The 70,415-nt window shown below is 48.1% G+C and overlaps 1 protein-coding gene across 3 annotated transcripts; it reads left to right on the plus strand.

The window, feature by feature from the left end:
* The first annotated feature begins 10,323 nt into the window (after window positions 1-10,323).
* On the plus strand, window positions 10,324-44,683 carry DENND3 (DENN domain containing 3). Of its 3 annotated transcripts, none has more exons than XM_082280219.1 (23): window positions 10,324-10,456; window positions 16,228-16,501; window positions 17,051-17,166; window positions 17,679-17,818; window positions 23,147-23,258; window positions 24,409-24,528; window positions 25,426-25,644; window positions 25,952-26,073; window positions 26,530-26,685; window positions 31,148-31,244; window positions 32,518-32,621; window positions 32,903-33,084; window positions 33,661-34,182; window positions 35,161-35,423; window positions 35,918-36,088; window positions 36,524-36,653; window positions 37,131-37,238; window positions 38,061-38,200; window positions 39,368-39,528; window positions 40,482-40,615; window positions 40,781-40,896; window positions 41,019-41,156; window positions 43,249-44,683. In XM_082280219.1, exons 1-23 carry the CDS (start codon window positions 10,373-10,375, stop codon window positions 43,447-43,449), a joined length of 3,810 nt encoding a protein of 1,269 aa, XP_082136345.1. In that variant the 5' UTR covers window positions 10,324-10,372; the 3' UTR covers window positions 43,450-44,683. The 3 variants fall into 3 exon arrangements, with proteins under 3 accessions (XP_082136345.1, XP_082136346.1, XP_082136347.1); XM_082280220.1 differs by having other exon boundaries at window positions 32,930-33,084; XM_082280221.1 differs by lacking the exon at window positions 10,324-10,456 and adding an exon at window positions 11,739-11,822.
* Window positions 44,684-70,415: the final 25,732 nt, after the last annotated feature.

Genomic DNA, 70,415 nt, shown 5'->3' on the forward strand with positions numbered 1-70,415 from the left:
AAAGACTGTGCCATGGGGCTGTAGGGCACCAAGCATCAGTGGTGTTACAAGCCCCATGGGGTATTTAGGTGCTAGGAAAAATAAATTCAGTAGTTGGCTTAGTGCTGAATTACAAATTCCGCTTTGTGCCAAAGCTTTAGTGCTGTTTATATTTAAGGCTTGGTTTTTTGGCTGTGCTGAAAAACAGAAGGCTTGGCTGTTGTTACTTGACAAGAATTAGAAAGGTCCAGATCACTTGGAAACTCGAGGGTTGCTGTCTCCCAAACAAAATTTGCTGCTTTTTAAAGATGTTAGTATTGAAATAAATGCAGCCTTTTTATCATATTGTAACTACATACTGCAGCACAGTGCCCTGTAGGACTTTTCTTGGCACTGCTTTAATGATAATGTCTTTGATTCCTTCCTGGTTAGCTGATTGGTCTTGTTACAGTTACTCTAAAGACTTCCATATTGAGATTCAGGTTTTGCTCCACAAGAGACTGAATGTTTCTGGACAGTGCATAAATAAATTACCTTCTTTCCTTTGAAATCTTTATCATAATTGCATGATTTGCAGGGGTAATCATGCATGTCATTATGAAGGGGTGATCATATCTTGTTCAAGTCAGTCAGCTCTCTAGTGGTGCTGCAATATATTAGCAGCAAATCTCTGTTAGAAAGCTTCCATGAAAAATCTTGTTAAATCTAGGAGAAAACCCAGGGAAATATGAACTAAAGAAGAGACTTTTCAGGAAAATCTGTTTGTAGATTTATTTATGAACTCCACTAACGTGCTTTCTCAATTAAACAATGCTGCTTTCTTGTAATTATAGCCAGGGAAAGACAGGAAAGACACTAGAAATTTTGTTGAACCAGCTATTATGACCAGCATGTACTATGGTTATCAAAGACACATGTAATCTATTAGTGTACGATTGGCTTTTTGACCTATGAGCAATTTGCAGTGCCTGAAGAAAGGCCTGAAAGGGAATGCCTCACATGGCTGTGCCAAACTGCACATTCCTAACATGCTCTAAAAAATCACCTCTCCTTTGGTACAATAGGGACAATGCAGAATGATGTATTTCACAATTATTATATTAATGTCCCTTCCAGCCATGTTCAGTGAAGGGACCAAAATGCAATTTGCTGGCAGATGTAAACCAGCTTTCCTTTAAAACAATGGAGAACTTTAACAGAGATACCAGAAAGCAGTTGGTTATTGTTGTGCTGTTTCCGCAGCCTTGGACCGGTGCCCTGCTCTGCAGGATGACTGAGCTCCACCCGGAGAAACTCCTCCCGCCCTCAGGCATATCCAGTCTCAGGTTGCAACGCGATAATGAGTTGAGTGGGATTGATCCTGAAGGGAAAAAAAAAAAAAAAAAAAAAAAAAAAAAAAAAAAAAAAAAAAAAAAAAAGAGGGCTGAAGGCTTACTTTTAGAAAAGATGCAGCAAGTGAACTTGCCAATACAAAAAAAGTAGTTGGGAACAGAACTAATAAGAAAATGTTGTTGTTTATGCCTTCAGTCTGTATAACATGAGAATTCAAAACAATCTGGGGTTTTTTAGCCAGGACTTAAAAGTAAGTACCATTCTCTGTAGAAGTACAAATAAATTTATTTCTAACTGTAGCTTGGGCTATATCTGGTTTTAGTTTTTCATACAAATTTACTTAACACAAGCTGTAATTCTATATGATTTTATATTACATCATTTTTACTCTCAGTAGGTGAGCAGCATTGGTGACAATATTACAGGAACTATGAGCAGTGTTTTCTGAGTCACTGCTTCTCTTAGGAGGAAGCTTTCCCAAATCATATGACAAAGTCCTTTTTCACTCCAGTACTTGCCTTTGCCTCCACAACAGCTCTTGGTAAAATAAAAGAACTATTTTTTTTTTCACAGTCACCATGAACACTCCTGTAACATATTGTAACTTGGCAGCTAACCAAGCTGGGCTCCTGGTGTTGTGTGTACTCTGCAAACACAGAAAACCAAGAGCCACCCTACAGGAGGATCACCCTGCACTAGGAAGGCCAGATGTCATAAATGGTTTGCTCTTTCTGACTCTTGAAAATTGGACATAAGGTTAATCTTTGTGGAATATGAATCCACTTTTATAATTTTCAGTCATTTCCATTTATGTCAGGTTATGTTCCTTCCTCATGTAGAAATGTTATATTTTGGTGGGTTTCCCTTATAGAAGATTACAGGTGAATCAACACTGAAAAATTCTCTGAATGCCAAAGAACAATAAATTGAATCAAGGAAAACATTAGATTCAGCTGTGCCAGAAAAGGAAGCCTAAATTGTTCTAAAAATTATTTCTTAAAATATCTTTGATGAATAATTCACCCTGGTAGGTGAGATATTCTCTCTGCTCTTCAGAGAAAACGGAAGTAGCCATTATAGAGGAACAAACAAGAATCACAGAAAACAAGACAGTGGGGACACACTGTCAGTTAAGGTTTCAAACCCAAAATTTGTTTGTTTCTTTTAACATTAGAAGTGCAACATGGAAAACAAGCACAGACTATTGGGTGGTGTTTGTACAAACGCCCTTTTCTCTATATAGTAAGTTGTGCAGAATCCTCCTTGGTCTCACTGTAGAAGCTGACACATGATTAACTAGGAGTTAATTATTTATGAGGTTATGTTCTGCCCAGTTTCAGTCCTACATGACACAGCAACATGTGCCTAATTGCTATATTTGATATGTCAGGTAATATTTAAATACACTCCTTTTATAATGCTATAGCAGTACACCTAAAAGTAGACTATATGTTTAGCCATGCAAATGGTTGAACTTTGTTCTCTGTTTACTGCACTGTTAAATCTCTAAGGAACCTTGGATGCAAATAAAGCAATATGGGCTTAATTAAAGACAAAGACAAATGTTGTTTAGAAGGGACCTTTGGAGGTCGCTAGCCCAACTCTTTGCTCAAAGCAGCAACAACTTCAAAGTTAGATCCAGTTGCCCTGCTCTTCCTTCAGTTTCAAAAATCTCTAAAGAAGGAGGTCACACTGGCTCCTTCGAGAACCTGCTGAAGTGCTTAATCATTCTCATGGTGAAAACCTTTTTCATTGTATTCAATCAGAAATCCCTTGCTGCACCTTTCAACTGTTGTCTCTTGTGCTCCCACTGTGTGCCTCTGAGTATGTGTTGCTCTTCTTTATGACCCCTCTTCAGGTGGATGGCACTGGATTTCTTATGGCCGCTCTACCCTTCAGCCTTCACCCATGGTGCCATCCACAGCCTTGCTGAGGACGACTTCCACCCCATGGTCCACATCCATGGTGAAGATGCCAAGTATTTTTAGCCCTGTATCAAACACTGAGGAATGCCACTCATGACCAGCTGTCAGATTTCAAGCTGTTCACCCCTCCCCTTTGAAACTGATGGTCCAGCCAGTTTTCAGCCACCTTGTGGTCCATCTGTCTAGTCCATATCTTCCTAGCTTTGGGTACAAGGATGGGAGATTGTTCTGTCCCTTCTGTGCTTACAAAAGATTTTCATGAGGTTTTGCTCCACAATGCAGCACTGTCTGCTAGGAATGAGGAGCAGCAGCATGGAATGCTGACAAGTTAGAATGGTATCACATTATCCATAGCCATACTGGCTAATACCTGTGAATTCTCTGTCTTAGGCTGCTCTAAAGGATACTTGGTCTGTGCTGCTTTTGGGGTTCTTCTTAAAGCATTTTTTGTCTGGAGATAAGCAGAGGTCACTTGGAAGCTGGCTATTTTACATGGAAATATACGATGGCTATTCTGGTTGGATCCAAGCCTGGATTAATCTTCTTCAACAGCTTTGTTATGTGATCATTTAAAAATTAAAAACCTTTTCATATACAAACAGTTCACCAGCTTAGAGAAGATTGTTTCTTATATAACAAAGGTCATTTTGTTTACATATGCTGTTTTTTCATAAAGAGAGTGATGTAAGGGCTGCTACAAAAAAATCAAGAGCGAAAGTGTTTGGCTTTTAATATGCATTTAACTAAGCTAAAATTAAATAAGGGTGATGTTTACTATATGGTGCTTTTGTCAAGCTATGAATTGCTGATCTTTTCTGAACACAGTGAAGTATCCCAAGATATTCCCCAGATTCCAGGGAGAAAAACCAAGCACACTTTATTAAATTAAAAAAAGCAAAAAGCAGTTCATAGTTATGAATGATGATATCTATGCTGATGTATTTTAAGGTTTCTTACAGTGATGTATACAAGAAGCTATTACACTAAACCTGTTAAATTCGACATCTTATTTTCTGTATCTGACTGACAATCTTTGTACACTAACTGACCTCTTCTCTCTCTTGTCCTACTACTTCAGGAATTCTGAGTCTGCATTTCTCTTACAGCAATGCTGTAAAAGAACAAATGTTATGAAATCTTAATGTTACTATAAAAAGCAGCTGCAAAATCTCCTTGGCTGCCCAAGATTGTACCAGATGGTAAAGAACTGGAAGTATAATAAGTGTCATATTAAGCCAGTCAGATTTGAGGGACACGTTATACATCCCACATAAATAAAACACTGCTAAAACTGCCCCTGGAGTGATGAGATTCAGGAATAAGCTTTTCTGTAGCCTCAGGAGTATCCCACGGTATCTACAATGCAAAGTGTTTCTAATATTCAGAGCACTCAGATTAGTCTGGTTCTTTGCCAAGGCCTGACAGCTCAGTGTTGCTACATCTCTCTAGATGCAGGGGCTGTGATAAAGCTAATCTCCCTTTTTTTCCCTCCTAGGACTTTCACAATTTTTTTCTCTAAAAAATAAAACTACAGCCAGCCTTCTTATCAGAAATATAGAGATGATGAGGAGTAAGTGCTGCATTGACACCCAAAGCTATATCCTTGGGACTCAGTTATCCCATCACAGAAAAATTGTGTTCATTTAAAAGGTCATTGACTGTACAACTGGCTGAGCATTGTCCCTATTTTGTTTGCTATAATTCTGACATCTTGTTTCCTTCATATACAAATTTTTAGCCCTCCTGCTGTGTTAGTACACAGAGACCCCAAGAATGACAGAATCATCCATGTCAGAGAGAACCTCAGGAGATCTGTGGTCCAACCTCCTGCATGAAGCAGGGTCAGCTGTCAAGTCAGCCCAGTTTGCTCACAGCTTTATTGGTCTCTTCTTGAAAACCTCTGAGGATGGAGACAGCACAGCTCCAGGCCTCTGCTGCCTGATTTTAGTACATGGTCAGCCCTTCTCAGAGGTGACAGAGAAACACGATAAAATCGTTTGGCATATGTGGATCAGTCACAAGGATCTGAGCTTTAAGGGGCGTGTTTCCCTACAAAAGGTTGAACTGGGGGTACATTTCCATAGATCAAGAGCTGATGAAAAAGGAGGCAGTAGGTGGCTTCTCCAACACACAGGCAGGTTCAAGCTGAGAACACAAATCCCACATGCTGACACATTGTAAAACCTGCTCCATGCTGGCATTTTTCTGTTATGCCAGTGAAATACATCCATGTATTCCGAAAGAGATGTATGATAAATGACAGTTAATGTTGCGGAAAATTTGTATCCTGTAATACCATAAATGGTGAGAGCACAAACCAGACAAGCCAAGTAAAAAAGAAAGATGCAAATGAAACTGTTAATAGGTGCAGAGATCTCTGAACTTTCCTCCTTCCTCTCTGACATGTTTATGCTGAACTTAGTGATCTTTTACAGAATAATTTTGAGGCCAAAGTCATTGCACTCAGTTGGATGATACCTGCAACAACAAAGAAGTTTCGTTATAGGTTTTTGTAGCATTATTAAAAATGGGAATAAGTCTCTGAGGCATCAAGAGAGAAATTTTAAGTCCGTGCAGGGCCATAATTTTAAAATCCTCATTTGATTTGCGTAGTCAGTGGTTGGTTGGTTGCTAATTTCAGTGTAAATTTAGAAAGTGAATTGTTCTGAATGAAAGAAATGTTATGTCTGTCAGTAAAGATCTTTCACTGCAGATTCATGGAAATCCGCTGCTTCATTAGTCTGGAAGAAGGAATATAAAATGAGAAATGCTTAATTTGGAGAGAATATGTCAACCTGACTCCCTGAGTTTTGTTCAAAATAAATCCCTTGCCCTATAAATGACCTTGATGATAAGAGCATAAGAACTGTGTTTAGAGACAAGGAATTTAAAATCCTGAGATGTGGTGTTTTTAAACGGACTTCCAGATTGCAAAGAGTTGTCTGATATGTATCAGGGCAGCACACGTCAGGCTGTGTGTCCTGTCTTCTCTTTGGGTAGAACACACAGTTCTTACTGGACAGAATAAAGATTTCTTATTTATGCAGTCATGCTCAGCATAGACACAGAAATCAGAATAACGGAAGAGTTTGGGTGGGAAGTGACCTTTAAAGGTCACCAAGTCCAATCCCCCTGCAATGAGCAGGGACATCTTCAACTTGATCAGGTTGCTCAGAGCCCTGTCCAACCTGACCTGAATGTTTCCATGGATGGGGCATCCATCACCTCTCTGGGCAATATATCTTCCTGTGAGCCAAGCAGTGGAAGGAAGCAGTGGTCTGAGTTTCAGTTCTCACCTGCAGATACTGCTGTGCCACAAGCTTAATTATATGCCAAAGAGAGGGTATTTAACTATCATTAAACCTGCAGAACATGAATGATGTCTGTATTCAGTTTCAAAATGAAAACTCCTGCAGTCCTCACACCTATCATGGTGAAATTCTGTAGGATGCACAAGCCCTGAGTTAGTCAATGTGTAGTTTCCAGCACTGTTTGGAAAGAGGCACAAGCATGAGTGAAAATTGGCCTTCTCCATGTTGGTTTTCTGCAGTTCTCCTGTCTTATTTATCTGGGGGGGGGGGGGGGGGTGGGGGGTGGGGGGGTGGGGGGGGGTGGGCGTGTGGGGATGTGGACTCTTTCTTTAATCTTCCAGTTTTGACCAACACATCTGTAAAATCCCTCGACAAATTCAGCTTCAGTTGTGCCCTTGGCTGCCCTGATCCCATCCCTACACATCTGGGCAGTGTCCCTATATTCTTCCCAGGATACCTGTCTCTTGTTCTACTGCTTGAGCATTTCCTTTTTACACTTCAGGTGGACCAGGAGGTCCTGACTGACCCATGCCAATCTCCTGCCTTCCTTGCTTCATTTCTTACACATGGGAATTAGGTGCTCTTGCACTCAAAGAATATTGTCCTCAGAGAGCTGCCAGCTCTTCTCAGTTCCTTAAGAGTAGTTTCCCACGGGGTGCGATTCACTAATTCCTTAAAGAGCTGAAAATTTGCTCTCCTGAAATTCAGAGTCCTGACTCTTCACCTTGCCCACATCCCTCAGGACTGAGGTGTTTGCAGTGTAGGCATCTACAACTCAACAAGTCACTCAGTTATTTTATGAACAAGGTCACATCAAAAGAATACAACTTGTGAAATTATTTTCTCCCTTTAACAGAGGCAGTCTGTCTAAAACAGAAACACTGTATTTGGAAGGTAAATTAGATTCTATGCCAAGAGAATCTTTAATTATTCAGATATGGCCCTGTAGGTCTGATAAAGCCTTTCCCATGTTGAGGACATATCAAGAACAGCAGTTTTTTCTGCATTCAGCAGCCTAGTACCACCTCAGGGAGTTAACAAACAAACAAACATTTACTGTATTTGTGATCTCACAAAAAGAAAACACATATTAAAAGGTGGCATTTCTTCCTCAGCTGACAATTTTTCTTAGGAAGAAAATTACTCAACTACATGAATCTTTTTGTAGCACAGAGGGATTCTTATGTGAATGATTTTGTCTCTTACCAGTGACCCCATATAGCAGGTTTTCTCCTTCCAGGGTTCTTGAGATTTTACCAGATTAACATTAGTACCTTTCATCTTGTAGTTCCGTTTTGATAATAACTTCACCGTATCTTTGCTTTGAGGGCTACATTAATTATGAACAAGAATCATCCAGTATTTATCATTGCAGATAGCAGAGAAATCAGAAAATAATCATGATACAGATTAATTAATTATGGGTGACCTGAATTGCTTAATAGCCTTGGTTCATTTGTAATTTTCTTTTAATATGGTCAAATGCTTGGTCACAGTCACAGGTCAAGCAATGTACGATGTAGGATTGTCATGTTGGAAGTAATAACCCTAAGAAAACTGTACTGAGTTGCAGTGGATAACTAATTTAAACACTACATCCTTTCTGAATGATTCATGTATCTGTCTGTCTCTGTTTTAATTAGGTGGGGATATCAGTCAGAAACAGCAATGTGATGATTTATCACTGAACATTCAGCAATAATAAAGCTTTGGTTTTGGTGTTCATAATTCAAAAATAATACTGGAAATTTTTGAAATATTTGAGAAAAGATGCACACAAGTGATTAGGAAAGGAGTTTTAACAGTATGAGTTGTACAATCTTTTAGAAATAGAGATTAATAATCTTGAACTCTGCAGAGAGAAATCTTTTCATAGTAAAATGTCTGTTCAAGCAGCAGCCAGTGTAACATGATCCAGTGACAAAGAGCTAAACTAAAAAGTGAAACTAAAAATGAGATGCCCAACATTTAATAGGGACTGTTAACAATTCCTATTGGATGGCCTCAGCCAGAAGATACAGCATTAATACAGGACTCACTCTGATTCTGTGACCTGGGCTACACAGGCTAAACAAGATCATTTTAACAATCCCTTATGACCTCAAAGTTCATGAACAAAAATCTTTGAGCTTTGGATCTTCTACCGCTTTGGAGAAGTGATCCCTGAACTTCCAGGTGTTCAAGAATTTTCTTCTTTTAGTCACTGCTATATGAACAGAGTTTCCTATATCCTGGATGTGTGTCTTCCTCAAAATTTGAGACAACCAGAGGCTGTATAATCCTGAGCTTTAACACCACAAAAATTCAGACAAGAAAACCCCCATGAAATAATAAAATTCCCTATGTTTTCATACATTTGAGGAAGCCTGTTTTGACCCCTGAACTGACAAGAAGTTCATGAACTCCTGGAACCACTTAGACTGGGAATTTTTTTGCATTTAAAATACCTGAACACTAGTCCACAAAAAAATGTTTGTGGTTGTGATGAAACTTTATCTCATACATCCAGTTTCAGAGAAACCAATCTCTAGTTTCGGGTACTTTATGCTCCAGTCCCAGAGGAATTACATTCTCTCAGTGAAGATCTGCACAGAGCCAATACATACAGATGACTCATGGTGTATTTAGATTAAATAGCTCAAGAAGAAACCTCGGAGTTCCCTGTGCTGTGTCTCTGCTGCTCCAGAGGGGAAAGCACCACACAGCCTGCACCAGCTCTGTGCTTACAGTTCATTGAAACTATGACCTGTGGTAACGTAAATAGAAAACTCTCGTGTAGTGGCAGTGACACAGTCGTGCTGAAGTGACACAGTCGTGCTGAATCACCTGGAGCAAACAGCAGGGAATGGCTGTGCTTAAGAAGGCGCCAGACCATGACATCACCCACGTCTGACAGGGTGACAAGCAGCCCTGAGGCACCTCAGCCCCTCTGGGCCAACAGCCCCACGAGGAAAACAGCCCGTGGAGAAAAATTAACTCGACCTTGAGTCGGGAAGTGTCTTTCCCAGTGGATGTCTCAGTGAGACAGAGAAACGAGGTGAGGAAAGAATCACAGAGTGGATTGGGTTGGAAGAAAACTTAAAGATCATCCACTTGCAACTCCCTGCCATGGGCAGGGACACCTTCCACTATGCCAGGCTGCTCAGAATCCCATCCAGCCTGGTCTCGAACACTTCCAACGATGGAGCAACAACTGCGGACTCCTCTCGTTCAAGTTAGGTCCTCAACTTGTTGCTTAGAACTAGCACATATTATAGCCCTTCGTCATGTCAGCGTGGAATCACGTGACTGTAAATCACAAACCTCATCACTAGTCTTTAAAGGGGCCAATCTCAGTATCTCAGCCCCTTAGCCCTGCACCCTCAGCCTTCAGCCCTGAGCCCTTCAATCCCTCAGCTCTCAGTTCCTCAACCCTGAGCCCCTCAGCCCAGAGCCCATCATCCTCCAGCATCTCATCCTTTCAACTCTCAGCCCCTCATCTTTCATCCCTCAATCCTGAGACCTCAACATCTCGCACCGGACCCCTCAGCTCCCAGCGCCTCGGCCCCACAGCGCTCTCGCGCCAAAGCCCCACCTCCGCCCGGCCCGCCACACCTCCTGCCGCTCTGACTGGTTGTATCTCCTTCGAGTGACAGGAGAGACAGCCAATCAGAGGGCTCAGAGTCGTGACGGGCGGGTAGGGCTCCCGTGTGTGGCGTCGGGAGCTCCCCCCCAGACCACCCCCGCGGGGAGGGACCGGGCGGTGCTGAGGGCGGGAAGGCGCCGCTGTCCCGAGGGCAGGAGCCGCTGCTCGCAGGGAAGGAGCCGCCCTGTCCCCGCTGTGCCATGGAGGACGTGCTGCCCTCGGGCCTGCTGGAGATTTGTCTGCTGGTCGGTGCGCCCGGGGAGCGGGTGCGGGCGCTGCTCCAGGTGAGCGGGTTCGGGCGGGCGGTGCCAGTGCGTGGGGTAGGGTTTGTCAGCGCATGGAGCTGAAATACCCCAACAGAAAGTTGTTTTGACAGGCGAACGTCAGCAAAGCAGGGAGAGTTTGGTAGCGGTGTGAGGTGGCTGCACTTTTCCAAAGGTCCGAGTTTAGATGGAGAACTCACTGTAGGTTTATATAAATAGGAACAGCAAAACGCTTAAGGATGCGTGTTCTTTCTGGGTGTTACTCCACGTCCTGTGGAGAGAAAAGCAATCTGTATCCTCAGGAAAACACGAGATCGAAATCCCTGTGCTCAAGTGCTCTGAGTTTGGCATAACCTGAACCACTTGGATACGGCGGGAGCCGATGGGTTGGTTACTACTTTTAATATATGATTTATAATTTGTAATTATTCACATGTGGGCTCACAATTATAGCCCTCCTCCCGGTTCTGCTTGGTTCAAGTGTGCTGACGGGTTTGTTCCATACCTACGAGGTGCCCCTCAATGGGAAGAGCTGTGGTGCCAGCACGTGCAAAAAAAGCCAAACAGCTCCCAGGGATCTCAATTGCTTTGCTTGAACTTGAATTTGATTGTGCTCTAATAGCATTAGATAAAGAAGTCTTTGTTGGGCTTCGTGCTTGTTCACTTGCTCAGGAGAGAGCTTTTGCTGATGTCAGCTTCTTAAGTGATAACAGCCAAGCACAGGTTCACATTCCAGGATCTCATTCATGTGTACCTTCAGAATGGGAAAATAGTTCCTAAATGTTAGCACCAGACTTTTGAAATCAGTATGTGCATGGTATTTTATCAGAAGCATGAGAAGTGAACCCAAAGGAAGGGGAATTTCTTATTCATTCCAGTTTGCTTAGTTTGATCTCACTGCTTTCTGAAAAAAACCCTGTGGAACAACAAATAAGAAATTGGCTACAGAAGGCAGAAGCCATTCTGATATTCCGATCACACTGCAGGTTCTGAATTGTTTCTTTGCTCAAGATACAAAAAGGTATCAGAAAAGTAAGTAGTCCCTTCTTTTGTGAATATGAACTTCAGTAAAGTCCCTGCAAGCTGTTGCACCACAGGAATTTCAGTCACTGTCTTAGGGCAAGTTTAGAGATTTACATCTACATGAGGAGAATGGAATATGTTTTATGGCTAATTTTAGTGACTGTAGAAAGAAAAGACTTTATCAACAGGAGATACCATTCCAATGGAAAGTATCTCTGATGGTATTTACAGATGAAACAGTGGGTAAAAATCCTGATAGTGCTTCAAATCTTGGTCTTTACAGTGCGTTGGTGCATTCTTTACTGAAACATGGAGTGATAAAGCAAATGAGGACAATGGGACTGTGATATAACCCACCCACAAAGTAAGAAAATTTTTATATGACTGACGTGTTGTTCATGGGGACTCCAGGAAAAAAGATACAGTTTCCCACTGAAGCTCATGAAACAGAAGTTTCTGGGCTGTCATCCATTGCTTATCCTTATTGCCAAGAAAATTGTCACTCTGAGATTTCAATTTGAAAAGATCAAAGGCTGTTATTTTCAGCTAGAGATTTCTTTTTTAGCACTGGAAGCGTGTATTTTGTAAGAATGAAATGTGCAGTAGTGATGCTTCTTTTCCCTACGTTATCTGTAGCTATAAAGCTGGGTTTTGATCTGTCAAGTGTATGCAAGCTGTCCATGACATGTCTCAGATCTTCCTACAGACTCCATCCTCGGGTTCTGTATCTACCCACCACAGTTAGTGGTACAGAGCTTGTCTCGTGCTTGCTGGCCCTGCTGATGCAGACATAACCACCAAAGCGATTTTTTCTGCTTCTGTTATGCCTCCTTGGCTGAAAGAAATTATGTGTGATCAGATTGAGCATCAGTTATCAGTGTGTGCTTGTTGCAGTGAAAAGCACCTGGACAAGCTCGAAAAGTGAATCTGTGGGAACCTTGGGTCAATCAACAAAGCTGAGTGCAAGGTGCTACACCTGAGTCAGGGCAGTGCCTACTCTTGGTACAGATTGGGTGATGAGGGGATCAAGAGCAGCCCTGCCAAGAAGAACTTGGGGGTGCTGGTGGATGGGAGGTGGGACATGCCCTAGCCATGTGCACTTGCAGCCCAGAAAGCCAGCCATGTCCTGGGCTGCCTCCAAAGCAGTGTGGGCAGCAGCTGAGGGAGGGGATTTGACCCCTCTGCTGTACCTGGAGTGCTGCATCCAGCTCTGGGGTCCTAAGCACAAGAAAGACATGGACCTCTTGGGATTGGGTCCAGAGGAGGGCCACAAAGACTATTAGATGAGCAGATGAGTATGAGGAAAGGCTGAGAGACTTGAGGCTGTTCAGCTTGAAGAAGAGAAAGCTCTGGGGTCACCTTATTGTTCAGTACCTGAAGGGGCTCCAAGAGAGCTGGAGGGGGACTTCTGACAAGGGCATGGAGTGATAGAACAGGGGGGAATGGCTTCAACTGACAGAGGGCAGGGTTAGATTAGATATTAGAGAGAATTTTACTGTGAGTGTGGTGAGGTACTGACGCAGGTTGCTCAGGGAAGTTGTGGATGCACCATCCTTGGAAGTGTTCAAGGTCAAATTGGGTGGGGCTTTGGGCAGCTTGGTCTAGTGGAAGATGCCCTGCCTATGGCAGGAGGATTCAAATGAGATGATAATTTAAAGTCCCTCCCAACCCAAGCCACTGTATGATTGAAAAGTAACTGTGTAATGGCCTGCATCATCAGGGCTGTGGTTCACTGGCGAAGGGAAGGGATTACTACTATTGTTGCTATTACTCAACACCTTTGAGTTCCCATCTGGGATACTGTCCCACATTCGGGTACCTTTCTACTGGAGAACTGCTGGCAAACAAGAGTGAGTCCAGAAGAAGCTGAGCTGTCTGAGGGTTGGGGCATAAAGGTGGAAGAATCTCCTTCCTAAGGGACTTCTGAAACTTGACTGAGTGAAACCCAATGCAGCCAGACCTAACATCAACCTTATAATTGCTTTGAGCAAAGAGTTGTACAAGAATCTCCAGAGATCATCCTACAGTTGTTTAGGTTGGAAAAGACCTTAAAGATCACACAGTTCCAACATCCTAACTGTGGGGCAGGGACACATTCCACTACACCAGGTTGCTCAGAGCTCCATTCAGCCTGACTCTGGACATTTCCAGAGATGGAGCATCCACAGCTTCTCTGGGCAACCTGTTCCAGTGCCTCACCACCCTCACAATAAAGAATTTCTTCTAATATCTAGTCTAAACCTGCCCTCTGTTGGTTTAAAACCATTCCCTCTTGTCCTATCACTGCAACCTAATTGTCCTGCCCAATCTAATTTTTCTGAGGCTTCATACTTTCCCTGCCTGATTATTTGTTAAAGAAGCCAGTTCTTTCATGACATTCAAAGTGAAATTAACTTCTTCAGTGATGGGAAGAGGAGAATGAGGTCAAGGAAACACCAGACGACTGAGGTCATGCTCTGATTTGTGGTTTCAACACACTGCTCTTTGTGTTTGAATAATGCAGTCATTGTAAAAGTCTGTCTTGCATCGGTGTCCTTTACAGCACCGCTGTTACAAGAACACCGTCAGCAAATGGGGATGGAATAAAGTCCCCCACTTCTGTTTGTAAGAAAATATGTATGATGCAAGGACATTTGGTAGTAAGAAGCTACAAAAGAGAAGTATTTCAAAGTGAAGAAGTAACAGTAGCAGCAGAAAAGATAAACTGTTCAAAGAATAGCAGAAACAAGTGAATATTGTTCTGTTGCTGCCTATTCACTATCCCTGAACTCAAGGAGTAAGAAGATGTGACTTTGGCCTAGACATTAATATGAGCTGACTCGAATGCTGGGGACTGAGTCAGTGGGTCAGCGACAGTGCTGACAGTGCTGTTCTGTGGGGAAAAAATGGTGTTTAATGCTTCTCTTGTAGTTCAAGACATCAAGGATCTGCCATTTCAGGAGCTGTTAGGTTGTGAGGTCGTTAAATTGCTGGCTGCTATCCAGCACTTCAGAGCACAGAGATGCCTTAGTGTAAGTCAGGGATTGCCCTGTCAAAGCAACTCTGTATGAAAAGCTCAGTGGGACAAATCTGCCGAGTTGAGTTGGCTACTGTTGGACTACATCTGTGTTTTTCTTGCATAACAGCCTCAGGGCTGAGCCTTAATTCTTAATTTCCTCCTGAAATGCTTAGCTGCATGTTAGTTTGAAGGTGATCATGGTGAATTTATCTGTGTTTCCACTTTCTTCACTGCCTTTGTCAGCTGCCAGCTAAGGAAATGACACTTGAAAGTTCTTAGCATGGGGAGGATGTGGCACTCAGTACCCCAATCCGTGATGTGCTTTTTAAAGTCATTGCTGTCTTTTGACTATCCCAGTGGATACTTACCTGACCTTTTCTTTTCCACTCCAATTTATTTCTAGTTCAGGCTCTTTGTTCATTAAAAGTGGTTTTTTGCTTCTTATTTTTAGTGAAGTAGTTTCTTTAGAGTACCCTATTATAAATATGGTGCAGTTTATGGAGTTTAAGATACCATAATTAATATATCATGAAGCATTCCTTCCCATTTTTCCTATGATGCTCAAATGTGGAAAAAACCCCCTATTTGTGGACTTCCTTCTGGGACGTAAGTGCTGAGACTTCTGTCTCAAAATTCGGACAGTGGAAGATTGTCTTCAGAGTTTTCTATGTTGTAACTGTTTAAAAAACAATAGGGAAATGATGGGTGAGGCCAGCACTGGTTCTCAAGGAGCGTCTTGCATCATGTCTGGTGATAAAAGCAGCATGTATACTTCACCTCATCTGACTTTGAAGCTGTTTGCAAAAAGTTGAAAACGAAACAACTTTTTACCACAGTAGGGCTCTCCTTTCCTGTTTCCAAATATCCGTTGGTTAAACAAAGCTTTTATTTGTTTTTTTAACCTTGCAGGAAGAATTAAAATTGCAATGAAGTAATTGGAAATGCAGCTACTTGGCTCGACTATATGGTCAAGAATACAAAAAGTGCTCCCAAGTTCAAGGAAATCTCTCTGATCACTTCCTCCACAGGTTTTCGTTGCAGGGCAGTGAGGGCTTTCAGGCCAGTTGTACTTTGCAAAGCTGCCTGCGAAAAATGCTGTAATTTCATATGTGCTCTTGGGATGCCTGTTCCACTTAGTCATCGGTATATGGAGGAATTCTCACGGCTTCATGCTTTACAGTGTCTTAAAGTTGTATTTATTGTAACAGTGATTGTAGTTTTTAATTGTGCTTTGTTAATTGCCTTATAAAGTTGAGTGTTGTCTTGTGAAAGTCTGTGTTTGTTGTTTGGCGTTTTTCTTGGTACATGTTATTCTGAGTTAAAAGGAAGTTCTTCCTGAAGTTGAATGAAGACTTATCTAAGAGGCTCAGCTGTTTTTCTTTCTTTTAATTTGTTTGTTGCCTGGTTTCTCCTATTCCCAGTGTTTATTTTAAGTATAGCTTAAGTGTATCTTAACAGTGAAAAGGAGGAAATATGGTATTTGATACTTGCTAGTTTCTTTTGGCAAAGACGTAATATTGATATGGTGCATTTTTAATGATGAAGGATTCCTTGCCTGCTAAAAATTCCCATTCTCCTTGCATTAACATGCATAAAACAAAAAAAAATAAAATAAAAGGAGAAATGAATTATTTAGGAAGAAGAAAAAAAGTTTTCTATACCCACAATTTTAGGGGGAGCAAAAAAACAGAGTTAAAAATTACTAAAAAAACCACATATCATGATGAGTGTCAACTTAGTGTTTGTTTTGTTTGTTGTTGTTTTTCTATAGGGCACTCAAAGAAGACTCAAAAGTCTTCCACCCCTTGATCCAGAAGTTCTTTCTGTATTCATGCCTCCATTTATCAGCAGAGATGATCTTCAAGTGATTAATGCTGGCAATAACTTGAATAAAAGCAAACGCCGGTCCTTCCGAAAGAAAAAAGAGAGACCCAAGATTGAAAATGCCAAGAGCCTCAACGGGGAGCAGAAAGCACCTGACACAGAAGATGTGACAGTTCCAAAGGACATTGATCTTATTGCTTTGCCACAGCTCTGCTTCCCAGGTACGTGAGGGTTCACACTTCTTGTTGAGAACTGTTTTAATGTATATATTTATTGACCTATACTACAGCCCTTATTTTTTAGTCCTTGTTGGTAGATCTTGGTTTGAGTGAAGTGCACACATGGATACACTTGAAAAATTATTTTTCCCCCCAAAATGGCTGAGTACTCTCTCGCTTTTCATTTGGCATTTTGATATATCTGAAGTAGTGAATATTTCCTCCGGGTTTAATGGGAGAAATTTTAATATGTGTGTCATTATTGCAGACCTTTTTAATATCTTGGGGGGAAAAAAAGTGAATTAAACCCATTTACTGTATTTTGTCTCTGAAAATGCAGAATAATTCCATTTTTTCTTCTTCAGTAATGTGCATCTTATAGCCTCTGTAACAACCTTTAGTTCAAGTGGACTGTATATTACATTTTAATCCCTTAAAATGAAACATTTCTCTTGAAATGAAGTGGCAATGTGCGGTATTTGTCATGAATTGCCTTTCACACAGCGGTAGTTAAATATGTAATTAAAAATATTGTTGCTGCCTTCATTTCAGGAGGACTTTATATAAGTTCTGAATCAAAAGAAGACCACATCCATTTCCTGGTCTTCACTGACGTCTGTGGTAACAGAACATATGGTGTTGTTGCACAGTACTACCAGTCTATGCAAGTATGTTATTTAACTCATTCGTCTATTAGAACATGTTAAAATGTATAAAAACAAAGCACTTTGAAAATACTGTGAGATTTAATTTATGAAATTAGTTAACAGGTGTGTTTCTATGTTAGAAGTAGTACAGGACAAATCATACTTTTATATTGCCATTTTAAATTAAGTACTTTGGAACACATTGCATTAGGAAAAATTGCTAGGGATTTCATTTAGGAGATTTAGATATTTAGGAGCAGATTTTATCCCTTGGATTTTTTTTTGGTAAAGATTGTTCTTTCCAAACAATGAAACATGTTCTTCCTAGATACATTTTGTGCTGAAATTCTTTTTAATACATATTGTTTAAGTCTTACAGGCTGACATTTTTCTGAAGACCTAAAGGGAGATAGACATCCAAATCCCTTTGAAATTTAGGGGGAATTGGGTATCACATCTCTAAGGTTCTCAAGAAAATATCAGCCATAAATTCGTGATTAACATAAAGCCATTAATATGCAGTTTCCTTGCAGGATGGTTCCAGCTCCCCGAATGGGCGGGGCCATTGGGAGTCTGCGCAGACTGGGAAGGTGCCTGTCTGTTTTGTACCCTTTGCTGTTTGTGTTATATCCAGATACCCATATTTTAATGCCCTCAAGGATTGTCTCTCTTGGTAAGATTTGCTCCCCTGTGTGTTTCTGCTGGAAATGACTGCAGGTTTTTAACACCTGAATTTGCTTGATGTGGTCAGGAGAGCTGCATGGGGGTGAAACAGTGGTTAGTTTTATGTTAAGGTAGTGTGAGGTATGCGGGAGAGGAAAAGAAGAAATGCTATGTCAATGTTGCCCAGACAGTAAGTGCAAATTCTGAATACCAAGGGAATTAGTTATGATGTTGTCTTCATTTTCTTTGGGGTTTTTGCTGATGTGTAGGGAACAGATTTTTCACAGATATTATTGGTTGTTTTGGAAGATGGTTAACTGTAATTTTGCCACTCTTAGAAAAATCACTTTCAAAGCACAAAAAGGTTTTTATAATGCACCAAATAAATGTCATTAAGAACACGAATATATATGTATTAATAAGAAGTTAATGACACTTCAGGGAAATAATCCAAGTCACTTGAGGAAGTACAGTTGTTGCTTGGCTGTTGTAGAACTAGGAGAGAAATTCTTAGGATACACTGGTTAGAGACAATCAAACAGTCTGCAGTGTGGATGATTGAAAAGGTAAGTGAATGTGGATATATGTTGTAATTAAGTAATTTCACTTATTTTGAGGTTACTTTATTGTTAAATTGTTAAGATCTATTTGCATCTTTTATGAATTTAAATTTCTTCATATCAGGGAACCTGTCTGTGTAGATTGGACATTACTGTGTGTCTTCACTTGCAGACCTGTGGTCCAAAGGTAGAAAAGGTTTTCTCCACTAAATTTCAGTCAAGCTTTCTAGAGTCAAATTTGAAGCCAGTTGCAGGTATTTGCTTCTTGTACATAAGTTGAAAGATGTTGGGGTTTTAAGTTGGAGCTTGACTCTTCGCGTTTGTTCTGCTGGTGCTCGTGTCTCGAGCAGATGAGCAAGGGAGCACTCTCTGGATACCAACTGAGGTGTATCACCAACTCCCAACCTGGCTCCAGACCAAATGAGACTTGAGCACTGATTTCCTCAGCCCATGCAGCTCTTTTTCCCCGTGCTGTGGATTTGGATCTTCTTGGAGCACTGACTGGCTTTCCCTGGTTTACATGAGGAGAGCCCTGGAGGAGCAAAGCAGTGCCTTCCACTTGGGCATTTGAGACGTTGGCTCAAAAAGGCTGTGAGATCAGAAATGAATCACTCTAGCAGCCCTTAAGGGCATGTACCTCTGCTCTGTCATTTTTAAAGCATTAGTAAAGGGGTTTAATGTGGACAAGGGGCTTCAACATGATGGAAACTCACTGTGCACAGGTCAGTGTGAAATCAAAATGTTCAGTGAAATAAAAAGCAAATGTTTGTTTTCCTTTCTCTTTTCTTGCCCAGACCACTCCCGTCCCCGCTTCTTATATTTCAGTCAATTACATCAGCCCTTGGTATTGCAGGAACTGATTCATTGCTGCCTTTTATAAATCTCAAATCTCAAGTCAATGCTAATCTGCATATGGAACTCTTCCAGCTGTGACTACAGCTCTGGCTACTGTTTCTCTCAAACCTTTATAGTGGGGTTCCTGCTTCTTTTATACTGTGAACTCAGCCTGTGAGAGGGCTCACCTCACACCAGCTTTCCACTGGGTGAGAAATAATATGGATTCAGCTTGACAGTTACAGTACTCATCAGTGGTTTATGTAGAGTATTCATAAGTGAGTAATTTCTTCTCTGAAGTGAGACATCTCTGAGCTGGGAGAAGCAGTCAATTGGCAAATGGATTTTAAAAGAGCCTGCTGAGGGAGAAGTGGGAAAATCTTCAGAACAACCATGGAAAATTCCAGATGTTGCAAAAGTGTTTCTAGTTCTCGTATCTGTTTGGAGGAGACAGTAACCAGGTAGAGTTAACCCTCTAGAGCTGCTTCTGCCTCTGGGTGGGTATTTTAAACTTTATAATTATTTAAACATTATAATTAAACACCTCTGCCTTGATCATATGTAGTAGGGTTTAGCACCTGTTTAAAGCATTAATGTCCAAAGCCAACTACCACATGTGACTTTTCTCTTTTGAGTCTGTACTGGTTTCTGAGAGGAGTTTAGATTGATCAGTACCCTACCATCTGAGCTTAAAGTGATTTGTAAACATGTGAATATTTATAGGGAAGTTCAGCAGGACAATAACCTTCCATGTTAGTCTTGTGTGTTGTCCTGGTGCTTTAACAGGGGAATTTTTCACACAGCTGCACAGCTCTTCTCCTTTTTGCTGCTGCATCTGTGAGATGAGAGTGTGTGTGACTGGAAGGAGAGGAGGGGAATGCCAGTGACAGAGCTGAATTTGGTGTTGGCATTTCCCACTGTACTGGAAACTCAACTGATCACGTTTCCATTAAATTTTATTCTGTATTTTTTTTTTTTAATTTCCTTTATCTTGATACTATTTAATGGATCGTTTCAGAATGTCTGCCCTTCTGGTTTTGGTGTCTTGGTTTTTTTTAGAAAAACTATTTCACTGTGCCAGAGTACACCAGGGTGGAAGGAAGGGAAGGGGTGGAGAGGTACCAGTTTTCCTTATTTAGGTTGTACTACTGAAATGTTTCCATGTGGCATGAAACAGCTGCTGGGGTGTGTGGCTGTTCTGAATGCAACATAAACAATTATAGCCAAGACCTCTATGATATATTTTGAATGTAGTGCCCTGTACAGCTGGAGATGTTCTGACTTTGTGACATTACAAAGCATTGACATTGTATTTCTATAAACCAGAAAGGGGGTTACTGTGTGTAATCAGGTGACCAATGAGTTAAACAGCTAGTTAAGTGTTTTCATTGTTTGGATGTACTCAAGTAGCAGTGCCTCTTATACATAACAAATAATAACACCTTCAACAGTACACTTGTATCCTTGGTATGCAGCAGATGTATTTTGCAGGATGCTTCAACTGATTAATCATTTTCCAGTCAGGAGATTTGAAAGCACTTGTTAGTGGACCTCAAACCACCTATTTCTAGTGTGTAGCCCTTTCATTGTGAGAACTAGTGCAAGAATGCTGTTGTTCCTGAAGACCTGATGTTGAAGTAGCATCTGAAGGGGCTCTGCTTCCATTCAGGATGTTTTTTTTGCAGCAGAAGATTTCTTTTTTCTCCAGAATTCTGTGCATAGATTATTTTCTTCAGTACCTAAGTGTGCAGAATTGTCTGTAGGTGAGGTGGTACTGGTTTTCAGTCAGAGCAATCATCAAAGGTATTTTTTTTCATAAGTATTCCTAGATAAAATCCAGGTTCCTAAACTTTTTCAAGTGGCATAGTAGAAATCACAACTGAAAACAACCAAGCTGAGATGCACAGGCAGCATCAAGCCATAAATCCATGTAGATGCTTTGAACTACAAGGGGATTTGCAAATTGCCATCATAGTAATGAAGGTTTTTGTGTTCCATGTCATTGATTTTATAACTAATTTCCGTATTGCTGGCACACAGTGCTTCCGAATCCAGAATATTTTGTGTGGAGTATGTCTTGCCTCTCTCCAAAGCAGGCAGGTGTGCACCTAAACTGTTCCACAGCACGGTGGCTGTTGAATTATTCTACATTTTTTGAAAGGGTTCAGTTTTAACTTGAGAGGTTTTGGCACTTTGCACATGTAGTATTACCTCAATCTGTTAGACTGCATGAAAAGTGAAATATTCCTGGCAGTAATCTCCTGGATGAACTTCTGTGTTGGATGGATGAATATGCTCCATTCAAACAGTAGATCTTCCAACCTATGCATTCGTCCTTTCAGCTGCCTTGGGAAAAGGTGGGAGTGTGCAAATAGCTCCCAGCACTGAGGCAGTACAAAGGGCCTATTCTGAGCTGCTCTTGCTCTCTGAAACACCTGTCTGTGGACAGTTAATAGCAGTAATGAAAGGTTCATAAACTCCTTAGCTCTCCACTTGAGTATTTCAGAGATTACTTCATTTATTTCTGCAGATGTTTGCAGTGCAGAGCTGTCAGCTGCTGTTAGGCTGCATTAATGGGCACCATGTCCTGATTAGGGAGCTCTTACTGTCCTCTCTTTACATCTGCTGCTTTCTCAGTCACGTTGTTTCTGTTGTGACATTTACTGGATGTCATGATAAGAGTGTATTGTCTCAAAGAAAAAAAAAAGACAGGTCTGCTTAATCTGTTAGGCCAAATCTGAGGCATTATTAAGTGTGACAGGGTATTTGTTTAAATTGATGGTTCTACTGTCTGGTTTGCTTTGATAATTCTTAAATTCTCCTTTCTTTGAGCCCCTGAAGAGCTGATGGACTTTTTGTGAGTATATTTATAACAGTCCAGGTCTTTCTTCATATAGGAGTATCGTGAATTTAAATATCTCATTAAAAAGTGCAGTGATATATGACAGAATATGTTTTTTTCTGGAATCTAAATGCTATACACAAATACGGTGTCCTGAATTCTTATGTATCTCTTGACCTATTCAGTTGCTTTCTTCCTGAACAGCAAGTAATCTTCTGCAGGAAACCAGTAAAACTGCAAACTGAAGTAAAACCCTCAGGGAGAAGGAAAGCATATTCAGTTCCTAGTTTCTGTATATATAGATTTACTGGCCTAGATTTCTGAATTTGTAAAGATTTGGGGGCTTTGCTATAAATGTGCAAGAGAATCTTCTGTTGAACAAGATGCCCTTTGTGACCACAAATATCTAACTTGGTAATTGTTGCATTTCAGAAATTCTGTGGTGCGTATGTTTAAATGTTCAGTAATTTATTTGGAGTATAATAAAAACCACGTGACCTTTGTTAGGGTAATAAGTTTTAAGCCAAAAACATATGTCAGGTTTGCACAAATGTTCTTATTTTTGTGTGGGCAGGAATGACAGCAAAGGGCAGTGTCCATACAGGCCTAAGCCTTATGCTAAATATGGTTCTTGCTTCACATTCCTCTGCAGTCAAACCCAGGTCTGCAACCTCTCTTTTCCTCTGGTGCTGTTTTCCATCTCAGAGCTGGTGTCTGATGCTTGGGAAGGGAGGAACACCAAGGCACTGTGTTGCAGCTGTGGGTTTGGTTCCTCAAGCAGTCTCTATAAGACATTTACTGTAGCTACACCTCACCATCTCGCCGCACACGTGGTTTCCTTTGGCCATCAAACCACTGTGCTGTGTCCTCGGATATAATGCAGTAGTATTTTATACATGGGAGTACAAAAAAACTCTGCTTCTGACACAGCAGCATCATTAAAATTTAATGAAGCTGCTGAAGCATCTAATAAATTAGAAATTAATTAGCTGAAATAATAGCTTCATTACTCCTAATAATTTTTTTCAAGATTATCAGCAGAAAGAGTTTTCTGTGTTTGCATGTTACTATTGATAAGTAATTTCCTATCATTTAATTACAGCTTACTAGTGCAGCTACGACCTTTCAGGGATTTAGATGTCGAGGAGCACATAAAAGAATTTGCAGCAAAGCTGTTTTTAATCCCCAGCCCGCCACCAGGACCACTCCACTTGGTAATTACTCCTCCTGAATTCCATAATCACTTTTACATTATTTCTTATAAGATACTAAAATGCTGTGTTCAGTAAACTGGGTGACATTCATGAGTGTCAGGTCAGAGATTGTACTTGGTGGTGTGGGACTGATGTCAGTACCTGTGCTTTAAAAATAAGGTTATGCATTGTTAGTGGCGAAAATAAGTGTGGCCAGCGTTCAGGCTGGAGTGCTAGCCAGTCATGTTCTTTAGTTTTCAGTACTCCTCTGGGAAGGATTCGGCTCATGCCAACTATTTATGGTCTGAGATGATGCTTGGGCAGGTCTGGGAGCAGCAGAACAGTGTGATGTGGATGAAATGTTCAGTTGGCTGCTGCCTGGATAAGACCAAACTGAGAGGGGAAACTCACATCAACATTTGTATTTAGTGCTGTGTATTTGTTCCATTCTGACCCTTCCCAAGTCAAGCCAGATGTGAGCTGGGTCAGTGATTTCAGCACACACTCTGTTATCTACTGCAGTGGCTTCCAGGGAAGCAGAGTTTCAGCCATGGACTTCTCCTTAGCTGCTTTCCTTGACTCTGGGATGTGGGGTTAGGAGTGGAGGAAAAATAGCATAGCTGGAAAATAACTGGGTGATTGGCTAAACCAGCTGTGAGTGCTGAAATATGCAGCACATGCAGGATCTGACCCCCAGAGATTTGAGCTGAAGTATCTGAAATGCTGAGAGACCTCGTTCCTTTTGGCTTGTTTTATTTTCTTAGCATGACAACCCATGCTCACTTACTTCGTTGATATTTTTTCTATTTCCTATATGAATTTTATCAATCAATTTAGTTTCCCAGTTGTACCTACAGATTTAATTCAATTATTTTGTTATGCTTATAACAAAGCAAGTTTAATTCTGTTAAAAGATGTTTTTTAAAAAAAATTGCCAGCCAATCACCCTATGAGAATGAGAGGAAACAAGTCCATATTAATTTTTCAAACTAGTTATTATGTCTTTTAATATTTCCTTCTCTTCTAATTTTACTGTTCTGCAGTATGCAAACACCTGTCTTCTTGCTCTCAATTAAAATTAGTATTTTGTAGTTGGAACTAAAATCCTGAATTAAATGTCATGTGATAACATTTTCATTAAAGAGTAAACAGAAACCGTCTGTTATTACAGGTATTTAATATGAAACCTCTTCAAATAATAATTCCTTCACGAGAGGATCCAGACAGTCCAATTATTGACTTGGATCTCCATCTTCCATTGCTGTGTTTCAAGCCAGAGCAGGTGCTGCAGGTAAGACTAACTCGTACTTTAAAATGTTTTAGGGATTGAAAGTACTGGTAATTTGTAGTTTAGGAAAAAATCAAGATGTTTATTTACTAAAAAAACTTTAAAAGACCAACAATTCAGAATAGTATTAGTTCTGAGTGTTAGAGATCTGGCACAATAAAATATACTTATTCTTAAGATATTTTGTTATTTATAGACCAAATTAGATTAAGGCATATTGCATTTCTTCCTCCTGTGGTTTAGAAATAGGTGCTAAATTTCTTAAGAATGTATTTTAAAATGTAAATATCTAAGCCAATTGACATATTTTATTTTGAATTTTCACTACACGAAACTACATTCACTACAAGATTTATAAGAGTTTTTTTCACGTTTAAGAAGGGGACAGAAGGAAGGATTGGTGACAGTTGGCACTCTCATACAAATAAAGTGTAAATGGTGTAGAAAGACAAGAAATACAAAAGGCTGTTTGAATTTTTTCAATGCTTCACAGAATCTCACAATAATATTGGCTGGAGTGTCCTTTGGAGGTTGCCTAATTCAGTTGCCTGCTCAAAGGCCACCTGTGAAGTTAAATTAGGTTATTTAAGGTCACCAGTAGCATCTGAGCCACTTCCTCCAAGAAACCTCCTCAGTCCTGAGAGTTGGCAGTACTGCCATATTTTTTTTGGGCTTTGCCCACATGTGCATGTTATGAATAAAAGTACCTCAAATCCTAAATGGTCCTGTGCAGCTGGAGCATCTTGAAATGGACATTATTTAATTTTATAAATCTGTAAGGTAGCTACTAAAAATGAGAGCTCATGAGGCTGAGTCTCACATGTAGATGAAATACTTGCATTTCTAGTGTGTTCTAGATACCTCATTACAAATACTTAACATTCTGGGTTTGTTTTCCAGATTATGACTTGCATTTTGACTGAGCAGAGAATCGTCTTCTTCTCTTCTGACTGGGCTCTCCTGACACTTGTTGCTGAATGCTTTATGTTGTACCTGCATCCTCTGCAGTGGCAGCACACTTTTGTGCCTATTCTGTCTCGGCAAATGCTGGATTTTGTGATGGCTCCAACATCTTTCCTCATGGGATGTCATATTGATCATTTTGGTGAAGTGAGCACGGTATGTTTTACACCATTACCACTCTTGATTTTTACTTGCAGTGCATTTGTCCCCTTCCATATTAGAGCATATTAGATTACTAAGTGTTTATGTATTGAGATTAGCATCTATTAAGGCAATTGCATTTGTTTGTTTTGAATGTAATTGTTTAGTCATCCATACAATTCTCTACTTGTGGAAAAAATTTCAATCCTTTTCTGGTTTGCCTCCTTGATGAAATTAATTGTCTGAGGAGTATGTAAATGAGAAGTAAATATTTTTACAATGTAAATATATGTACAGTCATTCTATTTTCTTTTGTTAAAAGGAAGGTGAAGATTTAATTCTAATTAATATAGATAATGGAGATATTACACATTCAAAAATGGTTGAAGAGGAGCTTGAGATTCCAGATGTTCCAGCACAAGCAGCAGAAACTTTCATAAAAAGGTGACAAGATCTTGAAGATGTGTTTATCGTAGTGCATAAATCATGCATGATGCTCCAAGTTTTTTATTTTGTATTATTCATTATTATTATTATATTATTTCATTCATATAAACCCCACTGTATTTTAAAAGGGCAAATTGAAAATTTCAGTTAATTAGTATAGAAGTGGCTTTAAGCAGTCATAATCACCAAATAATTCTGTAACAACTGGAATGCTTGTTTCTTTTTTATTATTGATACGGTTATAGTCCGAACTTTACAAGGAAGACTGAGTGCACTGTGATTTAATTGAGTGGGGCTCCCTGAAATCTTGTTAGCTTGTCAGCACTTGTAAATCAGTCTTACACTTCTTTAGCTGTAAGATGCACAGGCCTAAATGACTTTTATTTTTTTTAAAAGTATGAAAAAAAATTGTTGATGTTAGGATGTAAGTTAATAGTTTTCTTTTGTGTGTAGAGTGGAGGGTCTGCAGCTGCACTTTGATCTGGAGCTCTGCCATCTCCGAGCCAGCACAGACCTTGGTGAGCTCCAAACCCGCAGAAGAGCTTGGCAACAGAAACTGAACATGGATGTGCAGCAAACCATGTTGCAGTTAATTGTTAATATCTTCAGGTAAGTGGATGTAGTATTTTCTATTGTAAGAGCATGTGGTACTGGTCAAGTACTTTTTAAGCATCTGTGAAAATATTCTCATTTCGTCTTTATAGATATTTTGTAGAGCTTAAGTTTTGTTAGGGATTATGAGAAGGAGATCCTGTAGCCTGCTGGAATATGAGTCATTGATGTTTTGATGTACATATACATTGCTAGAACATCTTAGATAAAACTTTGATAAAATTTTGACCTTGTCTTTTGTATGAAGATTTCAGGAAGAGAAGTGCAGTCCTTGGAAAAGCTTAGGGCCCAGCAGGGATATCAGTCAAATTTTGGTCACTCTTGTTAGAGGAACCTGAATTTAAGCCAGGACAGGGTAGAAGAGCTGAAAGCAGGAACAAGAGTTCAGAGCACCTGGGAGTGTTTGGGCTGAGAATGGATGAGATACCCAGAGAGTGTGTAGCGGGTTGAGTTCGAAACCGGGCGGAAACACCAATTAAATGTAGTGGTTTTGGTCCAAAATATTCATTACTTACTTATTTTCCTTCTGTGAGATAAGAATTAGGAGAAAAGCAAAGCAGGCACAAACCTTAAACAGTTGCAGTACAATGAAAGAGTTTTATTACTAATAGAATTAAAAGTAAAGAGACAATAACAAAACGAAAACAAATCCCCCCCCCCCCCTCCAGCCAGCACTTCTCTCCTTTTACCTAGCTCACACAAGGGATAACAGAACATGGGATGTTAGTCAGTGTTCCAGTTCTTGAAAAGTCTCTCTCTTATGCTTAAGGGAAAAAAGGGTTTTTCCTTCAGTTGCACGTGGTTCCCAAACTGCCACCAACAGCAGATCCGCCCGGAAACAAACAATCTGCTGTGTGTAGAACATCTCTCCCATGAAAAATCTCACAGTTCTTTCACACTGCAAAACATGGGCCATCACATGGGGTTATTCATCTTTTTAAGGATAAGTTCTTTTGGCCTGCACACAAAGGCTTTTCTTCGCCACAAGTCTCTAACAGCCTCTTGCTACTATAAAGCCTGGCATCGGCATTCTTCACAATCTTCACAGGCACACGAAGATACTCCATCCCCCCATGTTCTTCAAATGGATTAAAGAGACAAACAGTTTGTGGTATTACAATTTCTTACCACGGCATGCAAGAAGGTTTCTTTTAAGCTGCGCGCCAGAATTGTGGCACCGCCCTCTTTTCTCCCAGTCGCCATGCTCAGCTCTGTCCCATGTGACTCACTTCTCTTTCTCTCTGACTGACACCGCCATGCTGAAGAGTGTTTTTGTTCGGGCTTTACGGTGGGGAAAGCCTCGCTCCCTTTGTGCTGCTGGCTGCGTGGTGTCTTCTTCAGTTCAGCACGAAGTGTGCTGGCTGCAGACAGGAGGCTCTGCCGGCTCCCGTTGACTCCGCCGGCCCCGCGTGGAGAGGAGAGGGACCCGCCGGTCCCCAGAAGCCGCGCTGGATGGGCTTAGCTGTGAGCAGTCCATGGCTGGTTTTAGCTGCCTGCGGCTCTGAGGCAGTCCCCCCCCAGCCACCCAGGGTCCGTGCCACAGCGTGGGGAAAGGGGGAAAGGGGCAGTGGCCCCGTCCCGGCCCGGCGGGGCCGGGAGGCTCCGGAGCCCCCACCTCCCAGCAGGCGAGCTCCGACCAAAAGGAAGTCCCGCCTTTCTGTGCGGTTTAAATATGTAAATTGTGAGAAGCGTAATTGGTCTTAAAGACTGTCCATCAACTCAGGGTCAACCCAATACAGAGTGCAACCACCTGAGAATGAAGCAGGGAGAGGAGCTGTTGAAACTCAAGGACAAAGTGCTGGCACAAGAAGGGACAGCTGGGCCACGGGCTGGACTCCATGATCCTTGTAGGTCCCTTCCTACTCGGGGTATTCTGTAATTCTTTGGTAAGAAATGTGGGGTATTGGGTGTGTTTGGGACTGGCATTTTAATGCTGATGTGGCCTCTTGCTGGAGGTGGTTCCTCTCTTTGGATCAGCTACTGAATTGCTCATGGGAATTCTCCTTGGCACTTTCAGTCAGAAGGTGCTGGGTTAATATACAGAGTCCAGATGTCAGGTGTCTGTTATTGGATCATCTTAAGGAGTGTTCCTACAAGTGCCTGGACCCTCCAAGGAGAGTAGCTGCTGGGTGTGGGGAATAGAACAGCCTTTACAGATAGCTAGTTATGGAAACTGAAATGCATTTATTTCCACAGTGGGATTTTGTGGATTTCAGTGTTTGGCAACAATAATTGCAGACAAAGATGAGGAGAAATGTATTTTTGCTCATAACAGCTTGAACTCTTTAATGCACTAAATGCTGCAAAAAAAATGAACAGATGCTTTGCTCTCTAAGAGATAATGTGTGTCACAAAGGGGTTGATTCTTCTCTTGCTTTCTTTCTCTTTTCCTTCTGTAGCAGGTTGGGTTTGTAACCGGGCAGAAACACCAATTTAGTGTAGTGGTTTGGTCCAAAATACTCATTACTGTTTATCTGCTGTGAGATAAGAATTAGGAGAAATGCAAAGCAGGCAGTAAACTTGAAAGAATATAAAGAAGTTTATTAACAGACCTAAAAGAAGAAAAAAAACTATACCACCTTCAGAACTCTCCTCCTCCCCCCACCTTCCTCCCTTCTCCCACTGACAATGTAAAAAGACAACCCTTAAGATGTTCAGTCTGTTTACCACTTCCATTATAACCTTGTTCAGCCCATTTAGAAAGAGAAGTCTCTTCTTGCTCGTGCTATGAAAACAGTATCACAACGAGACAGCCGCCCACTTCCAAATATCGTTCAGTCCATTTAGGAAGAGGAGTCTCTCTGCTCACCATGTGAGTCCCTTCCCCCGACTTGCAGCTTTTCCCGCAACTGCTTTCGAGGGTCCACTCTTGAAGTTTTTTTGGGGTACAATTTTAAGGTTTAGCCGTTCAGAAACAAAAAACAGAGGCCCTTCTCCTTCCCTGGGAGCAAAGGGTCTTCATCATCTTCATCATTAGGACTATCTCTGGGAGCATCTCTAGGGACTGAGGTTTTCTCCTTTCCCGTTTGGAGCAAAAGTCCTCATCTGGTTCATCTCTCCCTGTCCAAACTTCTCATGAAATTACAGCTGCGTCAGCATCTGCCTATCTCAGCGCAGGTGCTTTTGCTTACGAGTTGAACACTCCACCCCCCATATCTTCATGAAATTACAACGGGATACTCTGATATATCATAGCTTCACAACAGAATTTCAGCTTTAAGCATCTCCTCTCTCTCTTCCCTCAAGTTTTCAGCTCTTCATAGCAATGAAAGGGTCAATCTCACCTCGGCCTTGCAGTCTTGCAGCTGGAATGTTGAATGTTTCTCATCGCAGTGGAGAGGGGGGAGAGCCGAGCCGCTCCGGCTGCCCACGGCAAGGCAGTGGGGGGGGTTCCACAGCTGACACAGCTCCATCGGCTCCAGGATGGCCGTGGCCCGGCCCAGCCTGGCCCGAGCAGGGCCTGGCCGGGCCCGCTGGCCCCTGCACGGGGCCCCACAGCCACCTGTCCCAGCACCGAAAACGAGAGAGAGCTTGTGGGGGGGGCGTTTGTCTATTCTTAAGTGTGGATCACAGAGGCGCAACTTTAAGTGGCTTAAAGAATTGTCCATATTCAAACTGGCCAGCTGATAGGTTCTGTCAGGTCCCAGAGGAAGCTGTAAGCACCCCTTAGCAAGGACATCCCTTCCGAGACTATGCTTGCTAACCTATGACACCTTCAAACTTTCTCTGTTCTTTTTTTCAGCCTTGTTTCTTCTATCTTCTAAGTCTGCCAGCATCCAGGAGTGAAGGAAAGTAACTCTGATGCAGTTATGCTGCCAGTTGTTCTGTTTTCAGCAAAGCATTGTAGTGATTTTGTCTGCATGGAGGTTCCAGGTTTAAAGCAAACAGTGCTAAATTATATGGAATTATGTAGAACTATGTCCTTTTATTGATCATAATTTTTCCTGACCCCATATGGTTGCATAAACTATTAATAAGATGTAATAATAAGTTGAGTCCTGTTCTTCGTGTGCCTGTTACAGATGCAATGTGATGGGACAGTGTGAGCTCAGGTCACATCTTTCAAATTGCCCGTGATAAATGCACTTGTCTTTTGTGCTCCAATGGATTCTGTGTGGCTCAGGAACTGTGTATGTAAATTTAATTCCAGGATTGGAGCCTAAGGCATGATTTACACAGATTCTCTTTCATGGTTTACTAAATCTCACAGAGTGTATGTGAATTTGTCAGCAGATAGCCCACATTACTTCTAAGAATTTGAATTCTTTTTCTATGATTCAGTAACTCAGACTTGTTCATTAAAACTGAATTTGCCTTCTGATACTGCAGCACATTGCTATTCCATTTTCTGATGCTGCAGCATGTTTCTAGTAGTTCCAGTGGGCTTCTGCTACTGCAAAAGTACAACTTGCTTACAATCTCCAAGCAGATTTACCTATTTATTTATTTTTGTCTCCAGGGAGGTAAAAGACCACCTAAATTATGAACACAGAGTGTTTAACAGTGAAGAATTTCTGAAAACGAGGGCAATCAGTGACCAGCTATTCTACAAAAAGGTAAATTTAGTGCTGTGATTCTGTTATTAATAAATCTGTATTTTAGGATTAATGCCAATATCTGGCAATTTAAAGGCAACAAAGTAATGAATCCTATATGAGAAATAGTGTTTGTTGGATAAAGCTTCCAATATATGCACACATTCTTATAAACAAACAGACTAAAAGGAACCTATTAATAGGTCTTCAGGAGAGAAATTGATTGGAAATCTTCTGACCAGGATTTCAGATGAATAGAAAGAATTAAAATATTTTCAGTAGCAGTTTCTAATGCTATAAATTAAATGGTGGCAATTTTATGAATTGAAATTTAATAGTAGTTTAAAACTCAGTTGTATGTATTTAAGAAGAACTTTGAGCAGCTGACTCACTTAAATACCAGGAAGAGCAAAGTGGCAGGTTTGCTTTCAGATGAATCTTGAAAAATAACACAGTATGGAGCAGTTACTAGTGGTGTCTGGAATTATATTAAGAAAACTCAAAAACATCCATTAGAAAGGACTGAAATTTGGAATCTCCTGGACATAAAATTGCTAGCAAAATATGCCACCTACTGGAGGAATACTGGAAACTGGGAATCCTAATGCTTTTGGAGATGCTGTTTCACATAGTACATTGCAAGCGCATTAGTTAGAGGCATTTGAACATTTATATAATAGACATGTTATATTGCCTCAAATCCCAGATTCCACCTTGTTTTACTGCGCAGTGATGAGAGATGGTGGCTTTCCCTCTTTAGTTCACACCTGGCAGTTTTTGTGGTGTCCTCTATCCTAAAAGGAGCAATTTGACCTTTTAGAAGTTATTTCTGGATGACACTACAATAATTACCTGATCAGGGAGCAATTTTGTGGGTTACCAGAAGACGAGAAGATTCACTTGTCTTTTCAGTATGATGACATAATGTTAATTTAGAGGGCCCCAAAATTCTTATTCCAAACCATAGACAGCATTATCAGCATTTGGTTTAAGTAGGAAAGATAGTACTAAACTTGTAGCTCTGTTGCTCAGTATTTCTCGTTTTTGTTTGGTTTCACCTCTTGGGGGGCAGTCTGAGATTACTGTTTCCTACTAAGCAAATATCATCAAAGTCCAGAAGGTGAATGGAATCTTAATTAGTTTTCTGTTGACGCTTTCAATCTTTTTATTTTTGTGATTACTAAATTGGAAGGTCTCAGTTATGCATATGTAAAGGTAATAAAAATGAGGAAAACATGCTAATAAAAATGTAAATTTATAAATCATCCACCATTAACCCCTTTGTGTCTCACAGGTTTTAGAGACCTACATGTTTCACTCTTTCCTTAAAGCTCGTCTGAACAGAAAGATGGATGCTTTTGCTCAGCTTGACTTGAGTACCCAGTCTGAAGAGGACAGGTAGAGTTTTCTCATTTCTTATCCTGGTTTTGAATCATCTGTTAGTATCAGTGATAAAAGTCCTTTTGACTCTATAGGTATGAGATCAGGCCATCTATAAACAAGATTATGATTAATTCTTAACTCAATTAAGATTATTGTAAAAGGGCTGCATGAACACATGGCTGTTGAAATTGTAGATTTAATACTAGTATACAAAAAAAAATAAAAACAAGCAGTAATTTAGAGTGTATGTGTACGGATTTCTGAAACTAGTTATGTGTTATTTTTATTTTTCTCAGGTTTGATTTGATGTTTCTCACCCCCAGAAGGCTGATGATAGAGAAAATGGCTTCCAAGCGAGTCAGTGCAGAGCGCAAGGCCAGCCGGCGCATGGTGATCAGCATGCCCAACCTGCAGGACATCAAACTGCCAGAGGGCCCCATCAGGAACTCCTCCCTTCGAAAAGTAGAAACAGGTGTTGGTAAGGGAAGATTGTGATGGACAAATACTCTTCTGTTGTCTTTTGCGGTGACATCACTGAGCAGTTGTCACAGAAACAGTGTCAGTTGCTGGGAGGAAATGATGGGCTGAGTCGCTTTGAGCTGGGGCCTGTCTGTGCTTCCCCTTGCTTGTGAAGTCAGTCTGTAGCCTGCTGTAAGTTTTGCTGGACCACGAAAGAGTGATTGTTCCCAGTGGGATTGATATTGGAGAACTGATTCCTGAGTCCTCACCCACCCTCCAGTTCTTTACTACCTTTAATTTAAACACAGGCTTAAGCTTACCACTGTTTAGAAATAATTACATGAGGGATTTTTTTTCTTTTTTTTTTCTTTTCCAGAATTGATATTATCTGATTAGGGAATATTCTGATAATAAGGACAATGGGCATAGAAATGTATGTGTGTCCCTAGCATGGATGTAATCCTTCTTGTTTCTTGTAATTGCTTGTTGCTGTGATGGGGATTCTGTTTGTTGTTTGTAGTATTGCTGGTTGTGAAGATACTTAGACTTTTACTCCTTTCCCTGATCAATGTACTCTCTTGGTGTTTGTTTCTAGCTGTGAGAACGCCCTCCAAATCCATCAACACATTCAAAATCCCTGAAATTCACTTTCCTCTGATATTCCAGTGTGTTCACTCCTACTACACAGACTTCTTCAACCACCTCAGCAAAGCTATCAGTACCTTACCCCCTGAGAACTCCGCGATGCTGGCAAGGTACTTCTACCTCCGGGGCCTTGTTAGCTTGATGCAAGGAAAACTACTAAATGCACTTTCTGACTTTCAGAACCTAGAAAAAACAGACTTAAGAATTTTCCCTACTGATCTTGTAAGAAAAATAGTGGAGACCCTGCCTCGCTCGGAGCGCTTGCAGGCAGACCGCAAACCTGAGCTCAAGAGGCTGATAAGTCGAGTGATGGAAAAACAAAGAGAAGTTCTAAAAGTAGATGACCACGTAAAAAATTTCGAATTGCCAAAAACACACATGCAGCTGGATGATTTTGTGAAGAGAATTCAGGAGTCTGGGATTGTCAGGGATATAGACACTATCCACCGGTTATTTGATGCCCTGACAGTAGGTGAGTGTAAGATGTTTGTTTTCCTTTTTGGTTATTATTTAGCATTGTCACATGAAAAAGAGAGATTTACTCAATCCCTTAGTGTTGATTGGTCTGTCAGTGCCCTGGGAAAGCTGAGCCCCTTGTGCCTGACCAGTCTGTCAGTGTTCCATTGTGGGGACCCTTCACTGTGCAGCTGCTGGATGGAGGGAGGTTCCACTGACTTGTCCAGGATCACCTGCCAAACAGAGAGACCCCTCCTGGGTGTCCTTTGCCCACTGCCACCACCCTTGCAGGACTCACATTAACAGCTTAAAGAAGAACACTGTTTATTAGTAAAATTGTCAGAGGTTAAAGTTTGAGAATTGCTGGTTGTAGTATCTGACTGCAAAAAATATGTTTAAAGCAATATATTAATTCACATCAATATATGGACAAGCTCTAATCCCCAATAAGAGCCAGCTTGAGATAATGAATCAGTGTGCCTAGAGTATGGTTCTTACCCAGTAGGTGATCCTATGGGGGAGAAGACAGGTTCAGCCTCTTGACTGATCCCAGAATTTATATGGAGTCTTCTCTGACTTTTCCTCATTCTTAGCTCACTTTTATACTATTCCTTTATGTTTAGATGGAGCTCAAGTGACTTTTGTCACTGTCTTGGGGTGACCTTATGATGTGTATCCCATATCCCTCAGTTCAGAGGCATAGAAAGGCCAATAATTAATTTCTGGGCATAGGCAGTGATATGGGATACACATCATAAGGTCACCCCAAGACAGTCACACATCTTACTCAGTGAGGGGTGGTTGTACCTTGGGGATGGGTATTTCAGGATAGTGCCTGAAATAACCTTTGGATGGGGACATGTGCCTAGAATGTCTATACTTGTGTGCACAATAAAGAGGCACAGTTTGACAGTTACTAGCTTTTTAAACCCATCTTCCTGTGCAAATTTGTGTAATACTTTCTCACATTAAAGGGGCTTTAAAATATTTTTAGGACAGCAGAAACAAATTGATCCTGAAACATTCAGAGATTTCTACAACTACTGGAAGGAAACTGAAGCAGAAGCTCAAGAGGTGAATCTGCCACCAGCAGTAATTGAGCATCTAGATAAAAATGAATGTGTCTACAAGTTATCCTGCTCAGTTAAGACCAACTATGGTGTAGGGAAAATAGCTCTGACCCAGAAGCGCTTGTTCCTGTTGACTGAAGGAGGCCATCCTGGCTATGTCCCGATTGCTGCTTTCAGGGATATAGAGGTGAGCATCAACTTCTGTCCTCTGGCATGCCTGTGGATATAGGTTGTGTTCCATTCTCCAGAATAAGCTGGCTCTCAAGGTAAAGTTTCAGTAAGGAGAGTAGGAAACACTGCTGAAGTCACTATATGAGTGATTAGGTAAAATTCTGGGGGTTTGGACCAAAAATTTCGTGACTGAAAATCAAGAGGTTATAACCTCAGAGAAATGTGCAGAGTGCAGCACATAGGATATGGAGTAGAGAAGTTTAATAACATGAGCATTAAATGTGCTCGTGTGACTGAGGTATCAGTGGGTCAGCCTCTACCCACTGTGGAGCCAAGGCTGTATGATGATGTTTAAACTTATTTTCATGAATCCAGCTCTCCTGAATGGTGTGTATGGACAACTGAAATAATTAGCTGTAATTAGAGAAAGCTGCCCTGTGGGCTGAGTGCTGAACCTTATCTGTCATTTTGATACATTCTGCTCATTTTCTCTTTCCTGTAACTTTCCAGGATGTTAAGAGCACAACTGTAGCTTTCCTTCTTTTGAGAATACCTACTCTGAGGATTAAAACATTATCTAAAAAAGAAGTCTTTGAAGCCAACCTTAAAACTGAGTGTGATCTCTGGTACCTGATAGTGAAAGAAATGTGGGCTGGAAAGAAAATGGCATATGATCACAAGGTATAAATCGGGAATTTGTAACCAAATAAGTATGAAGAATGTGCTTTCTATCTCTGTTCTAAATAATTCATGCACTAATCTTAGAATTTCATGGTGCTTCTCTCCCGTGAAGAAAGATCCAGCTTGGAAATGGGTATCCACGCTGTGCCTGCTGTATCTTTACATATGGTTTTGTTTGCACATCCTGTATCAAGGTTGTGCTAGATCTGAAGTATTCCTGTAATGAAATAACACTGGCTTCTGGCTTCCTGCTCCGAGACCTGGCTTGGAACATGGATGTGAGAGTGGGGTCTGACAGCAAGTGGCAGGAATTATGCTGCAGGGCAGCAACTGGCTGGTGCTTGTGCTAAGCATGACACATGTTGTAATTTTGAACATGGTGTCTTGTAAGAATAATGAGCAATAGATAAACTACAGTAAGACTTCTGTCTTTAGGATCCTCAGTATATCCAGCAAGCACTGACAAATGTTCTCCTGATGGATGCTGTGGTTGGTGCCCTGCAGTCCTCCAAAAGCATCTATGCAGCCTCTAAACTGTCTTATTTTGACAGGATGAAAAATGAAGGTCAGTCACAGCAATGCTACAAAGCCTCCTGGTGTTTGCATCATCTCTTTTTGCTCTTTCAGTATATATTCTGTTTTTCAAACTGGTTATGTGTAGAAATACAAAAAGACATTAGCCTGATTGCACTTTCACAAATGTAGTTTTTTTAATAGTAAATAGAAAGTTTTGGGTTTGTCTTTTCTTTTTTTTCCTCCCTTCCCCCCCCCCCCCCCCTTTTTTTTGTTTGGTTTGGTTTTGGTTTTTGCTTCTGTCTCCATCTTGGATGCTGTGTTTTTGTCTTGCTTTTTAGACTGCTTGGGTGGTGGATGTCTCTGCTACCAGAATTCATGCAAATGGTGTTTGGGCCCTCAGCTAAAGCTAGAGGGAAAGAAAAGTGAGAAATGCGAATGAATGGTGTAGAATTGCTATCTCATTAGTATTGTAGTTCTATTTCAGGCTTAAGTGTGCACTTCATAACCTTCTAAAAATCTATTTTAGTGCCTATGATGGTCCCCAAAACAACTGCAGAGACACTAAAGCACAAGATCAACCCCTCAGCTGGTGAGACATTTCCACAGGCAATTGATGTCTTGCTTTACACACCAGGTAAGGTGATGTATTGCTCTCTTCAGGTTAGTCCAGCTTTAATTAGCCTATAAAGCACATTGTCTTGTAACACCTGGTATTATTATGCCTGCCTGATGTGTTTCACATTCTGACATGGATTGGTTGTGTGTTGAATATTAAACCAGAAAAATCATTAAAAAAGAACAGTAATGTTGCATATTAAGATACTCCAAGGCATAGTTTCCACAGTCTTATTTTGCCTTCCTCTACATTTGTGCCTTATCACAGACTTCAATTCTGTGTTAATGGGCTGATTGCTCATTAAGATTTCTGGCTCACTTACTGAGCGGGGTGGGTGGATGGATGATGCTCCCCCATTGATCAATATTCATTGTTATATTTTTATTTTTCAGTAGTCCTGTTGGGGTGTTTGGTTGAACCCCAGTGCAAGGAGTAGTGTGGAGGGTGTTGGATTCAGTGGTGCTTTTCTTTATTCATAGTATGCTTTTAAGAGAGGCTCTAATGGAGTAGACAAGAGTGAGTGGATTTATTAGTTGTATTTCATAGGGCTTAAAAGCCTTCCTGCAATCCCAGTGAGCTCAGCTCTTAGTCATCAATGGAAGAGATTATCTCTGCTCTCTTTGGAGTTTAAGATGAAATCATTGGGTGAACTCAACAAACAGATTAGAATGAGCACAAATTCATTGTGAGAACTGTGTCAGTAAGTAACTGGTGATGTAAATTCCAGAACACAGATGTATTTCATTACAAACCTGCTCTGCCTAATAATGGCTTTCCCATAGGTCTCCAAAAGTAATTTGTTTTCTTTCACCTCTCTCATCTTCTCTGCTTTATTTCAAGGGCATCTTGACCCTTCAGAAAGACTGGATAATGCTCATCCAAAACTCTGGTGTGCTTTAAATGAGGGGAAGGTTGTGGTCTTTGATGCCTCCACCTGGTCTATCCAACAACACTGCTTCAAAATGGGCCGCTCTAAACTGGTAAGAGTGGCACAGGATCACAGTTCCTGCTTCAGCTGGGTGCTTTTGTTGCTGTAGTCTGACCCTGAATCACATCATTCCTTAAAAGTTGTTGAGTTGTTTGGGCTTCAGTTAACCTGAAAAAATGGAGATTTTTGAGAAAAGGGGAAAGGAGGCTAAATGGATTAATAAAAAAACAAGTCAACTGGTGAAAAATGATGGATTGGATTTGGGAGGGCCTGATGGGTTCTTGGGGCAGGAAAGCAGGGTTGAAACAATTGAGGAGAAAGAATAGAATAGAAGATAATTAACCCAAAGAGAAGATGAGAAGGGGAATCCTAGGAATAGATGAAAATTCATCCATGCTGAAGAACTGGAGATTGGGAAAAGGTGTAAGGAAACCAGGTAGATGCTATTGAAAGAGAGAGCTCTAAAAGAAAGTGTCTCAACCAGCAGGTGAAAGAGTTGCTTGTCAAAGACCACCTGAAAGAGTAACTCTCTCTGTGAAAGGGGAATCTGAACCTAAGTGAAAAACACACAGTAGAGAGAACACACAGGAAAAGGGTTTGGACATGTCACTTCTGTGCAAGATAAGATACATCACTGTGGATGAATGTGGGAGAGACTCAGAAAGGGAGGCGTAAAGCTGATGGTGAAGAGCTGGGTGGAGGAAAGATGGAATTCCAGGAGAGTCAGATACTGACCTAAAAGAAGACAAAAAAAGTTGGCAACTGATGGGACTCTGGAGGGAGATAAATGAAGAATGTTTGATTAAGGGGAAGGACATTCCAGAGACAGTAGAGGAGACAGTATTTTCTTAAACACTACTTTTAGCTGAAGTTGGAAGTGTGGATATATTGGACAGTTAGGTTGGTTTCCAGTCCAGAGGAAAGGAGCACACTAACTTCTGTGGTTCCCCCTGATGCCCTCTGTAACTTTTACTTTGTTTGGGCCAGGAAGCACACTTTTAGTCAGTCCCTAAGGTAAAGTATTAATCCTATTTACTGCAAAGAGATCTGTCCTCTCATTTTTTATAGAGCAGAGCAAAGGACAGAACACTGGAGAGCCAAGTCTTGTCTCCTACAATGATCACCAGCAAACTGTAGCTTCTGAATACAGCATTTTCCATGTTACATTAAAGAGTGATTTTTCTTCTAGGCTTTATTTAACCCAGCTTTTTCTCCCCAGACTTGCATGGTCATGGTGGAACAGAGTCAAGTGTGGATTGGTTCTCAGGACTCCATTATTTATATAATCAACACCCACAGTATGTCTTGTAATAAGCAACTGAATGATCATCGCTCTGATGTTACAGACATCATTGTGGAGAAGAAGAATGGAATACCCAGGTATATCTAATTTAATTTTCCTACATGTTGAAAGAATTTATTGTTTTAAAATGGGAGGGTTTATCCTGCTAATAAAGTCTTCATTTAGCCCATTTTTGTAGCTCCCATATTGTGTATGGTCAACTAAGAATTTGCTTTTTAAGTAAAGAGCACTGAGTAGTTTGGAACAAAGAGGATAAAGGAATGCTCTTTTGGATAGGATAAGAACAGCCAGGAATTGGCAGCACCCCGTGAAGAGCTGATACAGATGAAGTTTAAAGACCGCTTCACTTTCGCTTTGAGCACGTCGTTGACTAAATGTTTACAGCAAGCTTCTGGATTTTTCCTGCCTGTTTGTAAAAGAAATAATACATTTATTGTTCTGTTCAGGCAAAATGCTTTTGATCTTCTGGTAGCACTGGGAAGGGTGTTGGCTGAATGTCTTAACCTGCTGTCTTCCCATGGGAAAGGCAACTCCAAGGTCAATAGGTCTGCCAGTGGTGCACCAGGTGTAACTGGGTTTCAGGAAGAATTTGTTTAAGTGTTGTTGGAACCTTCTGAAAAAGGTTTTCTCATTCTAAGACAACAAATGTTAAAGGTAAAAAGAAAAACGATAGTATAATTTGTTTTCTCAGGTGCAGTAACAAAGAAAAACAATTTGAGGGTTTTTTTCTAACTCAAGGGAAAATCCATCAGGAAATGTTGTTCAGAAGAATTATAGGGAATGTTTTGTGCTCTACTCCTCATGCATGATGTAATTTGTGCTCTCGTTCACGGAGAGGTCTGAGTTAGCCTGGAGTGTTTCCAGTGATACAGAGTTTGTAAAGGATAATCTTGAAGATAATTAAAAAATGAACATGAATTTGGCTTACTGTAAAATTGGTTATTTTGCAAGTAAGTCTCTTCTGTGTGTGTTCTCTTTTCTGAACATGAATGCACACTATACTTCTTTATTTTTTAATCTGTGCCAACAGTGAAGCCTATTCCAGCAGTTTAGATGGAACGGTGATTGCTTGGAACATCAGCACTCTGAAAGTGAACCGTGTCTTTCAGCTGCCCTGCCAAAATCTCACCTCTATAAAGCTTCATAATGGTCAACTATGGTGCTGTAAGTCCCTTCCTCAAATAATAACAATTTCAAAAATCATCTTCACATAAAGAAGCAAGACAGTTATTGGATGTTCCATTTTATTTTGCTTTTTTCCTCCGTATTTTGTAGAGATGGAAGAAGTGGGCACCTCTGTTACTAACTCTGTATTTTTAATATTTGAAGGTACCAGAAGTTGCATTCTAGTAGTGTCAACTCACGAGTTTCGACCACAGATGAAAATCGAGCACCACCTGAAGGATGTGTGTTCCTCTTTTCTTGGATTCCAGCTCTTTCCCGAGGTATTGCACTTACTCTGTTTGATAGAGTTTGAAGGAGGCAGGGCCGTGTGCCTCCTTCAAGCCCTGGTTATTGTGATACATTTTCTGTCAGCAGTGCTCAAATGTATCCTTCTGTGCTTTAGAGAGATGAAGTGTGGGCGTCTTCCTCAAGGAGTAGCGACCTGTACATTTGGAACACCAAAGACCTTTCAAGTACGCCTCAAAAGATTCATCTTCAGGATTGCTCTGAGATTACTTGTATGATAAGAGTTAAAAATCAGGTGAGAGACATTTGGGCTTATTTAGCCTCGTGTGCATTTCTTTACTGAAGTTTTGTTTGTTTGCAGCTGTCATGGGCTCTCATTGCTTCCTCACTTGGTGTGTGCATAAATACTGGTTTGGAATGTTGATTCCTCTTCGAAATCAGAGAAGCTAAAGACTGCCCAACACAAATGGCTGTTACAGGTGTACCCCAAAATGCATGGCAAGCCAAAACTCTCATCAGTAATTAAATGTGCGGTGACATTTATTAGCTATTGACGTTTCCAGGGAACTGCAGAAACTGAAAGTTTAGGTCCTTTGATATTTTATCTCAGGACTCTTCAGACTAAGCCTTGAAAAATGGTTACCAGACAACCAACAAATGCCAATTAATTGGCCTGTTTTCGTAGATGACCTTTTCCTTGATTAGTTACCACATTCCTGATTCAGGACAGACCAAAGGAGGCAGTGGATTCCTACCTTGGCATCTTGTGTCCATGTCACTGTTGGCCTCTGTGTACCTGCTTTTATGTCGTATCAGTAGCTGTGCAAATGATTGGAGTTGTGCTACCACAGGGGCCCATTCAAGGTTACTTTGCAAATAAATAGCTAATGTATATCTACTGGGAAAGCAACTTTCGGAATCTTTTTCTCAGATTTTCCCTCCTTCCTTCTTCAAAAAAATTTTTTTAGTGGAATAGGGAAGTTTTCTCAGTATTCAGCCTCTGGTTAGACTTTCGTACTAAAATGGGAAATCATTTTAAGATATTCTTCCCCAAGGCAGAGATTGATACATTTAATAACCTCTGTTTCAAGGGAGTGAGAGGATTGTTTGGAACCCCCAAGGCATTAAGCTCTCTTTTATTCTACAGAAGAACTTTGTTCCTTTCTCTTCACTTCTTTAAGTAATTTATGAATAAGTTAAACAATACTGAGCCCAGTACTGACCCTTTGGGGACACCACTAGTGACAGGCTCCAACCAGGCCCTGTGCCACCACTCACACTCCTGTTCCCTTTACACAGCAATGAGTTACGGAGAGTGAGCTTGCAGCCTGATAAAGGCTGACAACAACATTGATAGGGCTGTCAGTCAGAGGCTTTAATTAAAAACAAACCATTGTTTTTCTCTAAGAAACTGAAGAGAAACCCAGCTGCATACTGTGTCTATTTGAAATAGGACGTGTTCTGTCTGGTACCTCGGTCTATGTCTTTTATTACCTGTTTTTTGACCCAGTCTCTGTGGCTCTGATCTTGCTGGTGCCGCAGTTCCCTGGAGAGCAGCAGGTTCATGAATTTCACTTCCAGCCCTGTACAGAGAAGTACTTTTTTCTCAGTGAAACGGAACTATTACTGGTTCCCACGTGTCCCTGACTTCCTTAATTTCAGGGTAGAACAGTGGTTCTACATTCAGCTTATCTGCACTTCTGTTAGTTTGTAAACCTTTTGTAAAGGCTCCTTAGCTGCCTTCTCTTCAACCTAAGGAGTCTTGGCTTTTCCATCTTCCATGTGAGGGTGGTGAGGCCCTGGCACAGATTGCCCAGAGAAGCTGTGGCTGCACCATCCCATTCAAGGCCAGGTTGGATGGAGCTCTGAGCAACCTGGGATAGTGGAAGCTGTCCCTGACCATGGCAGGGGGTTGAAATGACATCTTTGAAGTCCCTTTCAACCCAAACCATTCTCTGATCTTTGCTCATATGACAGCTGTTCCTTCCTCTTTGCAGTTTTAGTTGCTCTTCCCTGGATTTTCTCTGCTCTTGCACTGCAAGAGCACACTGTGCTTCTCACAGGGATAAGGGAGAGCAGCCCCAGTGCTGGCATGATCTGCAGCTGAACATTCCAGCATGGGGCACAGGGGGTTTCCTGAACTGAGGGAACTAGAGGGGAGCAGAGACACCCACCAGGTGCCCTCAGCTCACGCCACAGCAGCTGAGGAGGCCTGGAGGAGGCCAGGAGCAATAGTAGCCAAGCCCCTTATTTATACTGAAGAGGAAATTTTCAGTGTTTCCCTTTTCCAGTCAAGTGTGAGACTGTACCAAAGTGCCATATAAACCTCCTCAACTGTGTCCTGGACTGATAGTGAAAATGACTGTGGGTTTGTTTTGTTCCCCCAGCTGTGGGTTGGCAGCAGTGGGTGGCTGCAGGGCAAGAGCAGAGGGAAGATCTATGTGATCAGTGCTGAGAGCAAGAGTGTGGAGAAGGAGCTGGTTGGCCACGCCGATGTGGTGAAGGCACTGTGCTCAGCGGAGGACAGGTACGTCCTCAGCGGCTCTGGGAAGGAAGAAGGGAAGATTGCCATTTGGAAGGCCGGATAGCCAAGCTATTCTGAGTGTGTCTGCCTCCTCTGGGGAAAGGCAAAGACTTTGGGCTGTGTTTACTTCAGCATTTTGCATCTATTTCAACCGCCTGCCAGTGTTATTGTCTTGTATTTATTGGGTTTCCATCCCTATGTTGTAGAAAATGGAAATCAAAGCAAATCTCCCGCACACCTTGTCCTGCTCCTGTACATTTGGTAAAGGAACAGAAATGGGATAAGACAGGTCACTGTCTTCAAACTGGATACGAGGTGGTGTGGAGGGTTGGGGTTACCTGGCTGCCTGGGGCAGGTCATGTTGGAATGCCAGAGCTGGCTCAATAATTCCATGGGAGCTCTCTCTTAGCAGTGCAAGGTTGCTTAAAAATAGGATTTGATAATGTCTTTACAGCCTGTAATAGGTGGAAGAGGACACTAAAAGGAAAAAAACAAGTGCACTTGGACTTACGGAGTTGTCACTGTGATCATCTTTCTGAGCTCGGAGCTGTAGCAGTGTCCCTTACCCTGGGTGGGATTTCTGGGGCCGTTTTGTTTAAAATGCAGGCACAGACAGGGTCTCCCCGATGGCACTGAAAGCTCCTCCAGCTGAAACAAGGTATTTTAAATGAATGTTTTAGGTTTTGAATTTATTTTTTCTTTGAAAACAATGCACAATACTTGCCATTTGGAACAGTTTGTGAAATTGATGATTTTTTTATCTGAAGCATTAATTTATTTAATTCCTGTATATATTATTCTTGCTTTTGGAAGCACCTCTCACTCCCTGTGCAGACCAACCTCTGCCCCATCTCCCTTCAGTTCCTGTTTCTGCAATCTGAGGAACTGCTGTTATTTTGGGTAGAACCTACTCCATTTTTAAGTTCTGTACAGTCCTGAAACTCCTCCTCAATCTCTGGAGCGAGCATCAGGGGCTGCAGCCTGGAGGAGTCTCCAGAGCAGCATTCCCTGATTGGTGCCTGATGCATAGTGGTTTTTCCACTGGTCACATTTATCTACAAGTAAAACAATAAATCTATGCAGAATGGTTTTATCTGCATCAGTGCAGAGTGGAAAGCAGTGTCTAAAAGACTGTAAATAGAAGGACAAAATGGGCTGCTACTTTTCTTAATAAATATAAACCAGTGTAGGGCTAAAACAAAGGGTATAAACAACTGGAAAATATTATGACTAGAAATTTTATGACTCTGTGCAATATTTCTGCTGATAAAAGTTTTTATTGTATCATGGTAACAGAAATTTTACTTTTTTAGCTTTTGTATCAATTTAAGAATATTAAACACTATATTGATACTCTGGCCTCTGTACCTTGTTCTTTTTCCTGTGTAATGCAATACTGAAAAATGATGATTTTAGCACTGACTTGCATCCTCTTTGTGTGCTGTAAAGAATAATTGCCTGGGTTTTTTTCTCTGCATGTTTTCCTTTTCTGAAACAGCTTCTGCTGTAACATGTCCCACTTTGAGCCCCTTACCTGTAACTTTCAGGTTCCTTTTTTCCTCCCTGGGCTCTGTCGGCCTGCTTGGGGTTAGTGACAGGAATTATTTACTGAATTCAAAGACATACAAGGCCTGTTAATGAATTTCCCCTGGCTGCAGAGATGAACCAGCTGCACCAGCCTGCTGCCCACCTGTTGCTGCCTTCATTGATTTTCATTCCTGACAGACTTTTTAAACCTGCTTTTGTCTTCTCAGCTGGTTTGTAGGTGTTCACTGACCATCTCAGCTTTGCTCCAGGATTTCAGCTGTGGAATGAACCTGCAGTCATAGCGCTGTGAGGTTCTGTTCACTTCTCAGTAGAGTTTCAGGTACTTCCTGTGAGCCCCTTGGTGTTGGGAAGGCACAGGGGAAGGACCCTCTGAGCTGCTCAGAGCTCCTCTTTGCCCTGCTGCCAGCTGAGAGCTTGCCAGGTGTAGTTGCCTCTGTGAGTCACTGTCTCCCAGCAAAGGGACAAAGCAAAGGAGCTGCCCCTGGCAGAGAAGGGAGGCCCTGAGTGACCGGGCTGAGCACACCCCATCCCTCTCTGGCCCTGAGGCTGCGCTGCTGTTGGGGTTGGTCAGCCTCTGTCTGAGCCTCCAAGTCCAGCTTGTGCTGCCGTCCCCTTCTCTCCCTCAAGGAAATGTTGCCTGTTTCTTGGAAACCTCAAGGCTAATGTTTGCTGATTCTTTTTCCTGGTCTCCCAACCTGAAAAACCTGAGGGGAGCAGAGAGACCTGCCAGGAGCCCACGATGCTCTTGGTCCTATGTCCAGTTTTCGGAAGTGCTGTGTGGAGCAGGGAGTGGGACTCGATGATCCCTATGGGTCACTTCCAAATTGAGTTGTTCTGTGATTCTTGGATCAAACCAAGGGATGGCAGTGTCTGCTTCCAGAAATAACTCCGCTGTGGAGATGGGAGCTGCTTGGAAATTCAGGGTGTTGTGTGCTGGGTGTGATCTCCCCCACAGGGCCATGCAGGAAGGGAGGAAACAGCCCCTTCCTCTGCCTCCCAGCCTGTGCTCATGGGCTGCTGGGGGGCTTCATGGGACCAGGCCCTGTCTTCCTTCAGTGCCAGTTGAATCCTTTTGTAGGCAAACTAAACCACATCCTCACCCCTGGATGTGCATTCCTTACCTTCCTGCATCTGTTTCATCTGTCATGGTAACCTGCAGGATTCTGCCTGGCATCCTGTTCCCCTCTCCATGGTGAGTTCCCCGGTGTCTTGGCACAGGTCCCCTGCTCTCAGAAGCCGTGGGTGGCCCTGTGCCACCCCAGTTGTCAGGACAGGGACAGTGCTGCACAAATGCATGAAATGCTGCCACCAGCCCCCCATGTCCCTAGCCCCATTTTGGGATGTGAAGGGCTGCCCAGCACATGGGACACCAATGTGAGGAGGTGTGGGATGTCACCTGGAAGAGGTGAAATCCCACAGGCACATTCCATGTCCCCAGTGAGTGTGTGCCGTAAGGGTTACACAGCCGGGCTGGCACTGCTGTGGCCTGGGTGCTACTTGGGGGTCTGGGAGTGCACGAGGTCTCGGCTGGTGATGGGCATGGGGACCATGTGCCAGTGGATGTAGGGACAATATGCCACCCCCACCCCCCAGGACGAGAGACACCCTGGCTGCTGCCAAGCCTGGAGAACGCAGGGACTGACCCAACTGGGGCAGACTGGGCTCAGGGAGGGATGATACTGGTTTGTTGATTGTTCTTGGTCCAGACTGAGAAGTGGAGGCAGTGCTAGAGCAGCTCTTCTCCAGGCTGTTCTGAACCATTCCAAGGCCACTGTGAGTTATTCTGTAACAAGCAACAGCTCAGGGAGTGTGGCTGTTGTTGAGGCAGACATAAAAGCACACACTAAGTCATGATCCATAGTTGAGAGAGGTAGATTTTTTATTTTCCCTACTGCTGTTCTTATACCTCTTCACAAATGCTGTGTCCTAATGGAGATTAGCAAACAGTGACAAGGCTGTCTAACAAGCAATGACCATTCAGGCAGTAAAACAATTAGCTATACAAGCAAAGGTATAGTTGCTATATATTATCCACAAGCTCTTCCTTGTACACTCTTAATGTCCCATAACAAGAACATCCTCCCCTTGTGTCCAGAACATCTCTTATTGATTATCTTCTTGGCCTTCTCTGTGGGTTTCACTAAAGCTGCAAAATTCCTCTGTAATATTCTCACGGGTAAATTCTGACTGGCTTCAGGTCTGACTATGAGACTGTCAGTCCAGCTGTCAATCTCATCAAGGGAGTGACCCAGCTCAACTGTCCTCACCCCCAGCACAGCACAAGTCAGCCAGCCCAGACCTAGCACCCCGCTCCCAGCCTAAGCACGGACCTGCTGCTCTTGGACAAGGATCACAGAGTCCCACTCCCAGGGCCAGGGATGAGTCACCTCCCCTGAGCAGAGCAGGGGGATCACCCTAAAGGCACAACAGCACCCAAGAGACTTCTGCTTCTTGTCCCTCTCTCAAGGCCTCATCCTGCTGTGGTGCTGGAAGGGATCAAGAAGGCTTCCCCACCCCACGCTTGGCACAGGGGACAGGGCCTCTTCACTTGTCATTGCACCAGGAGAAGATGGGGATGCAGGACAATCCCTGCCACTTATTCCCCCTGTCACTTTGGGCTCTCCAGGTACAGTCCCTCAAGGTGAGGATGAACCCAAAATTCTGCTGGGCCGCGTGGGGCCAGGAGGGGAGGTTCTTGCCCTCATTACTTGCTCACATACTTCATAGAAGCTACTAGGAAGCAACTCTATCCACCCAAACCCAGCATGGCCCCTCTCTGAGTGTCTTGTAGGTATCTGGAGAGCCTCCTGCTGCAGTGAGGCACGTACCTGTTCTCCTCTCTGTGCTGGTGAAAAATGCCAACAGCATAGGGCGGGCCTGATGTCCAATTTATTGTGTTTTATGTTTTTAGTTCTTCCTTAACAGCATGTCCAGAGAAGTGTCTGGATATTCTGTGTTTAGCTTAGAGAGGAATTATCTCAGCCAGTGTGCTCACTTAGCATGTCAGAGGTACTGGCATTAGCGGCTGCATTCACCAGTGTTTTAAAGACCAAGAGCTGGGTAGTGCCCTTGGGTGACCACACCAAGGTGGGTGGGGGTGTCGATGCCCTGCAGGGTAGGAAGGCTCTGCAGGGGGATGTGGACAGGCTGGCTGGATGGTGTGAGGCCAGCGGGATGAGGATCATGAAGAGCAAGGCCTGGGTCCTGCCCACGTGTCCCAGCAAGGCCCTGCAGTGCTCCAGGCTGGGGGCAGAGTGGCTGGAAAGCTGCCCAGCAGGAAAGGCCCGGGAGGTGCTGGCCAACGGCGGCCGAACGTGAGCCTGAGTGTGCCCAGCTGGGCAAGGAGGCCGGTGGCCTCCTGGCATTCTGTGTCAGCAATAGTGTGGCCAGCAGGACGGGGCCAGTGATTGTCCCTCTGTGCTGGGCACTGGGGAGGCCACAGCTCAAGTGCAGATGTGTGCAGATGTGTGCCCCTGTTCAGATGCGGTTGGGGAGAGGCGCCTCTGCCCGAATTAAGGTGCCAAAGGGACCATCCACCAAAGTCAACAAGAGGGATTGTATTTAACAATAAATGTGGGGTGGGGAGATAGAAAGGCATAGGAAAGAGCAGGGTGAGAAGGGAAGAGGGTGGTTGGGTGGGGAGGGGAAGATCGGGGGTTGGAGGGTGTGGGGGAAGAGCAGGGCTGGGGTGAGGTGGGGAAGAGATCAAACAGAAGAGAGTCCGAGCTGCTTGGCTCCAGCAGCATCCCGTCAGCCCTTTGTCACCCCGCGCTTCTCTGCGCTGGGGGTGCCGGTGGTTCTCGTGGAGGTGAGGACGCCCGAGCTTTCATCCGGGGTTAGCACCTTTCTCCCGTCCATGTCGAGGGTATCCAGGGAAGCGTTTTCCGATTTGCCATGTGAAAGGAGGATGGGCTTTCCTTTGCCTGCAATGCAGAGGCCCAAGGAGCATTTCTCAGCTCCTAATGCAGCCTGGGGGCAGGGGGAGGATGCACCCCCACAATGAAGCCTGGGCCTAAAGTTAGCTTCTGTGGGATTTGCCAAGGCAGCACAGTAATCCTTCCTCAGGCAGCTCTCCCTGACCAGGCTGCCTGGCAGTTGGCATGGCGGTGAGGGGCTGGGGCCGGCAGCAGGACCTACCTTTGGCAACTGGTTGCCTTGGGCACCATCCATCCATGCATTGGTGCCTCCAGTGTTTGTGTCCCTCTCCAGTGCTCTTGCCTCCGGTAGCTGCCGTTGCTCCTGGGAGCGGGGCGTCCTCAGCGTGAGCCGGCATCTTTGGGGATCGTCCTGGTGCTGGCAGTGGGGCTCACTCCTCCAGCCGCCTACTGAGGCAGCTGAAAGAGAAGAGCCGGCGCAGAGCCCGCCGGGCCGTCTTGACGACGGAGCGCCATCGCCGTGGGGCCGGGGGCCGCGGGACAGTGGCCATGCCAGCGGGGGGAGAAGGGCCACTGCGTGCCAGGGGCTGGGCAGGCAGCGGGCAAGCTCCTGCCGGCGCCCCATCCCGGCAGGGCTTTGCCTGCGGAGGGGCGGCCTGGGCACGGCCAGCCTCCGTGCCTGCTGCGTCGGCCTCGTCCGCGGGATCGGCAGGCGAGGCACAAACCGCAAACAGCTCTGGCTCTCGGGGCGGTGCCGTGGGGAGAGGCTCACTGTGCCCCTCGTCGCGGGGATCGCTGTCCTGGGCAGAAACTGCTGGCTCTGCTTCTTCCTCTTGCGGTGGGAGAGACGAGGCGCTCTCTGGCTCGCTGTCCCTCTCTGCTGCCGCTTCTCTGTCAGGGAGCTGTTCTTCCTCCCGCTCTTCCAGTAGCTCCCTGATGAGAGCGTCGCAAGACAGCGAGTCACCGGAGACGGGGCACAGGTCGGCCAACAACTGGTCAAGAGACACAAGCTCTGAGGAGCTTTCCGTCTCTCCTGCGGCATCTTTGGTCACTCTGCAAGTGCCGTGCGGCACCGAGGGACCTGCAGCTGGCTCCAGGGTGGGACTCGATGGATCCCTGCGGACGCAGCTGGACGTCGTGCGGCTTTCTTTGTCGTCCAGGGAGGAGAAGATGGCTCTAAACCTCTCCTCGTACACTTTGTCTTCCAGCTCCTCCAGCTGCTCTATCTTTTCCCGCAGAAGATGCATCAAAGCATCCTCATCCTCTGGGCACAGCTGCTTGCGACGCGCAGTTTGCTCGGCCGGCCGACGCGTTCCCTGCGCCCCTTGGCGGGCCCTCAACCACTTGGAAGTGCTTGAGGTGGAGCTGACGGACCTGTTCTCACGCAGATACGGGGCGAGCTCTCTAAACAGGTCACTGCAGGTGTTGCCAGCATGCCCCTCCTGCACCTTGATGAGCTCCTCTGTCTCAGAGTGCCCCAGGTGCTTCCAAGCTGGCTGGGTCCCTGTGCACATCTGCACATCGCGTGCAGGTTGCACGGGTGGCAAGCGATGGTCCTGCCTTGCCGCTGACCCATGCCAGAGGCCATCCCTTCTCCTTGCCAGGGAAGGCGTTACCCAGGCCCCACCAGCAGCCAGAGTGCCCCTTGGCGAAGGTGGCACAAGCTCTTGGTGGCCACTGGCCACAGAGCCCACAGCACGTGCTGTGCCTCTGGGGAAAGACCCAGGGATGGGCGTGACGGTGGTCCAGGTGACCTGCGCTGCCTCCTGTGGCTGCCTGTGGGTCACCTGTGGGAAGCAGGGGGAGGCGCAGGATGGAGGCGGCTGTGCGGGCACGGTGTCCCCCACGTGCCCGCACAGCCCGGCCCTGGCCCCGAGGCAGGTGCTGGCCACGGCAGCCAGGCTGGGCTGGGTTCCCAGCTGTGCTCGCTGCCTCTGGGGCATTGCTGTGCTGGGCCCATGCCAGCACTGGCCCCTCCGCAGAGCAAGGCCTGGTGCCAAGGCCTGGCTGTCTCTGCCTCAGGGCTTTCCCCAGCTCCCACTGCAGCCTCTCCCTCCATCCCCGTCCCTCACCTGCCGCCGCTGGTAGAGCAGTGGCTGCCCCTCGCGGGGCTGCCCGTGGGCATTCGCCTGCTGCTCCTTCGACATTGTGGGAGTGCTCTGATGAGCACTGGCCACAATCACCCAGGGGAGCTGCTGCCTCCAGAGAAGCTGCTGCCTCCTCAGAGAGCTGCTCTCCTGGGAGTGACCGCTGCAGGGATTTGGAGCGCCCAGGGACATGACACGGACCCACGTCACAATGGCCTCTGGGCACGATGCCACCGCGGGTCACAAAGGCCTGGTGGGCACGGCCGCCCCTTGTCCCAGAGGCCTGGCGGTTTCCATGGAGCCGCCCCTGGTCACAAAGGCCTTTGTTAGGCCTTTGCCCCTCAACTTTGCCTAGGCTTGTTCCTCTCCCCACGACCTGCACCTCTCTCTTGTCCCACCTTATGTTCCTCCCCTAAACATGCCCAAAGAAGCCCTGTGCCGTGCCAAAGTGCTTATCCCAGCCAGCCCGCCATGTGCCCAAGCCCTTGGCCCCAGCCTCAGGTAGAAAGATCATCAGGAAGGCAGAAAATCTGTTTGAATTTAATCTGGCCACCACTGTCAAAGACAATTAAAAGTCTTTGTTTAAAAAGATTAGGAACACAGGAGTGCCAAGGAATATTGTCCTTCTTTAGTCGGTGCAGGGGTGAGGGGAATATGGTCACAAGAGACGAGGAAAAGGCTGAGCTACGGAATTCTTTCTTTTCCTCCGTCTCCTCCAACAGTCAGATGGGTTATCTGGAGGACGAGCAGCCCCCTGAGCTGGCACACAGGGCTGGCGAGCAGACCAGACCCCCTGCAGTCCCAGAGGAATTTGTTAGCGAATTTGCTGCGGAGCCACTTAGACACTGACAGGTCTCTGGGCCTGGCCCGGAGTCTCCCAAGGGTGCTGAGGGAGCCGGCAGAAGAGCTCGCTAAGCCACTCTCCCGTCCTTTATTATCATCATTCCCGGCCAGTCGGGGAGGCCCCGGACGACTGGAGGTGCCGCTGTGACGCCCAAGAAGGGCCGGAGGGAGGACGAGGGGAACTGCAGGCCTGTCAGCCTGACCTCGGGGCCCGGCAGGGTTCTGGAGCAGATCGTCGTCAGTGGGATCGCACGGCCCATAGAGGGGAACCGAGGGATCAGGCCCAGCCAGCGTGGGTTTAGGAAAGGCAGGTCCTGCCTGAGCAACCTGACGTCCTTTGAGAAGCGCGTGACCCACCTCAGAGCTGAGGGAAAAGCTGCGGATGGAGTCTCCCTGGGCTTGAGCATAGCCTTTGAGTTCGTCTCCCACAGCACAGTCCGGGAAAAGCCATCAGCCCAGGGCTTGGGCAGGTGCACTCTACCGGCTTAAGAACTGTCGGGATGGCCGGGTCCAGTTGGCGTCCGGTCAGTAGCGCTGTCCCCTGGGCCCAGTCCTGTTCGGTGTCTGTCCTGCTGATGTGGACAAGGGCATTGAGCGTACCTCGATGCCTTAGGTTTTAACTTTCATATTTTTGAAATCCTGTACTGCCTAGGGTGTAACTCTGAAGTTTCTTGTAGCCTATGAACTTCTGCTCTCTCATGCTAGGTAGCCATAATAAAGCCTCTCCAGGCCTGCTCTGCAAGGGCACTCAGACCGTCCTAGGCCCAAAATGTGTAAAGCAAAGCCTCTAAAAAGGGGGGCAAGCTTGGGGAAACTGCATCATTAACTGAAGGTTCAATTGGAGAATGAACCCTGATATGCAAATGAACCGGGCTTAGAAAAGTGTGAAGAACCTGTGACCTGTTGTCCATCTTGGGGTCCATTTTTGGCAGTAGCCTCTGGGCTCCCCGGGGCGTACCTTTGAAGGCTTTTCAAATAAATACTTGCCTTCATTCCCTTATTCTTGTCTAGTCTCTGTTTTTAGGTGGCCTTTCAAGCATCACCCTCAGTAGTAAATTTGTGACCACACCAAGGTGGGTGGGGGTGTCGGTGCCCTGCAGGGTAGGAAGGCTCTGCAGGGGGATGTGGACAGGCTGGCTGGATGGTGTGAGGCCAGCGGGATGAGGATCATGAAGAGCAAGGCCTGGGTCCTGCCCACGTGTCCCAGCAAGGCCCTGCAGTGCTCCAGGCTGGGGGCAGAGTGGCTGGAAAGCTGCCCAGCAGGAAAGGCCCGGGAGGTGCTGGCCAACGGCGGCCGAACGTGAGCCTGAGTGTGCCCAGCTGAGCAAGGAGGCCGGTGGCCTCCTGGCATTCTGTGTCAGCAATAGTGTGGCCAGCAGGACGGGGCCAGTGATTGTCCCTCTGTGCTGGGCACTGGGGAGGCCACAGCTCAAGTGCAGATGTGTGCAGATGTGTGCCCCTGTTCAGATGCGGTTGGGGAGAGGCGCCTCTGCCCGAATTAAGGTGCCAAAGGGACCATCCACCAAAGTCAACAAGAGGGATTGTATTTAACAATAAATGTGGGGTGGGGAGATAGAAAGGCATAGGAAAGAGCAGGGTGAGAAGGGAAGAGGGTGGTTGGGTGGGGAGGGGAAGATCGGGGGTTGGAGGGTGTGGGGGAAGAGCAGGGCTGGGGTGAGGTGGGGAAGAGATCAAACAGAAGAGAGTCCGAGCTGCTTGGCTCCAGCAGCATCCCGTCAGCCCTTTGTCACCCCGCGCTTCTCTGCGCTGGGGGTGCCGGTGGTTCTCGTGGAGGTGAGGACGCCCGAGCTTTCATCCGGGGTTAGCACCTTTCTCCCGTCCATGTCGAGGGTATCCAGGGAAGCGTTTTCCGATTTGCCATGTGAAAGGAGGATGGGCTTTCCTTTGCCTGCAATGCAGAGGCCCAAGGAGCATTTCTCAGCTCCTAATGCAGCCTGGGGGCAGGGGGAGGATGCACCCCCACAATGAAGCCTGGGCCTAAAGTTAGCTTCTGTGGGATTTGCCAAGGCAGCACAGTAATCCTTCCTCAGGCAGCTCTCCCTGACCAGGCTGCCTGGCAGTTGGCATGGCGGTGAGGGGCTGGGGCCGGCAGCAGGACCTACCTTTGGCAACTGGTTGCCTTGGGCACCATCCATCCATGCATTGGTGCCTCCAGTGTTTGTGTCCCTCTCCAGTGCTCTTGCCTCCGGTAGCTGCCGTTGCTCCTGGGAGCGGGGCGTCCTCAGCGTGAGCCGGCATCTTTGGGGATCGTCCTGGTGCTGGCAGTGGGGCTCACTCCTCCAGCCGCCTACTGAGGCAGCTGAAAGAGAAGAGCCGGCGCAGAGCCCGCCGGGCCGTCTTGACGACGGAGCGCCATCGCCGTGGGGCCGGGGGCCGCGGGACAGTGGCCATGCCAGCGGGGGGAGAAGGGCCACTGCGTGCCAGGGGCTGGGCAGGCAGCGGGCAAGCTCCTGCCGGCGCCCCATCCCGGCAGGGCTTTGCCTGCGGAGGGGCGGCCTGGGCACGGCCAGCCTCCGTGCCTGCTGCGTCGGCCTCGTCCGCGGGATCGGCAGGCGAGGCACAAACCGCAAACAGCTCTGGCTCTCGGGGCGGTGCCGTGGGGAGAGGCTCACTGTGCCCCTCGTCGCGGGGATCGCTGTCCTGGGCAGAAACTGCTGGCTCTGCTTCTTCCTCTTGCGGTGGGAGAGACGAGGCGCTCTCTGGCTCGCTGTCCCTCTCTGCTGCCGCTTCTCTGTCAGGGAGCTGTTCTTCCTCCCGCTCTTCCAGTAGCTCCCTGATGAGAGCGTCGCAAGACAGCGAGTCACCGGAGACGGGGCACAGGTCGGCCAACAACTGGTCAAGAGACACAAGCTCTGAGGAGCTTTCCGTCTCTCCTGCGGCATCTTTGGTCACTCTGCAAGTGCCGTGCGGCACCGAGGGACCTGCAGCTGGCTCCAGGGTGGGACTCGATGGATCCCTGCGGACGCAGCTGGACGTCGTGCGGCTTTCTTTGTCGTCCAGGGAGGAGAAGATGGCTCTAAACCTCTCCTCGTACACTTTGTCTTCCAGCTCCTCCAGCTGCTCTATCTTTTCCCGCAGAAGATGCATCAAAGCATCCTCATCCTCTGGGCACAGCTGCTTGCGACGCGCAGTTTGCTCGGCCGGCCGACGCGTTCCCTGCGCCCCTTGGCGGGCCCTCAACCACTTGGAAGTGCTTGAGGTGGAGCTGACGGACCTGTTCTCACGCAGATACGGGGCGAGCTCTCTAAACAGGTCACTGCAGGTGTTGCCAGCATGCCCCTCCTGCACCTTGATGAGCTCCTCTGTCTCAGAGTGCCCCAGGTGCTTCCAAGCTGGCTGGGTCCCTGTGCACATCTGCACATCGCGTGCAGGTTGCACGGGTGGCAAGCGATGGTCCTGCCTTGCCGCTGACCCATGCCAGAGGCCATCCCTTCTCCTTGCCAGGGAAGGCGTTACCCAGGCCCCACCAGCAGCCAGAGTGCCCCTTGGCGAAGGTGGCACAAGCTCTTGGTGGCCACTGGCCACAGAGCCCACAGCACGTGCTGTGCCTCTGGGGAAAGACCCAGGGATGGGCGTGACGGTGGTCCAGGTGACCTGCGCTGCCTCCTGTGGCTGCCTGTGGGTCACCTGTGGGAAGCAGGGGGAGGCGCAGGATGGAGGCGGCTGTGCGGGCACGGTGTCCCCCACGTGCCCGCACAGCCCGGCCCTGGCCCCGAGGCAGGTGCTGGCCACGGCAGCCAGGCTGGGCTGGGTTCCCAGCTGTGCTCGCTGCCTCTGGGGCATTGCTGTGCTGGGCCCATGCCAGCACTGGCCCCTCCGCAGAGCAAGGCCTGGTGCCAAGGCCTGGCTGTCTCTGCCTCAGGGCTTTCCCCAGCTCCCACTGCAGCCTCTCCCTCCATCCCCGTCCCTCACCTGCCGCCGCTGGTAGAGCAGTGGCTGCCCCTCGCGGGGCTGCCCGTGGGCATTCGCCTGCTGCTCCTTCGACATTGTGGGAGTGCTCTGATGAGCACTGGCCACAATCACCCAGGGGAGCTGCTGCCTCCAGAGAAGCTGCTGCCTCCTCAGAGAGCTGCTCTCCTGGGAGTGACCGCTGCAGGGATTTGGAGCGCCCAGGGACATGACACGGACCCACGTCACAATGGCCTCTGGGCACGATGCCACCGCGGGTCACAAAGGCCTGGTGGGCACGGCCGCCCCTTGTCCCAGAGGCCTGGCGGTTTCCATGGAGCCGCCCCTGGTCACAAAGGCCTTTGTTAGGCCTTTGCCCCTCAACTTTGCCTAGGCTTGTTCCTCTCCCCACGACCTGCACCTCTCTCTTGTCCCACCTTATGTTCCTCCCCTAAACATGCCCAAAGAAGCCCTGTGCCGTGCCAAAGTGCTTATCCCAGCCAGCCCGCCATGTGCCCAAGCCCTTGGCCCCAGCCTCAGGTAGAAAGATCATCAGGAAGGCAGAAAATCTGTTTGAATTTAATCTGGCCACCACTGTCAAAGACAATTAAAAGTCTTTGTTTAAAAAGATTAGGAACACAGGAGTGCCAAGGAATATTGTCCTTCTTTAGTCGGTGCAGGGGTGAGGGGAATATGGTCACAAGAGACGAGGAAAAGGCTGAGCTACGGAATTCTTTCTTTTCCTCCGTCTCCTCCAACAGTCAGATGGGTTATCTGGAGGACGAGCAGCCCCCTGAGCTGGCACACAGGGCTGGCGAGCAGACCAGACCCCCTGCAGTCCCAGAGGAATTTGTTAGCGAATTTGCTGCGGAGCCACTTAGACACTGACAGGTCTCTGGGCCTGGCCCGGAGTCTCCCAAGGGTGCTGAGGGAGCCGGCAGAAGAGCTCGCTAAGCCACTCTCCCGTCCTTTATTATCATCATTCCCGGCCAGTCGGGGAGGCCCCGGACGACTGGAGGTGCCGCTGTGACGCCCAAGAAGGGCCGGAGGGAGGACGAGGGGAACTGCAGGCCTGTCAGCCTGACCTCGGGGCCCGGCAGGGTTCTGGAGCAGATCGTCGTCAGTGGGATCGCACGGCCCATAGAGGGGAACCGAGGGATCAGGCCCAGCCAGCGTGGGTTTAGGAAAGGCAGGTCCTGCCTGAGCAACCTGACGTCCTTTGAGAAGCGCGTGACCCACCTCAGAGCTGAGGGAAAAGCTGCGGATGGAGTCTCCCTGGGCTTGAGCATAGCCTTTGAGTTCGTCTCCCACAGCACAGTCCGGGAAAAGCCATCAGCCCAGGGCTTGGGCAGGTGCACTCTACCGGCTTAAGAACTGTCGGGATGGCCGGGTCCAGTTGGCGTCCGGTCAGTAGCGCTGTCCCCTGGGCCCAGTCCTGTTCGGTGTCTGTCCTGCTGATGTGGACAAGGGCATTGAGCGTACCTCGATGCCTTAGGTTTTAACTTTCATATTTTTGAAATCCTGTACTGCCTAGGGTGTAACTCTGAAGTTTCTTGTAGCCTATGAACTTCTGCTCTCTCATGCTAGGTAGCCATAATAAAGCCTCTCCAGGCCTGCTCTGCAAGGGCACTCAGACCGTCCTAGGCCCAAAATGTGTAAAGCAAAGCCTCTAAAAAGGGGGGCAAGCTTGGGGAAACTGCATCATTAACTGAAGGTTCAATTGGAGAATGAACCCTGATATGCAAATGAACCGGGCTTAGAAAAGTGTGAAGAACCTGTGACCTGTTGTCCATCTTGGGGTCCATTTTTGGCAGTAGCCTCTGGGCTCCCCGGGGCGTACCTTTGAAGGCTTTTCAAATAAATACTTGCCTTCATTCCCTTATTCTTGTCTAGTCTCTGTTTTTAGGTGGCCTTTCAAGCATCACCCTCAGTAGTAAATTTGTGACCACACCAAGGTGGGTGGGGGTGTCGGTGCCCTGCAGGGTAGGAAGGCTCTGCAGGGGGATGTGGACAGGCTGGCTGGATGGTGTGAGGCCAGCGGGATGAGGATCATGAAGAGCAAGGCCTGGGTCCTGCCCACGTGTCCCAGCAAGGCCCTGCAGTGCTCCAGGCTGGGGGCAGAGTGGCTGGAAAGCTGCCCAGCAGGAAAGGCCCGGGAGGTGCTGGCCAACGGCGGCCGAACGTGAGCCTGAGTGTGCCCAGCTGAGCAAGGAGGCCGGTGGCCTCCTGGCATTCTGTGTCAGCAATAGTGTGGCCAGCAGGACGGGGCCAGTGATTGTCCCTCTGTGCTGGGCACTGGGGAGGCCACAGCTCAAGTGCAGATGTGTGCAGATGTGTGCCCCTGTTCAGATGCGGTTGGGGAGAGGCGCCTCTGCCCGAATTAAGGTGCCAAAGGGACCATCCACCAAAGTCAACAAGAGGGATTGTATTTAACAATAAATGTGGGGTGGGGAGATAGAAAGGCATAGGAAAGAGCAGGGTGAGAAGGGAAGAGGGTGGTTGGGTGGGGAGGGGAAGATCGGGGGTTGGAGGGTGTGGGGGAAGAGCAGGGCTGGGGTGAGGTGGGGAAGAGATCAAACAGAAGAGAGTCCGAGCTGCTTGGCTCCAGCAGCATCCCGTCAGCCCTTTGTCACCCCGCGCTTCTCTGCGCTGGGGGTGCCGGTGGTTCTCGTGGAGGTGAGGACGCCCGAGCTTTCATCCGGGGTTAGCACCTTTCTCCCGTCCATGTCGAGGGTATCCAGGGAAGCGTTTTCCGATTTGCCATGTGAAAGGAGGATGGGCTTTCCTTTGCCTGCAATGCAGAGGCCCAAGGAGCATTTCTCAGCTCCTAATGCAGCCTGGGGGCAGGGGGAGGATGCACCCCCACAATGAAGCCTGGGCCTAAAGTTAGCTTCTGTGGGATTTGCCAAGGCAGCACAGTAATCCTTCCTCAGGCAGCTCTCCCTGACCAGGCTGCCTGGCAGTTGGCATGGCGGTGAGGGGCTGGGGCCGGCAGCAGGACCTACCTTTGGCAACTGGTTGCCTTGGGCACCATCCATCCATGCATTGGTGCCTCCAGTGTTTGTGTCCCTCTCCAGTGCTCTTGCCTCCGGTAGCTGCCGTTGCTCCTGGGAGCGGGGCGTCCTCAGCGTGAGCCGGCATCTTTGGGGATCGTCCTGGTGCTGGCAGTGGGGCTCACTCCTCCAGCCGCCTACTGAGGCAGCTGAAAGAGAAGAGCCGGCGCAGAGCCCGCCGGGCCGTCTTGACGACGGAGCGCCATCGCCGTGGGGCCGGGGGCCGCGGGACAGTGGCCATGCCAGCGGGGGGAGAAGGGCCACTGCGTGCCAGGGGCTGGGCAGGCAGCGGGCAAGCTCCTGCCGGCGCCCCATCCCGGCAGGGCTTTGCCTGCGGAGGGGCGGCCTGGGCACGGCCAGCCTCCGTGCCTGCTGCGTCGGCCTCGTCCGCGGGATCGGCAGGCGAGGCACAAACCGCAAACAGCTCTGGCTCTCGGGGCGGTGCCGTGGGGAGAGGCTCACTGTGCCCCTCGTCGCGGGGATCGCTGTCCTGGGCAGAAACTGCTGGCTCTGCTTCTTCCTCTTGCGGTGGGAGAGACGAGGCGCTCTCTGGCTCGCTGTCCCTCTCTGCTGCCGCTTCTCTGTCAGGGAGCTGTTCTTCCTCCCGCTCTTCCAGTAGCTCCCTGATGAGAGCGTCGCAAGACAGCGAGTCACCGGAGACGGGGCACAGGTCGGCCAACAACTGGTCAAGAGACACAAGCTCTGAGGAGCTTTCCGTCTCTCCTGCGGCATCTTTGGTCACTCTGCAAGTGCCGTGCGGCACCGAGGGACCTGCAGCTGGCTCCAGGGTGGGACTCGATGGATCCCTGCGGACGCAGCTGGACGTCGTGCGGCTTTCTTTGTCGTCCAGGGAGGAGAAGATGGCTCTAAACCTCTCCTCGTACACTTTGTCTTCCAGCTCCTCCAGCTGCTCTATCTTTTCCCGCAGAAGATGCATCAAAGCATCCTCATCCTCTGGGCACAGCTGCTTGCGACGCGCAGTTTGCTCGGCCGGCCGACGCGTTCCCTGCGCCCCTTGGCGGGCCCTCAACCACTTGGAAGTGCTTGAGGTGGAGCTGACGGACCTGTTCTCACGCAGATACGGGGCGAGCTCTCTAAACAGGTCACTGCAGGTGTTGCCAGCATGCCCCTCCTGCACCTTGATGAGCTCCTCTGTCTCAGAGTGCCCCAGGTGCTTCCAAGCTGGCTGGGTCCCTGTGCACATCTGCACATCGCGTGCAGGTTGCACGGGTGGCAAGCGATGGTCCTGCCTTGCCGCTGACCCATGCCAGAGGCCATCCCTTCTCCTTGCCAGGGAAGGCGTTACCCAGGCCCCACCAGCAGCCAGAGTGCCCCTTGGCGAAGGTGGCACAAGCTCTTGGTGGCCACTGGCCACAGAGCCCACAGCACGTGCTGTGCCTCTGGGGAAAGACCCAGGGATGGGCGTGACGGTGGTCCAGGTGACCTGCGCTGCCTCCTGTGGCTGCCTGTGGGTCACCTGTGGGAAGCAGGGGGAGGCGCAGGATGGAGGCGGCTGTGCGGGCACGGTGTCCCCCACGTGCCCGCACAGCCCGGCCCTGGCCCCGAGGCAGGTGCTGGCCACGGCAGCCAGGCTGGGCTGGGTTCCCAGCTGTGCTCGCTGCCTCTGGGGCATTGCTGTGCTGGGCCCATGCCAGCACTGGCCCCTCCGCAGAGCAAGGCCTGGTGCCAAGGCCTGGCTGTCTCTGCCTCAGGGCTTTCCCCAGCTCCCACTGCAGCCTCTCCCTCCATCCCCGTCCCTCACCTGCCGCCGCTGGTAGAGCAGTGGCTGCCCCTCGCGGGGCTGCCCGTGGGCATTCGCCTGCTGCTCCTTCGACATTGTGGGAGTGCTCTGATGAGCACTGGCCACAATCACCCAGGGGAGCTGCTGCCTCCAGAGAAGCTGCTGCCTCCTCAGAGAGCTGCTCTCCTGGGAGTGACCGCTGCAGGGATTTGGAGCGCCCAGGGACATGACACGGACCCACGTCACAATGGCCTCTGGGCACGATGCCACCGCGGGTCACAAAGGCCTGGTGGGCACGGCCGCCCCTTGTCCCAGAGGCCTGGCGGTTTCCATGGAGCCGCCCCTGGTCACAAAGGCCTTTGTTAGGCCTTTGCCCCTCAACTTTGCCTAGGCTTGTTCCTCTCCCCACGACCTGCACCTCTCTCTTGTCCCACCTTATGTTCCTCCCCTAAACATGCCCAAAGAAGCCCTGTGCCGTGCCAAAGTGCTTATCCCAGCCAGCCCGCCATGTGCCCAAGCCCTTGGCCCCAGCCTCAGGTAGAAAGATCATCAGGAAGGCAGAAAATCTGTTTGAATTTAATCTGGCCACCACTGTCAAAGACAATTAAAAGTCTTTGTTTAAAAAGATTAGGAACACAGGAGTGCCAAGGAATATTGTCCTTCTTTAGTCGGTGCAGGGGTGAGGGGAATATGGTCACAAGAGACGAGGAAAAGGCTGAGCTACGGAATTCTTTCTTTTCCTCCGTCTCCTCCAACAGTCAGATGGGTTATCTGGAGGACGAGCAGCCCCCTGAGCTGGCACACAGGGCTGGCGAGCAGACCAGACCCCCTGCAGTCCCAGAGGAATTTGTTAGCGAATTTGCTGCGGAGCCACTTAGACACTGACAGGTCTCTGGGCCTGGCCCGGAGTCTCCCAAGGGTGCTGAGGGAGCCGGCAGAAGAGCTCGCTAAGCCACTCTCCCGTCCTTTATTATCATCATTCCCGGCCAGTCGGGGAGGCCCCGGACGACTGGAGGTGCCGCTGTGACGCCCAAGAAGGGCCGGAGGGAGGACGAGGGGAACTGCAGGCCTGTCAGCCTGACCTCGGGGCCCGGCAGGGTTCTGGAGCAGATCGTCGTCAGTGGGATCGCACGGCCCATAGAGGGGAACCGAGGGATCAGGCCCAGCCAGCGTGGGTTTAGGAAAGGCAGGTCCTGCCTGAGCAACCTGACGTCCTTTGAGAAGCGCGTGACCCACCTCAGAGCTGAGGGAAAAGCTGCGGATGGAGTCTCCCTGGGCTTGAGCATAGCCTTTGAGTTCGTCTCCCACAGCACAGTCCGGGAAAAGCCATCAGCCCAGGGCTTGGGCAGGTGCACTCTACCGGCTTAAGAACTGTCGGGATGGCCGGGTCCAGTTGGCGTCCGGTCAGTAGCGCTGTCCCCTGGGCCCAGTCCTGTTCGGTGTCTGTCCTGCTGATGTGGACAAGGGCATTGAGCGTACCTCGATGCCTTAGGTTTTAACTTTCATATTTTTGAAATCCTGTACTGCCTAGGGTGTAACTCTGAAGTTTCTTGTAGCCTATGAACTTCTGCTCTCTCATGCTAGGTAGCCATAATAAAGCCTCTCCAGGCCTGCTCTGCAAGGGCACTCAGACCGTCCTAGGCCCAAAATGTGTAAAGCAAAGCCTCTAAAAAGGGGGGCAAGCTTGGGGAAACTGCATCATTAACTGAAGGTTCAATTGGAGAATGAACCCTGATATGCAAATGAACCGGGCTTAGAAAAGTGTGAAGAACCTGTGACCTGTTGTCCATCTTGGGGTCCATTTTTGGCAGTAGCCTCTGGGCTCCCCGGGGCGTACCTTTGAAGGCTTTTCAAATAAATACTTGCCTTCATTCCCTTATTCTTGTCTAGTCTCTGTTTTTAGGTGGCCTTTCAAGCATCACCCTCAGTAGTAAATTTGTGACCACACCAAGGTGGGTGGGGGTGTCGGTGCCCTGCAGGGTAGGAAGGCTCTGCAGGGGGATGTGGACAGGCTGGCTGGATGGTGTGAGGCCAGCGGGATGAGGATCATGAAGAGCAAGGCCTGGGTCCTGCCCACGTGTCCCAGCAAGGCCCTGCAGTGCTCCAGGCTGGGGGCAGAGTGGCTGGAAAGCTGCCCAGCAGGAAAGGCCCGGGAGGTGCTGGCCAACGGCGGCCGAACGTGAGCCTGAGTGTGCCCAGCTGAGCAAGGAGGCCGGTGGCCTCCTGGCATTCTGTGTCAGCAATAGTGTGGCCAGCAGGACGGGGCCAGTGATTGTCCCTCTGTGCTGGGCACTGGGGAGGCCACAGCTCAAGTGCAGATGTGTGCAGATGTGTGCCCCTGTTCAGATGCGGTTGGGGAGAGGCGCCTCTGCCCGAATTAAGGTGCCAAAGGGACCATCCACCAAAGTCAACAAGAGGGATTGTATTTAACAATAAATGTGGGGTGGGGAGATAGAAAGGCATAGGAAAGAGCAGGGTGAGAAGGGAAGAGGGTGGTTGGGTGGGGAGGGGAAGATCGGGGGTTGGAGGGTGTGGGGGAAGAGCAGGGCTGGGGTGAGGTGGGGAAGAGATCAAACAGAAGAGAGTCCGAGCTGCTTGGCTCCAGCAGCATCCCGTCAGCCCTTTGTCACCCCGCGCTTCTCTGCGCTGGGGGTGCCGGTGGTTCTCGTGGAGGTGAGGACGCCCGAGCTTTCATCCGGGGTTAGCACCTTTCTCCCGTCCATGTCGAGGGTATCCAGGGAAGCGTTTTCCGATTTGCCATGTGAAAGGAGGATGGGCTTTCCTTTGCCTGCAATGCAGAGGCCCAAGGAGCATTTCTCAGCTCCTAATGCAGCCTGGGGGCAGGGGGAGGATGCACCCCCACAATGAAGCCTGGGCCTAAAGTTAGCTTCTGTGGGATTTGCCAAGGCAGCACAGTAATCCTTCCTCAGGCAGCTCTCCCTGACCAGGCTGCCTGGCAGTTGGCATGGCGGTGAGGGGCTGGGGCCGGCAGCAGGACCTACCTTTGGCAACTGGTTGCCTTGGGCACCATCCATCCATGCATTGGTGCCTCCAGTGTTTGTGTCCCTCTCCAGTGCTCTTGCCTCCGGTAGCTGCCGTTGCTCCTGGGAGCGGGGCGTCCTCAGCGTGAGCCGGCATCTTTGGGGATCGTCCTGGTGCTGGCAGTGGGGCTCACTCCTCCAGCCGCCTACTGAGGCAGCTGAAAGAGAAGAGCCGGCGCAGAGCCCGCCGGGCCGTCTTGACGACGGAGCGCCATCGCCGTGGGGCCGGGGGCCGCGGGACAGTGGCCATGCCAGCGGGGGGAGAAGGGCCACTGCGTGCCAGGGGCTGGGCAGGCAGCGGGCAAGCTCCTGCCGGCGCCCCATCCCGGCAGGGCTTTGCCTGCGGAGGGGCGGCCTGGGCACGGCCAGCCTCCGTGCCTGCTGCGTCGGCCTCGTCCGCGGGATCGGCAGGCGAGGCACAAACCGCAAACAGCTCTGGCTCTCGGGGCGGTGCCGTGGGGAGAGGCTCACTGTGCCCCTCGTCGCGGGGATCGCTGTCCTGGGCAGAAACTGCTGGCTCTGCTTCTTCCTCTTGCGGTGGGAGAGACGAGGCGCTCTCTGGCTCGCTGTCCCTCTCTGCTGCCGCTTCTCTGTCAGGGAGCTGTTCTTCCTCCCGCTCTTCCAGTAGCTCCCTGATGAGAGCGTCGCAAGACAGCGAGTCACCGGAGACGGGGCACAGGTCGGCCAACAACTGGTCAAGAGACACAAGCTCTGAGGAGCTTTCCGTCTCTCCTGCGGCATCTTTGGTCACTCTGCAAGTGCCGTGCGGCACCGAGGGACCTGCAGCTGGCTCCAGGGTGGGACTCGATGGATCCCTGCGGACGCAGCTGGACGTCGTGCGGCTTTCTTTGTCGTCCAGGGAGGAGAAGATGGCTCTAAACCTCTCCTCGTACACTTTGTCTTCCAGCTCCTCCAGCTGCTCTATCTTTTCCCGCAGAAGATGCATCAAAGCATCCTCATCCTCTGGGCACAGCTGCTTGCGACGCGCAGTTTGCTCGGCCGGCCGACGCGTTCCCTGCGCCCCTTGGCGGGCCCTCAACCACTTGGAAGTGCTTGAGGTGGAGCTGACGGACCTGTTCTCACGCAGATACGGGGCGAGCTCTCTAAACAGGTCACTGCAGGTGTTGCCAGCATGCCCCTCCTGCACCTTGATGAGCTCCTCTGTCTCAGAGTGCCCCAGGTGCTTCCAAGCTGGCTGGGTCCCTGTGCACATCTGCACATCGCGTGCAGGTTGCACGGGTGGCAAGCGATGGTCCTGCCTTGCCGCTGACCCATGCCAGAGGCCATCCCTTCTCCTTGCCAGGGAAGGCGTTACCCAGGCCCCACCAGCAGCCAGAGTGCCCCTTGGCGAAGGTGGCACAAGCTCTTGGTGGCCACTGGCCACAGAGCCCACAGCACGTGCTGTGCCTCTGGGGAAAGACCCAGGGATGGGCGTGACGGTGGTCCAGGTGACCTGCGCTGCCTCCTGTGGCTGCCTGTGGGTCACCTGTGGGAAGCAGGGGGAGGCGCAGGATGGAGGCGGCTGTGCGGGCACGGTGTCCCCCACGTGCCCGCACAGCCCGGCCCTGGCCCCGAGGCAGGTGCTGGCCACGGCAGCCAGGCTGGGCTGGGTTCCCAGCTGTGCTCGCTGCCTCTGGGGCATTGCTGTGCTGGGCCCATGCCAGCACTGGCCCCTCCGCAGAGCAAGGCCTGGTGCCAAGGCCTGGCTGTCTCTGCCTCAGGGCTTTCCCCAGCTCCCACTGCAGCCTCTCCCTCCATCCCCGTCCCTCACCTGCCGCCGCTGGTAGAGCAGTGGCTGCCCCTCGCGGGGCTGCCCGTGGGCATTCGCCTGCTGCTCCTTCGACATTGTGGGAGTGCTCTGATGAGCACTGGCCACAATCACCCAGGGGAGCTGCTGCCTCCAGAGAAGCTGCTGCCTCCTCAGAGAGCTGCTCTCCTGGGAGTGACCGCTGCAGGGATTTGGAGCGCCCAGGGACATGACACGGACCCACGTCACAATGGCCTCTGGGCACGATGCCACCGCGGGTCACAAAGGCCTGGTGGGCACGGCCGCCCCTTGTCCCAGAGGCCTGGCGGTTTCCATGGAGCCGCCCCTGGTCACAAAGGCCTTTGTTAGGCCTTTGCCCCTCAACTTTGCCTAGGCTTGTTCCTCTCCCCACGACCTGCACCTCTCTCTTGTCCCACCTTATGTTCCTCCCCTAAACATGCCCAAAGAAGCCCTGTGCCGTGCCAAAGTGCTTATCCCAGCCAGCCCGCCATGTGCCCAAGCCCTTGGCCCCAGCCTCAGGTAGAAAGATCATCAGGAAGGCAGAAAATCTGTTTGAATTTAATCTGGCCACCACTGTCAAAGACAATTAAAAGTCTTTGTTTAAAAAGATTAGGAACACAGGAGTGCCAAGGAATATTGTCCTTCTTTAGTCGGTGCAGGGGTGAGGGGAATATGGTCACAAGAGACGAGGAAAAGGCTGAGCTACGGAATTCTTTCTTTTCCTCCGTCTCCTCCAACAGTCAGATGGGTTATCTGGAGGACGAGCAGCCCCCTGAGCTGGCACACAGGGCTGGCGAGCAGACCAGACCCCCTGCAGTCCCAGAGGAATTTGTTAGCGAATTTGCTGCGGAGCCACTTAGACACTGACAGGTCTCTGGGCCTGGCCCGGAGTCTCCCAAGGGTGCTGAGGGAGCCGGCAGAAGAGCTCGCTAAGCCACTCTCCCGTCCTTTATTATCATCATTCCCGGCCAGTCGGGGAGGCCCCGGACGACTGGAGGTGCCGCTGTGACGCCCAAGAAGGGCCGGAGGGAGGACGAGGGGAACTGCAGGCCTGTCAGCCTGACCTCGGGGCCCGGCAGGGTTCTGGAGCAGATCGTCGTCAGTGGGATCGCACGGCCCATAGAGGGGAACCGAGGGATCAGGCCCAGCCAGCGTGGGTTTAGGAAAGGCAGGTCCTGCCTGAGCAACCTGACGTCCTTTGAGAAGCGCGTGACCCACCTCAGAGCTGAGGGAAAAGCTGCGGATGGAGTCTCCCTGGGCTTGAGCATAGCCTTTGAGTCCGTCTCCCACAGCACAGTCCGGGAAAAGCCATCAGCCCAGGGCTTGGGCAGGTGCACTCTACCGGCTTAAGAACTGTCGGGATGGCCGGGTCCAGTTGGCGTCCGGTCAGTAGCGCTGTCCCCTGGGCCCAGTCCTGTTCGGTGTCTGTCCTGCTGATGTGGACAAGGGCATTGAGCGTACCTCGATGCCTTAGGTTTTAACTTTCATATTTTTGAAATCCTGTACTGCCTAGGGTGTAACTCTGAAGTTTCTTGTAGCCTATGAACTTCTGCTCTCTCATGCTAGGTAGCCATAATAAAGCCTCTCCAGGCCTGCTCTGCAAGGGCACTCAGACCGTCCTAGGCCCAAAATGTGTAAAGCAAAGCCTCTAAAAAGGGGGGCAAGCTTGGGGAAACTGCATCATTAACTGAAGGTTCAATTGGAGAATGAACCCTGATATGCAAATGAACCGGGCTTAGAAAAGTGTGAAGAACCTGTGACCTGTTGTCCATCTTGGGGTCCATTTTTGGCAGTAGCCTCTGGGCTCCCCGGGGCGTACCTTTGAAGGCTTTTCAAATAAATACTTGCCTTCATTCCCTTATTCTTGTCTAGTCTCTGTTTTTAGGTGGCCTTTCAAGCATCACCCTCAGTAGTAAATTTGTGACCACACCAAGGTGGGTGGGGGTGTCGGTGCCCTGCAGGGTAGGAAGGCTCTGCAGGGGGATGTGGGCAGGCTGGCTGGATGGTGTGAGGCCAGCGGGATGAGGTTCATGAAGAGCAAGGCCTGGGTCCTGCCCACGTGTCCCAGCAAGGCCCTGCAGTGCTCCAGGCTGGGGGCAGAGTGGCTGGAAAGCTGCCCAGCAGGAAAGGCCCGGGAGGTGCTGGCCAACGGCGGCCGAACGTGAGCCTGAGTGTGCCCAGCTGAGCAAGGAGGCCGGTGGCCTCCTGGCATTCTGTGTCAGCAATAGTGTGGCCAGCAGGACGGGGCCAGTGATTGTCCCTCTGTGCTGGGCACTGGGGAGGCCACAGCTCAAGTGCAGATGTGTGCAGATGTGTGCCCCTGTTCAGATGCGGTTGGGGAGAGGCGCCTCTGCCCGAATTAAGGTGCCAAAGGGACCATCCACCAAAGTCAACAAGAGGGATTGTATTTAACAATAAATGTGGGGTGGGGAGATAGAAAGGCATAGGAAAGAGCAGGGTGAGAAGGGAAGAGGGTGGTTGGGTGGGGAGGGGAAGATCGGGGGTTGGAGGGTGTGGGGGAAGAGCAGGGCTGGGGTGAGGTGGGGAAGAGATCAAACAGAAGAGAGTCCGAGCTGCTTGGCTCCAGCAGCATCCCGTCAGCCCTTTGTCACCCCGCGCTTCTCTGCGCTGGGGGTGCCGGTGGTTCTCGTGGAGGTGAGGACGCCCGAGCTTTCATCCGGGGTTAGCACCTTTCTCCCGTCCATGTCGAGGGTATCCAGGGAAGCGTTTTCCGATTTGCCATGTGAAAGGAGGATGGGCTTTCCTTTGCCTGCAATGCAGAGGCCCAAGGAGCATTTCTCAGCTCCTAATGCAGCCTGGGGGCAGGGGGAGGATGCACCCCCACAATGAAGCCTGGGCCTAAAGTTAGCTTCTGTGGGATTTGCCAAGGCAGCACAGTAATCCTTCCTCAGGCAGCTCTCCCTGACCAGGCTGCCTGGCAGTTGGCATGGCGGTGAGGGGCTGGGGCCGGCAGCAGGACCTACCTTTGGCAACTGGTTGCCTTGGGCACCCCCCATCCATCCACCCATCCATCCATGCATTGGTGCCTCCAGTGTTTGTGTCCCTCTCCAGTGCTCTTGCCTCCGGTAGCTGCCGTTGCTCCTGGGAGCGGGGCGTCCTCAGCGTGAGCCGGCATCTTTGGGGATCGTCCTGGTGCTGGCAGTGGGGCTCACTCCTCCAGCTGCCTACTGAGGCAGCTGAAAGAGAAGAGCCGGCGCAGAGCCCGCCGGGCCGTCTTGACGACGGAGCGCCATCGCCGTGGGGCCGGGGGCCGCGGGACAGTGGCCATGCCAGCGGGGGGAGAAGGGCCACTGCGTGCCAGGGGCTGGGCAGGCAGCGGGCAAGCTCCTGCCGGCGCCCCATCCCGGCAGGGCTTTGCCTGCGGAGGGGCGGCCTGGGCACGGCCAGCCTCCGTGCCTGCTGCGTCGGCCTCGTCCGCGGGATCGGCAGGCGAGGCACAAACCGCAAACAGCTCTGGCTCTCGGGGCGGTGCCGTGGGGAGAGGCTCACTGTGCCCCTCGTCGCGGGGATCGCTGTCCTGGGCAGAAACTGCTGGCTCTGCTTCTTCCTCTTGCGGTGGGAGAGACGAGGCGCTCTCTGGCTCGCTGTCCCTCTCTGCTGCCGCTTCTCTGTCAGGGAGCTGTTCTTCCTCCCGCTCTTCCAGTAGCTCCCTGATGAGAGCGTCGCAAGACAGCGAGTCACCGGAGACGGGGCACAGGTCGGCCAACAACTGGTCAAGAGACACAAGCTCTGAGGAGCTTTCCGTCTCTCCTGCGGCATCTTTGGTCACTCTGCAAGTGCCGTGCGGCACCGAGGGACCTGCAGCTGGCTCCAGGGTGGGACTCGATGGATCCCTGCGGACGCAGCTGGACGTCGTGCGGCTTTCTTTGTCGTCCAGGGAGGAGAAGATGGCTCTAAACCTCTCCTCGTACACTTTGTCTTCCAGCTCCTCCAGCTGCTCTATCTTTTCCCGCAGAAGATGCATCAAAGCATCCTCATCCTCTGGGCACAGCTGCTTGCGACGCGCAGTTTGCTCGGCCGGCCGACGCGTTCCCTGCACCCCTTGGCGGGCCCTCAACCACTTGGAAGTGCTTGAGGTGGAGCTGACGGACCTGTTCTCACGCAGATACGGGGCGAGCTCTCTAAACAGGTCACTGCAGGTGTTGCCAGCATGCCCCTCCTGCACCTTGATGAGCTCCTCTGTCTCAGAGTGCCCCAGGTGCTTCCAAGCTGGCTGGGTCCCTGTGCACATCTGCACATCGCGTGCAGGTTGCACGGGTGGCAAGCGATGGTCCTGCCTTGCCGCTGACCCATGCCAGAGGCCATCCCTTCTCCTTGCCAGGGAAGGCGTTACCCAGGCCCCACCAGCAGCCAGAGTGCCCCTTGGCGAAGGTGGCACAAGCTCTTGGTGGCCACTGGCCACAGAGCCCACAGCACGTGCTGTGCCTCTGGGGAAAGACCCAGGGATGGGCGTGACGGTGGTCCAGGTGACCTGCGCTGCCTCCTGTGGCTGCCTGTGGGTCACCTGTGGGAAGCAGGGGGAGGCGCAGGATGGAGGCGGCTGTGCGGGCACGGTGTCCCCCACGTGCCCGCACAGCCCGGCCCTGGCCCCGAGGCAGGTGCTGGCCACGGCAGCCAGGCTGGGCTGGGTTCCCAGCTGTGCTCGCTGCCTCTGGGGCATTGCTGTGCTGGGCCCATGCCAGCACTGGCCCCTCCGCAGAGCAAGGCCTGGTGCCAAGGCCTGGCTGTCTCTGCCTCAGGGCTTTCCCCAGCTCCCACTGCAGCCTCTCCCTCCATCCCCGTCCCTCACCTGCCGCCGCTGGTAGAGCAGTGGCTGCCCCTCGCGGGGCTGCCCGTGGGCATTCGCCTGCTGCTCCTTCGACATTGTGGGAGTGCTCTGATGAGCACTGGCCACAATCACCCAGGGGAGCTGCTGCCTCCAGAGAAGCTGCTGCCTCCTCAGAGAGCTGCTCTCCTGGGAGTGACCGCTGCAGGGATTTGGAGCGCCCAGGGACATGACACGGACCCACGTCACAATGGCCTCTGGGCACGATGCCACCGCGGGTCACAAAGGCCTGGTGGGCACGGCCGCCCCTTGTCCCAGAGGCCTGGCGGTTTCCATGGAGCCGCCCCTGGTCACAAAGGCCTTTGTTAGGCCTTTGCCC

The sequence above is a fragment of the Coloeus monedula genome, assembly GCF_965178545.1.
Source record: "Coloeus monedula genome assembly, chromosome: 1".
Lineage (NCBI taxonomy): Eukaryota > Metazoa > Chordata > Aves > Passeriformes > Corvidae > Coloeus > Coloeus monedula.

Coding starts and splice junctions, on each gene's coding strand:
- DENND3 (XM_082280219.1), top strand. CDS start 10,373: ATGGAGGACGTGCTGCCCTCGGGCCTGCTGGAGATTTGTCTGCTGGTC. Junction 26,686..31,147: donor TTAATTGTTAATATCTTCAG/GTAAGTGGATGT, acceptor TTTTGTCTCCAG/GGAGGTAAAAGACCACCTAA. Junction 32,622..32,902: donor ACCCAGTCTGAAGAGGACAG/GTAGAGTTTTCT, acceptor TATTTTTCTCAG/GTTTGATTTGATGTTTCTCA.